The sequence below is a fragment of the Gadus morhua genome, chromosome 16 (genome assembly GCF_902167405.1).
Source record: "Gadus morhua chromosome 16, gadMor3.0, whole genome shotgun sequence".
Lineage (NCBI taxonomy): Eukaryota > Metazoa > Chordata > Actinopteri > Gadiformes > Gadidae > Gadus > Gadus morhua.
Genome location: NC_044063.1, coordinates 1 through 70643, shown reverse-complemented (window position 1 = coordinate 70643; position 70643 = coordinate 1). Strand labels below are relative to the sequence as shown.

Below are 70643 nucleotides of genomic sequence, written 5' to 3'. Positions count from 1 at the left end.
CTGTGAACACTTCGCCACCTATGTGCGCTATGGACAGGCTGTGTGTAACCAGGTAGGCATACTAGCGATTCTGTTATGGAATTCATTAAGTAGGCCTATAGACAAAATCTAAATTTTTCAAGATTTCAGAATTTCAATTTCTAAATTTGTTTATTTGTATATTTTGATCATTATAATAAAATATATAATTGTACACCATCTACATGGTATGTAGACTACTTTTGTCTATACCTGTTCAACATCTTGTGTTATTCTTTCTACTTTATTATTTATTTATGTTCCCGGACAGCTTCCTGGACGTGCCAAGGACAAAGAGTGTGAGGTAGCCACGGAAAAATTTGATGACATCGTCATGTCCGCCGATATTTCGCGAGAACTATTCAAATTCTAACTGTCGAATAACGAAACAAACGGAATAACATCTGCATTTGAATTCGAAGAAAACAATCAACATTCCGAAGGACTAAAGACACAATGTTACAAAGATTAAAGCAGTATAATATTCTAATTTGGGTAAATGTGTAGCTTTCCAGAATAGGATGAAATTTAGATGTACTTTTTTTTATTTACTTTAAATTCATTAAGTAACAGGACAACCACAATTAATCGTTCACTCTCAACTTGGGCCTACTTGAAAATCAAAACATGACATTTGTAATAAATTATTTTATGTAATGCCAATAAATACTTCCCAAAATATGTGTTTTTAGCTTTTTCTTGTAGTAGGACTCAGTCTACGGAGAGATTAATCCTATGTTACGAATTATCATCCAAGACAATTTAGTGTAACGTTAGTGTCGGGACATAGCCAAACCATGTTTGTTTCGTTCTTTAAAGCAGTTAATGGCTGGGGTTTGGGTTCGATGTGCGGTGGTGATAGTCGAAATCCCAACCAAGTAGCCTACACCGGGGGAATATGACCCGGCGTGGCTCTGACTGCCGGTCTCCTGCGAGGCGTTTTCAGTCCCTGGCCAGAGAGCTGACTCTCGACAATCTGCATGTGACCACTGACCACATGCCACGGCAAGTGAACAACCAGGATCTGTCTGTAACAGACGTTTCTTCATTTCAAAGTCGCATTGATTTTGAATTGATAGAAAATATATCTTTACGTTGCCCTCTGTCGGTTAAACGCCGAACATCTTCCGGATATGGACTGCACCATGACCCTGGAAGTTCTTTCATTTTAGCTGAATAACGAAAATGGGCATGTTACTCCCGACCCCCGTATCATGAACCACATCCCCGTTAAACAGGACCATTCTTTTAGGACGGGGACAGCTTTGCGACACGGGACCGCAACAGAGCTCCTCCGATGTCTGGTTCCCTGAGCCGTTTTGGAGAGTAGACGGAGACCCGAGGTAACGAGGACACGGAGCAGCTTCTCTTCCGAATGGTCTTAGCTCTCGGCTAGCGGGGGCTAACGGAGCCACAACAAACCATCACGCAGCCCACAGGAATCCGACGATAGTGTAGTCGCAGTATCCTCCAGGAAAGCCGGACAGGGGTGTTTGTAAAGGGACCCTCACCAAATCACATTTTCGGCGACTGTTACGTCCACCAAGCGACGAGCGTTACTGGTAACCCGTCTCTCATTAGTGGTAACTCGTCTCGTTACTGGTAACCCATCTCTCGGTGTGTCTCTGATGCTAGCTTTTAGCTAGTGATGGTAGCCGTGAGCGTTAGCTGTGTATACTGGCTAGCTTTGTGTACGCAGCATTGCTCATTATTCTCACTGTGTCATGTGAATGTCAGTGCTAATGCCAGGTGCTGTGGGATAACGCCGTAAGAGTCGAAGATCCGGGTTTCTAATGGAAAACCTAAACCAAATGTCAGACATGCGTCTAATTTGACCTGCTTTTGCTGCTACTGCTGTTAATGTGTGTTAATCGCTGTGTTTAATGAATTAATGGTTAACAGCTATACAAATGCAGGCTAGTCATGGATTCCCGTGTCGTATTTGTATCACGTTACTTACTGAAACACGTTTAGGAACATTTGTGTGTAACAAAACTATAGCATCAGCAGTTATGTTCACCCAGTGCAAACAATGCCTGACTATTTTATCGCGAGTGTATGAATAAAAATTAGGTCTCTTATGGTACTACATGACAAGTGCAATTGATGTATTTATCTGTTCAGCCTCTTATGTATTTTTCTGGCACGCAGTGGCTCTTTTGCAGGAGTGGACCGGTCCGCTAGCGACAGGGGCTCCAGCGTCCCTCGCCTTCAGCTCCCCCTGCGATGACATCACAGCAGCCTCCCCTCCCCAACGCCAACGCCAACGTCAGCGCCGCCCCCATCGCCCCGCACTGCTCCAACGCCCCCAACCTCCACCACGCCCTCCCCCTGGACTCCAGCCCCGCCCCCCAGCCCCTCCCCCAGCGGCCGCCGACGGACAGACGCACGGGCTCCGACAGACTCGCCCCCCCCGCCCCCTCCTGCTCGCACACTGGCTCCGCCTCTTCGCGGCGGCCGGCGGCTGGCACCTTGGAGCCGTGGCCGGAGGAGGCGGCGGACGGCTCCTACGGGCTGTACTCACTGCACCGCATGTTCGACATCGTGGGCGCGCAGCTCACGCACCGCGACGTGCGCGTGCTGAGCTTCCTGTTTGTGGACGTCATCGACGAGTACGAGCGCGGCGGCATCCGCAGCGGGCGGGACTTCCTGTTGGCCCTGGAGCGCCAGGGCCGCTGCGACGAGACCAACTTCCGGCACGTTCTGCAGCTGCTGCGGATCATCACACGGCACGACCTGCTGCCGTACGTCACGCTACGCAAGAGGCAGGCCGGTGAGTGACCCCTGAACCCTGCCTGGGACCCCCGAACCCTGCCTGGGACCCCCGAACCCTGCCTGTGACCCCTGAACCCTGACTGTGACCCCTGAACCCTGACTGTGACCCCTGAACCCTGACTGCGACCCCTGAACCCTGACTGGGACCCCTGAACCCTGACTGTGACCCCAGAACCCTGACTGTGACCCCTGACTGTGACCCCTGACAACTGACTGTGACCCAGTTAGTCTCAAGGTGCTCCAGTTAGTCTCAAGGTGCTCCAGTTAGTCTCAAGGTGCTCCAGTTACAGTCTCGAGGTGCTCCAGTTAGTCTCAAGGTGCTCCAGTTACAGTCTCGAGGTGCTCCAGTTAGTCTCAAGGTGCTCCAGTTAGTCTCAAGGTGCTCCAGTTAGTCTCAAGGGGCTCCAGTTAGTCTCAAGGTGCTCCAGTTAGTCTCAAGGTGCTCCAGTTAGTCTCAAGGTGCTCCAGTTACAGGCTCAAGGTGCTCCAGTTACAGTCTCGAGGTGCTCCAGTTAGTCTCAAGGTGCTCCAGTTAGTCTCAAGGTGCTCCAGTTAGTCTCAAGGGGCTCCAGTTAGTCTCAAGGGGCTCCAGTTAGTCTCAAGGTGCTCCAGTTACAGGCTCAAGGTGCTCCAGTTACAGGCTCAAGGTGCTCCAGTTACAGTCTCAAGGTGCTCCAGTTACAGTCTCAAGGTGCTCCAGTTACAGTCTCAAGGTGCTCCAGTTACAGTCTCAAGGTGCTCCAGTTAGTCTCAAGGTGCTCCAGTTAGTCTCAAGGGGCTCCAGTTAGTCTCAAGGGGCTCCAGTTAGTCTCAAGGGGCTCCAGTTAGTCTCAAGGTGCTCCAGTTACAGGCTCAAGGTGCTCCAGTTACAGGCTCAAGGTGCTCCAGTTACAGGCTCAAGGTGCTCCAGTTACAGGCTCAAGGTGCTCCAGTTACAGGCTCAAGGTGCTCCAGTTAGTCTCAAGGTGCTCCAGTTAGTCTCAAGGTGCTCCAGTTAGTCTCAAGGTGCTCCAGTTAGTCTCAAGGTGCTCCAGTTACAGTCTCAAGGTGCTCCAGTTACAGGCTCAAGGTGCTCCAGTTAGTCTCAAGGGGCTCCAGTTACAGGCTCAAGGTGCTCCAGTTACAGGCTCGAGGTGCTCCAGTTACAGTCTCGAGGTGCTCCAGTTAGTCTCAAGGGGCTCCAGTTAGTCTCAAGGTGCTCCAGTTAGTCTCAAGGTGCTCCAGTTACAGGCTCAAGGTGCTCCAGTTAGTCTCAAGGTGCTCCAGTTACAGGCTCAAGGTGCTCCAGTTACAGTCTCAAGGGGCTCCAGTTACAGGCTCAAGGTGCTCCAGTTACAGTCTCAAGGGGCTTTGAGGCCATTTAATGACACCAGCCTCTCCCCTCTAAAGGGACAGAGACATCAGATTGTGGTAGATGCTGAATGGGCAAACAGTGGTGGTAAAAGCTGACGCAAACTAGAAATAATGGTCATTTATTATTGCAAAACGCTTTTAGCCAACAGTGAAAGGAACTGTTCTTCTGTTGACATGATCCATGGTTCCTGTTTTTCAACGCTTGGTCTCGTTTTGTATCAGGAGACATCCCACCCATCATTGGATTCACGTAAAGACCAGATCAATAGCTACTCTCACTATAGCTAGATGAGTAATGGAGTGATCGTCTGTAGCGCAGAACCGTAACTCTGACCTTCATAGGATAGAGAAGCAGCATCTAGGTATGCCTGTGAATGTCAAAATGGATTCCAACGATTGCAGATTATATAATAGGGTGTACACTATTGTGGGTCACCCTGATTGTAACATGACGTCAAAGTATTTTATCATGCAAACTGTCAGATATGTAAACGTCATTCAGTGTTATGTACAAGTCTTTATACTAACAACAACAACAACTATATTTAAACATGATTCCGTATTATTATAACCAAATAAAAATGACGCGCTGAAAACAGGTAGTTAAGCAGCTATGCTGCTCACGTTTACACTTGCGTGCATGGCAGGGTTCAAAACATTACTGCCACAGTCCTATTGAGTAATCTAACAAAGGTGCACAAGGCAGACAAAGGAGACCCCAATAGAAAATAGTTTTCAACTGCTCGGTACCGGCCCATATTAATTCCCAAGTTTTGAAAAGAAAAGGAAGTATTTGAAGCGAATAAGTGACCCGAAATGTCCAGGCTGTTTTCAGCAGGACTTTGCTGCCACAGACAACCTTCCAGTGTCACTTGGTTATGATGGTGGGAAACATCAATCAGGCTTTTTAACATGTGACATGGTCAAAAAGCTGTGAGGATTCATCCGAGACTCCCTAAAGTCTGGCACGGCATGTAGGAATCCTTGACCGATCTCACATTGTCAGACAACTTGTCAACTTCAACTTGTAAACTGATGCCAATGCTTCCAACTGCATGGTTGATCGTGTCTCAAACTCCGTCCCCTATCTCCCTGATCCCAGGTGAACTTCAACGACGCTTGCATGTGAAAATGACAAAATATGTTATCAGATGTGCCTTTCGTTTAGACGGCGACAGCGTTTTAGGGGCTTAAAAACGCAAAAAAGTGAAACAACCCTCCAGAGTGAAAAACTTACCCTAGGTCAGGTAAACTGAATGGCTCAAGGCCAAACATGTAATGTGCCTTGTCTCAAGGCCAAGAAACGGGCACCTTTCACGCTGCAATGATCGGCTAATGTGACATGGCAACAAAGACAAAGACCAAAATGATATGTAGTCGGATGCTGGCATAACGCCTTCCTGCTCATGGATGACATGCATCTGAATCCACGCCCTGGATGAGGGCGCCTGCTGGATGCCTCGAGGGTGGTTTGGACAGCCCTAACCAGCCTGCCTCCCCTTGTGTCCCCAGTGTGTCCGGACCCGGTGGATAAGTACCTGGAGGAGACCTCTGTGCGTTACGTCTCCCCTCGGGGCGCGGCCCAGGGACTGGGCCATATGCCTCACAGAAGTACAGGTGGGTGTGCGGTTGGCATGTGCATACAATCATGTATTCCTTATGGAGACATGCAGGTGTGATTCCCAAGAGACGATGTTTTCACTCCTTTCCCCAATGCTGTGGCGGTCTAGCAGAGGCTAGCTTAGCATTGGTGGGGTGGACTACCATGGGGGAGTCACGGAGCGTTCCGCTTGCATCAATCTAGCCTTCATATTTATTCATCAGACCACACATTGTTCCTCTGAACAAGGACCACCTTCAGCATGTCCTTCAAGGATTCCTGTCTTTGGTTGAATTATAGGGAAGCTGATGTGAATCTTCTGTTTACCATTTGTTATTGTTGGGAGAAGGTCAACCTACTCTTCTCAAAGTCTTCCTCTCAAAGTTCAGTTTTGTGTAACATCAATATTAACGAGTTCCACATTGCCACTTCGCAATGTAGACCTCGTTAATATTGATGTTGAGAAGACAACAAAGGTAGCCTTCGTAAAATCAATATGGCAACCATTAATATTGTGGTTCTGGAGTAACATTACTCCATAGCGTATCTCCATCATAAGGCCCAGAAACCTCTTACTCATGTCCCGCCCCTTCCTCAGGAACTCAGCCCGTGATTTGCTGCTCCCCGTCGGGGCGACAGGTGGGCACGCCCCAGACCAAGCCAGCCCCGCCCACTTCTAGCCGCAAGAGGAAGAGGAACCACTCTACGGCCGAGTGCCGAGAGAAGCAGACCTGTGGTGAGCAGAGCCTTCCCCTAGAAAGCACCAGACACTAAGGACTACTAGTCTGTTTACCTGACCCTAACACTAACCCTAACACTAAGGACTACTAGTCTGTTTACCAAACCCTAACACTAACCCTAACACCAAGGACTACTAGTCTGTTTACCTAACACTAAGGACTACTAGTCTGTTTACCTAACACTAAGGACTACTAGTCTGTTTACCTAACCCTAACACTAAGGACTACTAGTCTGTTTACCTAACCCTAACACTAACCCTTACACTAAGGACTACTAGTCTGTTTACCTAACCCTAACACTAAGGACTACTAGTCTGTTTACCTAACACTAACCCTAACACTAAGGAATACTAGTCTGTTTACCTAACCCTAACACTAAGGACTACTAGTCTGTTTACCTAACCCTAACACTAAGGACTACTAGTCGGTTTACCTAACCCTATCACTAACCCTAACACTAAGGACTAGGGCCCGACCGATATTGATTTTTGAGTGCCGATGCCGATTATTTTCAGAGAATAATTACGATTACGATTTAATCGGCCGATTAAAAACAAAACAAAAAAAAGCATATAAAACGTATTTTTGGATACCTTAAATATACTTTAAACACTTTTGACGAATATGTGATTTGAATGCAGAACCTTTGAGTGTTTTAGAATACATTTACAGTCAAAAATGAGTGTAATGTAAAATGTAAAATAAATAACTAACTCCCAATGTGCTGGGCTCGTGAGCAGTGACTAACACGTGCGTGCTGAGCAGTATGGTCTCACCGTTAGAGTCTACAGTATAACAAATTAACATGGCCTGGGACCTAAAGAAAAACAGCCACAACATGCTCAAACAACGCGTCTTGTGTACATTGGTGAGATGAGCGCGCAGCTGCCTGAGCGAGCGTGCTTTCATGTTGTACGGTAAAATTCAATCTCCTCTTTTTTACTCCCGCTAAAATTGTTAGTTAGCAAGGCGAGTAGGAGCGCAATCTGCAGGATACTAAGCCCAATGACATTTATAAAAATAAAAAAAAATAGGTTGTAATCTGCGTCTTTTTGGCAGATGTTGATTATTTTCAAAAAGGCTATAATCGGCCGATTAAATCGGCAGGCCGGTGAATCGGTCGGGCCCTACTAAGGACTACTAGTCTGTTTACCTAACCCTATCACTAACCCTAACACTAAGGACTACTATTCTTTTTACCTAACCCTAACACTAAGGACTACTAGTCTGTTTACCTAACCCTATCACTAACCCTAACACTAAGGACTACTAGTCTTTTTACCTAACCCTAACACTAAGGACTACTAGTCTGTTTACCTAACCCTAACACTAAGGACTACTACTAACCCTAACACTAAGGACTACTAGTCTGTTTACCTAACCCTAACACTAAGGACTACTACTAACCCTAACCCTAAGGACTACTAGTCTGTTTACCTAACCCTAACACTAAGGACTACTACTAACCCTAACCCTAAGGACTACTAGTCTGTTTACCTAACCCTAACACTAAGGACTACTAGTCTGTTTACCTAACCCTAACACTAACCCTAAGGACTACTAGTCTGTTTACCTAACCCTAACACTAAGGACTACTACTAACCCTAACACTAAGGACTACTAGTCTGTTTACCTAACCCTAACACTAAGGACTACTACTAACCCTAACCCTAAGGACTACTAGTCTGTTTACCTAACCCTAACACTAAGGACTACTACTAACCCTAACACTAAGGACTACTAGTCTGTTTACATATAAGTTAATAAAGCAAGTTAGACTAACATAACCTTTTGAAGGTTCTAAGGACCTATTGCACCGTTTGAGATCCTTACACAGAGCTATCTACATGGGGAGTTTTAAAGGGCACCTCTTCAAGTCGTTAGGCCGAGGGGAGCGCGGCACGTAGTCCAGTGGTCGACCTAACCCAGAGGTCGACCTAACCCAGAGGTAGCCCTAGCCCTAGCCCTAGCCTAACCCGAGGCTGTCCTGTTGCAGATATCCGCCTGCGGGTACGTGCCGAGTACTGCCAGCACGAGTCTGCGCTGCAGGGCAACGTGTTCTCCAACAAGCAGGAGGCGCTGGAGCGGCAGCTGGAGCGCTTCAACCAGGCCAACACCATCCTGAAGTCCCGCGACCTGGGCTCCATCATCTGTGACATCAAGTTCTCGGAGCTCACCTACCTGGACGCCTTCTGGCGGGACTACATCAACGGCTCTCTGCTGGAGGCCCTGAAGGGCGTGTTCATCACGGACTCCCTCAAGCAGGCGGTGGGCCACGAGGCCATCAAGCTGCTGGTGAACGTGGACGAGGAGGACTACCAGGCCGGCCGCCGCAAGCTGCTGAGGAACCTGGTGGCCGGGGGGGGCGGGGCCGGGAAGGAGCCCTAGGCTGGAGGATGCTCGTCGCGGGACGCAGTAGTTTGGGTCGGGGTGTGGGTGAGCGGGGGGGGACCTCTGCGAGTGCCCGCCCCCTGACCCACCCGGGGGGGCTCCAGACCAGACGTTGGGCGGTGGAGCTCGATGACGGGGGCTAGGGAGGAGAGCGAGGGACTCCTTACGGACGGCGCTGTTGTGTTTCCGCTGAGGTCAAAGGTCGAGCAGAGAACGCCACACAGGACGACAATGCCACTCAGGCGAACAGCGCATCCAGGTTGACATCGTTCCGTTACCGCGGCAACCAGGACGGCCGATATAGAAACTTCGGTGTTGGAATACAAATGAAGGAAAAGAAAGCAAGTGTACGCTCCGTATTTATCACTGAGAACGACGGCCTACCGACGGCCTACCGACGGCCTACCGACGGCCCTTGCATACGGCGGCCGGCAGTGTCTACAAGTCACGTCTGGAGTAGTAGTACCTTCTTGTAAATACTACTGCCATCTTTTGTGGATCCTCTTCTTTGCGTTGTTGTATGAAGTGCAGTCAGGTTTGATTGGAGGTTTAATGTCTAGTCTGGAATGGAGTAGGCACTGCTTACCCGCTTATTCACATTGTTCTATTCCTGCCAAACGTGGAGCCGACTAGCACCACATTTTGTACTTGTTTTTTCTTTCTCGTCTGTGTAGAACTCATTACCTTTTAGCTGATTTTATGGTTAGCTAATTTTTCGACGTCATCTGACCTAACTACTTGGTATCTCCTCCTCCCCATTCCCCCCCAAATAATGTGCTCACAAGTGGCCAAAATGTCAAATTTGGTGTGTGTGTGTGTGTGTGTGTGTGTGTGTGTGTGTGTGTGTGTGTGTGTGTGTGTGTGTGTGTGTGTGTGTGTGTGTGTGTGTGTGTGTGTGTGTGTGTGTGTGTGTGTGTGTGTCACTCAATGAGACATAACAGATACATCGAAGGAATTCTTGCATTGAGGATTGAAAAAAGCATGGAGCTTCACTATCAGTTTGTATTTCGTAGGCTTGCTTTGGACAACGGATTGATCACCTTAAATTGTAATATAACTCAAGCACGTAGCTACATTTTATTTTCAATCACAGAAATGCTGCCAACAAACTACTATCTTGATCCATCAGATGTAAGCTTTTCTCTCTTTCAATTTAAATATCTGTCCCCATTTAAATCTCGATTCGGAAATCCTGATATTTGGACGCTAACAGATGTTTTTTGTAATACCGAACAACGTACAATAGTAAACCCCGGGTCCACCGGCGGCTCATAGTCCCAGTCTGACCAGACAGATCTGTCCTTTATACCACATTTACAAATGTTTAAGCTCGCCTCGATGCTAATGTACCAAAACAAAGATTTATTTTAATATTTTAGGAAGTGGATTTTCATTTAATGCAATGACAGTATTAGGGGGGTGTTCTGGTTGGCTGTGTGTGCAGAATAAAACCATGTTGATCACCACCTGTTTGTCTCAGAGGTTTGACAACACTCGGCGTAACGATTGGAGCTCTGCTCTTCAGTGACGGCGACACTCAACAGAGAAAGAAGGTTTTTGAGTTTGTTAACCAATGAGAATGGGCCAATCCAGGCGTATGATTAATGCACAGATGGGGATTGGATGTGGTATAGCGATACTTGCCGATATCTACATTGATTTACTTGCAGATATAAAGGACCAAGCATTCAAATTAGACCATTCCTCCACAATCAGTCTTTTACAATGATCAAGTGGAATAAATTCATACCACATATTACTGTACACATATTTGCTGCATTAGCAAGCAAATTATATTCACAATCTGTGAATGATGAGTATGTTTCATGGGTGACGTATTTAGAATGTAATGGATGCTCTGAGTGTTGGTTTACCAGTTGAGGGAGATTCTGTATTGATCTCCATCTCTTCCTGTTCTTAATTTAATCTTACTGTTCTTTGTTCACTGGGCTTTCTTCACCTGGCGGCCATCAGTCACATCCCAGCTAGAGTTTAGAACACGACTGAACTAAGATGGCTGCTGGGTGAATTTGGCCCTTGGCTGCAGGTTGTGACATGTCCTCAATAACCATAGCATGTATGTGCCATCCACCCCCACTGGTTTTGGCTCTTATGTCTCCTAATATCTCCTTGTTTTTGCACCCATCTAAATGGTCATAATTTCTCAAACAAAATTAATCTTATTTTTTTTGTATGATATGGCTCGCTCATCATTATCTAATAAGTGAATTATCAGAAGACGCCTTAAGATTACAAGGCCATTGTTACTGTGAATTGTTAAGGCCAAGGTTGATGCTTTTCCCGGTGGATTATCCAAGGCTACGAACTAGTATCTATTATATAGGTGGCTTTATCTTCTGATTATGTCTTTTGTATAGTTTTACGCATCTTTCTTCTTTACACTTAACACTCGCATGCAAGACGTGCTGAGGTCCATAAGTCCTCCTGAGTGGCTGGCAATTTTGGCAGATCGAAAATGGATGAAGTGGATTTGGTCCTTGTTTTTAATTGGCCGCTGTTCCAATTGTTCTGTTCAGATGAAGGGTAGGGGGGGGGGGGGGGGGGGTACCACTCTAAAGTTACTGGCCAATTATGAACTGAAGGCATACAAAAAATAAATGTTTCCATTACTTTCAATTCCATGTAATATTAATTGAAAGCTCCCTCAACTGTAGAAAAACCCCTTGGTCTCCTTCAATAAGCCATGGAAGAGGTGCCCACTTCAACCTATGACATTCTCATTGTTTTCCTTTTATTTGTGTCTACCAAGAAACAGATATGTGCTAAAACGTGAATATTTACATGGTTATAGTTGACTGGTACATTTTGTCTGTACAAATCGATTTGTTAAAGATCAATAAAATAATGTATACTCAAACCTTGACGGCAGTAATTGATCAAGATTAACTTTGTTTTAATTTTCTTTTACCTGCAAGCAGTCTCAATAGAACTTTGCAACATGTAAAGAAGCCCGTCAGGAGAGCCCCCAGCACACACAGCAGGAACAACATGACGTCCAGGCTGTGGTACGAGTACCACGGCATCATATAGGACTCTGTGCGCAGGTGGGACGCGCCTTTATGCCTCATCACAAACTCTGACCAGAACACGGCCAGATCCAAGGGCTTGATGGGCTGGTCGTGGTGCAGGCCGGACATCTTCACCATGTTCCTCTTGTAGTTCTGTTTCTCATCCAAAAGTTCTCGCAGAGCCTCGGCGAAGGAGTCGGCGTCCAATCGGGTGACGTCCAGCACCTTGGCCACGCCCCTGGCCTCCAGGCGCACCATGTTGTCGAACTGGTCGAAGATGAGCGGCAGGCCCAGCATGGGCACCCCGTGGTAGATGGCCTCGTACACGCCGTTGGTGCCCCCGTGCGTGACGAAGGCCCTGGTCCGGGGGTGTCCGAGCAGGTCGTTCTGCGGGAGCCAGTCCACGATCAGCGTGTTGTTGCCCAGCGTGGAGGGCCTCGGCCCCAGGTGCCTCCACACCACCTTCTGGGGAAGGCGGGCGAAGGCGGCGGCCACCACCTCGGACGTCTCCGGGAGAAGGCTGCCGAGCAGGCTGCCCAGAGACATGATGACCACGCCGTGGTCCCCGGAGCTCTGGACGAAGGCCTCCAGCTCCGCGCTCAAGGGGTTGGACGGCTTGCACTGGAACCCCCCGATGTAGACCACGTTGGGCATGGTCGGCCGGGGGAACTCAAACACGAAGTCCACCCTCATGAGCCACAGGTCGGCCCCCTGGATCAGGGAGTAGATGTTGGCGCTCGGATCCAGGAAGTCGTCGCACAAGCTCCGGTAGAGCGGCCTCACGGTGACGTGGTCGACGTACTGCGAGATGCCATAGTGCAAGGCGTTCTTCAGCTTGTCCACGAAGCTCATCCGGTCGGAGACCAGGGAGCCGAGAGTCGGAACATAGGACAGAGGGGACGGCGCGATGGCGAAGTGACCTTCTCCGTTGGTGATCCAGCGCACGTTGAGCACCAGGGGGAGCCCCAGGTACCTCCCCACCACCACCCCTCCGGCGAAGCCCGGGTCGGTCAGCATCATGTCGAAGCGGGAGGCCTTCAGGCGGCCCACCAGCTCCTGGTCCTCCAGAACCCTGCGGGCCAGACGGGCGCTGGCCCGGTGGGCCCCGTCCAGCAGGGCGATGGCCTCCCGCTGGAGGGCGATGAAGGAGGACAGGGAGCGCTGGTGGGTCCTCAGCTCCAGGTTCCTCTTCAGGAAGGAGGCCATGTACTGGGGGTCCTCGAGGCTGCAGGCCGTGCTGACGGGCACCGTGATGGTGGTGTAGTGGGGGGCGTCCTCTGAGATGTACCAGCTGGAGGAGGAGCGCACCACACTGATGGCGTGGCCCCTCTCGTGCAGCTCCTTCAACAGGATGTTCATGTTCAGCCAGTGGCTGCCATCCAGTGGATACACCAGGATATTACCGCCCCACGTTGGGGGGAGGCTCCACAGCGCGGTGGCCAGCAGGAGCGGCAGAACGCCGGCAGTAGCGCCCCTCGGTGTCATGTTATTCTGTGGACGAAAGAAGTAGTTTAGAAAGATTATCGGCTTAAATAAGTGAAATGCATTTCAATGCATTGAATGACGAATGCATTGAATGACGACGGGAAACGACTTACATCTTGAATATTATAATTATTAAAAGACCTAACCTTTATGTTGTGATGCTGGAATCACAAACCTTGTTATGACCATCAGTCATCACATCTTGCATTTTGGTAAACAATGAAAAACAACAAAACAATGCCGGTAGACGCAACCTGCAAACATTGCTGCAGCAGAAACATTGTGTACAGAAGGTTAGCAGAGCCTGTTGATTATAGATCTACTGCGAGCGTGCGGAGAAGAATAATGGTCTAAGCAGGTAAACCCACTGGTCGTCTCAGTTGAACATGCATCAATGCAAACGGTAACCTAATATGCCGTCTTTGAATGTTCCCTATTGGATCATATGATATTAACATGGATCGACGAATCAAAAAGTGCTAACGTTTTCGTAAATGTTTGACCCAATCATTCCGTCTACATTGTACTAAGGTGTTTGTAGAACGACACTCGTTCATCTATATTGTTGAAGCGAGCAGTGAGAACATGCATATATTGAGGATTTACCTTAGAGTTGGCTCATAAGACGTGATACTAGTTCAATTCGAGTTGGAGGAGCCACTTCTGTGCTCCAGTGCGTCGGTAATGGCCGTGAGTGGGACCCCTACGTCTGCCTCGGCTGTGGTTAGTTATGTTCTCTGGACCCTTTTCTTCGAAAGTTGATGGAAAACTCATGTGAACTTTGGATTATATCTGACATAACGAAATAATCTACAACACGTGTTCCAATATAATACCTGACCTTGGAAATGCCGTAAACAAAGTGGTCTACTTTATTTGGTATGGACTATAGGCCTATAGGTTATGTCCATAATTGCTATACAGTAGTACTCTAGGCTACGTTATAGAGGCATTCCGGTTGCTTTACGATCTTAAATGGTGGAACGCTTGAATTCGAAAGAAACGAGGGGAAAATACGTGAATTAAAGCTCGAAAAAGTGATTTAATTGTAGGCGTATATACAGTATGGTAGGCCTATAGCAAGGTTGAAAAATAAAACTTGGATATTCTATTCACATAATAAACCACAGTATAGGCTAATAGGCTATTAACCTATTCAAACTAGACATAGCTCTGTAGTTCTCAAAGTCTTGGTTGGTTGTTTCGACACACGGGCTAGCTACCTTTGAGTGACTTTGGACTTTTGACACATCTAATCACAATCCCAATATAAGGTACGCCATATCTTACATTCTACTATAGACCACAGGCGCAGGCGTTCATTGCCACACATTAGTACCTTGACATGTAGAATGTAGTAAGGAAGAGGTTGTCTCTTATGGCGCATGCTGTCATATTATCATTTATTCATTTCCATCGGTCTGGTGAAAAGAAAAGAGGGATTTACACTAGGTGCATTCAACCCAAAAAGTGCATACAATTTATTAATTACCAAACTTCAAGTGCTGCATTCTGAGGTGCAATGTGAGCAGAGGATCCTTCAGTCCGTAGCGAAATGGGGGGGGGGGGTGTATGCCATATCATCCCACTGCAGACACAAATGGGCGTTCTCGTGTGGTGGGTGTAATAGAATTGTATGATCAAGTGTAAATGACGTAACAGATATACGTTGTTACGGAGCACGCATGCGCGGACGCGGACCGAAAGTAAAGACGTTGATTTAACTTGGACCGATGTGTGGACGTCTTTTATTATAAGTAACCGACTACTTTACAGTGGGGGTTCCCGTTTACGCAGACTGGAACGCCCCCTTCTTATTCTTCGTCGCCTTTCTAGCTTAACTGTATTAAAATGTCAAAGTGTACTACTCCGAAACCATGTAAATAGTGTTGTAAATAAACTTCCAAAGCTTTTCAAATCGTATTTGGAAAATAACTTCACATGGTGTGTCTTTTTACAATTTATTCGTTACCAGCATTCGTAGTGTTGATCAGCAGTGAAATAGTCTGCTATAAGACGTTGACGTCGCTTAGCAACCGAAGACGCTGGGGTTGACAAGTTACCGGACTACTACCCATGCAAGTGAACTCCTGCAAGACGGAGGCGTAACTTGTAGTAGGAGGCGTAACTTGTACTAGGAGGCGTAACTTGTTCTTTTCTAAATCACGGTTCACACGAGATCTTCAATTGAAGTCGGGTCTTCATGTTGATATTCATGACGGTAAGTAAATTTAAGGCCTAATATTTGAGGTCCGAGTTGCGGTCATTTATGTACCCGCGCACCACTGCTACATACAGATCACTTCCGCAATATAGAAAAGTACTAGACACGCCCCCGACTACAAGTTACGCCTCCGACTACATGTTACGCCTCCTAGTGCAAGTTACGCCTCCTCCGACTACAAGTTACGCCTCCTACTACAAGTTACGCCTCCGTCTTGCAGGACGCAGACAGACCCAACTCAAGTGAACGGAGCGTTCCACGGCATTGAGAAGACCCGTGTAATAAAGGCCAATGCAATTTCTGTTTATGGCATAGATTTCTCCTCAGATTAGGCCAATAAAGCAATGATAACAAAAACAAAAAAAACACAAATGCTCGATCAAAGGCCCGGCCCGACCCGGCAGGCCGGGTCGGGTCAATCAAAACCCTCATTGTTTAACATGAATTGGCTAAACCAATGACCACTGTAGCATATTTAAACACAATTCAAATTGTGCAGAGAATTATTTCCATTGGTCATTCTCAGTGGCGGCTGGCGATCAAACATGTTGGTGGGGCACAGTAATAGACAGGGGGTCTGAGGTTCTCCCCCCCCCCCCATAATTATTTTGGAATTTAATAGATTTGATTTCCTGTATTCTGGTGCATTTTGGGGATGGCCACTACCTATTTACCTGCTTTTCATTCAGATTCATAGCCTACATCCTGACTTGCAGGGCCTGGACAAGCTTACACTGCATATACAGACCTACTTCATAGCCTTTCCACCATCCATTGCTATTTGACCCATTGTTGTTATTCTGATATTGAGGCAAATCATGATCACTGTCCTATAGCGTTCATTTTTTGTGAGTCTCAATATCTACTTCAAATGCAGTTAGAAATATGGGACAGTTGCTTCATTTTGTTTATATGCTACCGGCCGAAAGACTAAATTAATATGTAACTTACTTGCTCCTTTTAAGTATAACATTGCTTGGGGAGTCCAATTCCACCACTGAAAAGGGTGTAAAGTGCTTACAACTCTCTGCTAGTTAGTGATCTATGACACTGTGGTTTTTTATTGGTCGTCATGAAAAAAACAAAGTTGGAATTTGGATGACTCTTATCTCTATTTCATGCAAATTATAAAGTCTAGTATAACCATTGTGTTGACTGTAATGGGTGTCTTGATGGTGCATTGATAAGTTCAGAGGTTAATACTCTAAACAGCTCAGGTTGGGATCCCTGTAAAAACGTAGACAGTCGTTTTTTATTGGTCAACATGGAAAAAACATGAGGGGTAACACTGTCGATATTCATCAAATAAAACATAGGGGGTAACACTGTTGTTTTTCTTTGGTCGTCATGAAAAAAAACAAAAGGGGTAACACTTGTTTTTTATTGGTCGTCATGAAAAAAAACATAAGGGGTAACACTTGTTTTTTTATTGGTCGTCATGAAAAAAAACATAAGGGGTAACAGTGTTGTCTTTGTCAAATAAAACATGTCTTTTTTTATTGGTCTTTATGAAAAAAAACATAAGGGGTAACACTTATTTTTTATTGGTCTTTATGAAAAAAAACATAGGGGGTAACACTGTTGTTTTTCTTTGGTCGTCATGAAAAAAAACAAAAGGGGTAACACTTGTTTTTATTGGTCGTCATGAAAAAAAACATAAGGGGTAACAGTGTTGTCTTTGTCAAATAAAATATTTATTTTTTTATTGGTCGTCATGAAAAAAAACATAAGGGGTAACACTTGTTTTTTATTGGTCGTTATGAAAAAAAACATGAGGGGTAACAGTGTTGTCTTTGTCAAATAAAATATGTATTTTTTTATTGGTCGTCATAAAAAAAACATAAGGGGTAACACTTGTTTTTTATGGTCGTCATGAAAAAAAACATAAGGGGTAACAGTGTTGTCTTAATCAAATAAAATATGTATTTTTTTATTGGTCGTCATGAAAAAAAACATAAGGGGTAACCCTGTTGTTTTTTATTGGTCGTCATGAAAAAAAACATAAGGGGTAACACTGTTGTTTGTTATGGTCGTCATGAAAAAAAACATAACGGGTAACAGTGTTGTCTTTGTCAAATAAAATGTGTTTTTTTTTATTGGTCGTCATGAAAAAAAACATAAGGGGTAACACTGTTGTTTTTTATTGGTCAACATGGAAAAAACATGAGGGGTAACTGTCGTTTTTTATAGGTCGTCATGAAAAAAAACATAAGGGGTAAGAGTGTTGTCTTTGTCAAATAAAATATGTCTTTTTTTATTGGTCGTCATGGAAAAAAACATAAGGGGTAACAGTGTTGTCTTTGTCAAATAAAATATGTCTTTTTTTATTGGTCGTCATGAAAAAAAACATAAGGGGTAACCCTGTTGTTTTTTATTGGTCTTTATGAAAAAAAACATAGGGGGTAACATTGTTGTTTTTTATTGGTCAACATGGAAAAAACATGAGGGGTAACTCTGTCGTTTTTTATAGGTCGTCATGAAATAAACATAAGGGGTAACACTGTCGATATTCATCAAAAAAAACATAGGGGGTAACACTGTTGTTTTTCTTTGGTCGTCATGAAAAAAACCACAAGGGGTAGCACTGTCGTTATTTATTGGTCGTCATGAAAAAAACCATAAGGGGTAACACTGTTGTTTTTTATTGGTCAACATGGAAAAAACATGAGGGGTAACACTGTTGTTTTTTATGGTCGTCATGAAAAAAAACATAAGGGGTAAGAGTGTTGTCTTTGTCAAATAAAATATGTCTTTTTTTATTGGTCGTCATGAAAAAAAACATAAGGGGTAACACTGTTGTTTTTTATTGGGCAACATGGAAAAAACATGAGGGGTAACTCTGTCGTTTTTTATAGGTCGTCATGAAATAAACATAAGGGGTAACACTGTCGGTATTCATCACATAAAACATAGGGGGTAACACTGTTGTTTTTCTTTGGTCGTCATGAAAAAAAACAAAAGGGGTAACACTTGTTTTTTATTGGTCGTCATGAAAGAAAACATAAGGAGTAACAGTGTTGTCTTTGTCAAATAAAATATGTATTTTTTTATTGGTCGTCATGAAAAAAAACATAAGGGGCAACAGTGTTGTCTTGTCAAATAAAATGTCTTTTTTTATTGGTCGTCATGAAAAAAAACATAAGGGGTAACAGTGTTGTCTTTGTCAAATAAAATATGTCTTTTTTTATTGGTAAAAAAAACATAGGGGGTAACACTGTTATTTTTCTTTGGTCTTCATGAAAAAAACCACAAGGGGTAACACTGTCGTTATTTATTGATCGTCATGAAAAAAAACATAAGGGGTAACACTGTTGGTATTCATCAAATAAATAATGGGTAACACTTGTTTTTTATTGGTCGTCATGAAAAAAAACATAAGGGGTAACCCTGTTGTTTTTTATTGGTCTTTATGAAAAAAAACATAAGGGGTAACACTGTTGTTTTTTATTGGGCAACATGGAATAAACATGAGGGGTAACTCTGTAGTTTTTTTAGAGGTCGTCATGAAATAAACATAAGGGGTAACACTGTCGGTATTCATCAAATAAAACATAGGGGGTAACACTGTTGTTTTTCTTTGGTCGTCATGAAAAAAAACAAAAGGGGTAACACTTGTTTTTTATTGGTCGTCATGAAAAAAAACATAAGGGGTAACAGTGTTGTCTTTGTCAAATAAAATATGGCTTTTTTTATTGGTCGTCATGAAAAAAAACATAAGGGGTAACACTTGTTTTTTATTGGTCGTCATGGAAAAAAACATAAGGGGTAACAGTGTTGTCTTTGTCAAATAAAATATGTATTTTTTTATTGGTCGTCATGAAAAAAAACATAAGGGGTAACCCTGTTTTTTTTATTGGTCTTTATGAAAAAAAACGGGGTAACACTGTTGTTTTTTATTGGTCAACATGGAAAAAACATGAGGGGTAACTCTGTCGTTTTTTATAGGTCGTCATGAAATAAACATAAGGGGTAACACTGTCGATATTCATCAAATAAAACATAGGGGGTAACTGTTGTTTTTCTTTGGTCGTCATGAAAAAAACCACAAGGGGTAACACTGTCGTTATTTATTGGTCGTCATGAAAAAAAACATAAAGGGTAACACTGTTGTTTTTTATTGGTCAACATGGAAAAAACATGAGGGGTAACTCTGTCGTTTTTTATAGGTCGTCATGAAATAAACATAAGGGGTAACACTGTCTCTCCTGGAACCGTCACCTTATCGTGGTGGAGAGGTTTGCGTGTCCCTGTGAACCTGAGAGCTGTGTTGTCTGGAGCCTTGTGCTCCTGGTAGGGTCTCTCATGGCAGAGTGGTCTCAGGTGAGGGGCCAGACTAAGAATGGTTCAAAAAACTCCAATGAATAACGGAAAAAGAGGAGATGTGACCCGGCCCGGAGGAAGCCCGGGGCCCCCGTCTGGAGCCAGGCCCAGACGGAGGGCTCAATGGCGAGCGAATGGTGGCCGGGTTTGCCACGGAGCCCGGTCGGGCACAGCCCGAACAAACTACGTGGCACCCCCCCTCCCTTCATCCCATGGGCCCACCACCTGTGGGAATACCCGTTGGGGTCGGGTGCGCAGCCACATGGGTGGCAGCGAAGGTCAGGGGTCTCGACGGACCAGACCCGGGCGGCTGAAGCTGGCTCTGGGGACGTGGAACGTCACCTCGCTGTGGGGAAAGGAACCGAGCTTGTGAGGGAGGTGGAGCGCTATCAGTTAGATCTGGTGGGGCTCACCTCCACGCACAGTCTCAGCTCTGGTACCGTACTCCTGGATAAGGGTTGGACTCTATTCTTCTCCGGAGTTGCCGAGGGCGTGAGGCGCTGGGCGGGTGTGGGGATACTCATAAATCCCCGGCTGAGCGCCGCGGTGTTGGAGTTTACCCCGGTAGACGAGAGGGTCGCCTCCCTGCGCCTAAGGGTTGTAGGGGGGAAAACTCTGACTATTGTTTGTGCGTATGCACCAAACAGCAGCTCAGAGTACTCGGCCTTCTTGGAGACCCTGAATGGAGTCCTGTATGGGGCTCCAGTATGGGACTCCGTAGTTCTGCTGGGAGACTTCAACGCCCACGTGGGCAACGATGGAGACACCTGGAGAGGCGTGGTGGGGAGGAACGGCCTCCCTGATCTAAACCCGAGCGGTCGTTTGTTATTGGACTTCTGTGCTAGTCATGGATTATCCATAACAAACACCATGTTCGAACATAAGGGTGCTCATAAGTGTGCCTGGTACCAGAGTACCCTAGGCCGAAGATCGATGATCGATTTCGTGATCGTGTCATTTGATCTGAGGCCGCATGTTTTGGACACTCGGGTAAAGAGAGGGGCGGAACTGTCAACCGACCACCATCTGGTTGTGAGTTGGATCAGGGAATGGGGGAAATTTCCGGATAGACCTGGTAAGCCCAAACGAGTAGTGCGGGTGAACTGGGAACGTCTGGAGGAGGCCCCCGTCCTAGGTATCTTCAACTCACACCTCCGGCGGAGCTTTTCTGGCATTCCTGTGGAGGTTGGGGGCATTGAGCCGGAGTGGGCGGTGTTCAAAGCCTCCATTGCTGAAGCTGCGATGGCTAGCTGTGGCCTCAGGGTCTTAGGCTCCTCAAGGGGCGGTAACCCTCGGACACCGTGGTGGACACCGGTGGTCAGGGAAGCCGTCCGACTGAAGAAGGAGGCCTTCCGGGATATGTTATCCTGGAGGACTCCTGACTCGGTTGCAGGGTACCGACAGGCTCGAAGGGCTGCAGCGGCTGCTGTGTCGGAGGCTAAGCAGCGGGTGTGGGAGAAGTTCGGAGAGGCCATGGAGAAGGACTTTCGGTCGGCACCAAAGTGTTTCTGGAAGACTATCCGGCACCTCAGGAGGGGGAAACGGGGAACCATCCAAGCTGTGTACAGTAAGGATGGGACTCTGTTGACCTCAACTGAGGAGGTCGTCGGACGTTGGAAGGAACACTTTGAGGAACTCCTGAATCCGAATAACACGCCCTCTATGTTGGAGGCAGAGCTCGAGGTTGATGGTGTTTCGTCGTCAATTTCCCTTGTGGAGGTCACTGAGGTAGTCAAACATCTCCGCAGTGGCAAAGCCCCAGGGATTGATGAGATCCAGCCAGAAATGCTAAAGGCTCTGGGTGTTGAGGGGCTGTCATGGTTGACACGCCTATTCAACATCGCGTGGGAGTCGGGTACAGTGCCAAAGGAGTGGCAAACCGGGTAGGTGGTTCCCCTGTTCAAAAAGGGGGACCAGAGAGTCCCCCTTACCGGGGTATCACAAAAAAAGTCTACTCCAAAAGTCTACTCCAAGGTGCTGGAAAGGAGGGTTCGGCCGATCGTCGAACCTCAGATTGAAGAGGAACAATGCGGTTTTCGCCCCGGACGTGGAACTACGGACCAGCTCTTCACTCTCGCAAGGATCCTGGAGGGGGCCTGGGAGTATGCCCATCCGGTCTACATGTGTTTTATGGATCTGGAGAAGGCGTATGACCGGGTCCCCCGGGAGAAACTGTGGGAGGTGCTGCGGGAGTATGGGGTAAGGGGGTCTATCCTCAGGGCCATCCAATCTTTGTACTCCCAAAGCGAGAGCTGTGTTCGTGTTCTCGGCAGCCAGTCAGTTTCGTTCTCAGTGGGTGCTGGTCTCCGCCAGGGCTGCGCCTTTTCACCAATCCTGTTTGTGATATACATGGACAGGATATCGAGGCGTAGTCGTGGTAGGGAGGGGTTGCAGTTCGGTGGTCTGAGGATCTCGTCACTGCTTTTTGCAGATGATGTGGTCCTCATTGGATCATCGGCCTGTGACCTTCAGCACTCACTGGATCGGCTGGCGGCCGAGTGTGAAGCGGCTGGGACGAGGATCAGCACCGCTAAATCTGAGGCCATGACTCTTAGCAGGAAACCGGTGGATTGCTTACTCCGGGTAGGAAATGAGTCCTTAGCCCAAGTGAAGGAGTTCAAGTACCTCGGGGTCTTGTTCGAGAGTGAGGGTACTATGGAGCGTGAGATTTGCCGGAGAATCGGAGCAGCGGGGGCGGTATTGCGTTCGCTTTACCGCACCGTTGTAACGAAAAGAGAGCTGAGCCGCAAGGCAAAGCTCTCGATCTACCGGTCGATCTTCGTTCCTATCCTCACCTATGGTCATGAGGGCTGGGTGATGACCGAAAGGACGAGATTGCGGGTACAAGCGGCCGAGATGAGTTTTCTCAGAAGGGTGTCTGGCGTCTCCCTTAGGGATAGGGTGAGAAGCTCAGCCATCCGTGAGGAACTCGGATTAGAGCCGCTGCTCCTTTACTTAGAAAGGAGTCAGCTGAGGTGGTTCGGGCATCTGGTAAGGATGCCCACTGGGCGCCTTCCTTGGGAGGTGTTTCAGGCACGTCCAGTGGGGAGGAGACCTCGGGGAAGACCCAGGACTAGGTGGAGAGATTATATCTCAACACTGGCCTGGGAACGCCTCGGGATCCCCCCGTCAGAGCTGGTCAATGTGGCCCGGGAAAGGGAAGTCTGGGGCCCCCTGCTTGAGCTGCTCCCCCTGCGACCCGACCCCGGATAAGCGGATGACGATGAGGATGAGGGTAACACTGTCAATATTCATCAAATAAAACATAGGGGGTAACATTGTTGTTTTCCTTTGGTCTTCATGAAAAAAAACGTAAGGGGAACAATTTTGTTTTTTATGGTCGTCATGAAAAAAAACATAGGGTGTAACCCTGTTATTTTTCTTTGGTCGTCATGAAAAAAACCACAAGGGTTAACACTGTCGTTATTTAGTGATCGTCATGAAAAAAAACATAAGGGGTAACACTGTTGTTTTTTATTGTCTTTGACAAATAAAATATAAGGGAGAAACATAAGGGAAATAATAGAAATACACACATACATTTTAATGTCATGCATATCCTCTTTATTGATGATTGATTATTGTGTATTGTCATCGCCTCAGTGGTGCAGTGGTGTACACCCTGCCTAACCCACTGGAGACCGCGGCTCAATTTCTGAGGCAAACACAATATCCTTAATTTTAAACGTAATGCTATCATGTCTATTGCACTATTGTCATATATAACCTCAGACATAATTAAATTACAAATCTCAGTGGGAAGTGGAGAGAGCTGTGAGCTAACCCCCTGGAGACCGGGGTTCAAGTCCGGTTGATGTCATCTGTTGGAAGTCTCATATTCCTATTTCATGCGAATTATAAAGTCAAGTATAACCATTGTGATGACGTTATTCGTTGTCTTGATGGTGCATTGACAAGTTTGGAGGTTAACACTCTAAACAGCTCAGGTTCGGATCCCCGCCAGCAAGTCGACAGGGGCACTGTGGTTTTTTATTGGTCAACATGGAAAAAACATGAGGAGTAACTCTGTCCTTTTTTATCAGCCGTCATGAAATAAACATAAGGGGTAACACTGTCGATATTTATCCATTAAAACATAGCGGGTAACACTGTCGTTTTTATCAAATGAAACATGAGGGGTGACACTGTCGTTTTTCTTTGGTCGTCATGAAAAAAAACATAAGGGGTAACACTGTTGTTTTTTTATTGGTCGTCATGAATAAAAACATAAAGGGTAACACTGTTGTCTTTGTCAAATAAAATATAAGGGGTAACACTGTCGTATTTTAAAAACATAAGGGAAATACACACATACATTTTAATGTCATGTATATCCTCTTTATTGATGATTGATTATTGTGTATTGTCATCGCCTCAGTCGTGCAGTGGAGTGCACTCTGCCTAACCCATATTGGTCGTCATGAAAAAAACATAAGGGGTAACACTGTTGTTTTTTATTGGTCATCATGAAAAAAAACATAAGGGGAAACACTGTTGTCATTGTCAAATAAAATATAAGGGGTAACATTGTCGTATTTTATTGGTCGTCATGAAAAATAACATATTGCAAAATAAATAAATAATTGTCCTTGTCAAATAAAGTGTAAGGGGTAACACTGTTGTATTTCATCAGTCATCATGGGAAAAAAACATAAGGGGTAAAACTGTCGTTTTTATCAAATGAAACGTAAATGGTAACACTGTATAGAACAGAATAGAAACACACACACACACACACACACACACACACACACACACACACACACACACACACACACACACACACACACACAATCAGATGGATCCGACCGGGATTTCCGTTGGGTTTCCTCCATCAGCGACTTATAGAATAAACAAATTATATAAAACAAAACCCCTTCATCAAATCTTTCATTTTAAAATAATAGTATGCAAATATGTTGAATAGGCCTCCATCTTTGTTATACTTTTAAAATGTTCCTATATAGCTTATTTTATAGCTTACACACTGATATTTTAAAGCAGGAATGCGAAATGCATCCCGGGATATTTAACGATCCCAAGTCGGACATATTGGGCTAGCCCCACCAGGAAGAAAAATTATCTCCGTCCACTTCAACAGAGTAACACTCTGAGCATGCGCATTTCAATGTTTCCAGTCCAATACACATTGCATTTGGCTGGTGAGGCTAGAGTGCTAGAGACCCTCTTGCACCTCCAGACGAACTCAGCCGGAAGAAGCAAGCCAGGGTCGACTAAAAATTAAATAAAAGCGCCGAACATGTTATTGTATAGTACTTTCTGTCAATAATTTTTTCGCTACCAGGAACCCCTAAAGGGCGTTCTTGTGTCATGACGGAAACGCCCAAGCCTGCAGCTGGACCCTCCTCGTGTGTGGGGGGGCTGCGGTCCTGATGTGGTCGGGAGCCCCCCATGGTGGAGCCAGGACCGCCAACAGGCCGGAATCTGATGAGCGGCCGCTGCCCCCCCCTAGTGGGCGGGGGGGCTGCCCCCCCCTAGTGGGCGGGGGGGCTGCCCCCCCCTAGTGGGCGGGGGGGGCTGCCCCCCCCTAGTGGGCGGGGGGGCAGCGCACTGTTAGAACGCATCGTCCATCCCTACAGGCACATCTTCTCCCACCCGCCCATTCACCCCTCCACCCACCCTCCACCCCTCCACCCGCCCATTCACCCCTCCACCCACCCTCCACCCCTCCACCCGCCCATTCACCCCTCCACCCGCCCATTCACCCCTCCACCCACCCTCCACCCCTCCACCCGCCCATTCACCCCTCCACCCACCCTCCACCCCTCCACCCGCCCATTCACCCCTCCACCCGCCCATTCACCCCTCCACCCACCCTCCACCCCTCCACCCGCCCATTCACCCCTCCACCCACCCTCCACCCCTCCACCCGCCCATTCACCCCTCCACCCACCCATTCACCCCTCCACCCACCCTCCACCCCTCCACCCGCCCATTCACCCCTCCACCCACCCATTCACCCCTCCACCCATTCACCCCTCCACCCACCCCTCCACCCACCCATCCACCCATCCACCCCTCCACCCGCCAATTCACCCCTCCACCCACCCATTCACCCCTCCACCCACCCCTCCACCCACCCCTCCACCCACCCATCCACCCCTCCACCCGCCCAGTCACCCCTCCACCCGCCCATTCACCCCTCCACCCACCCCTCCACCCACCCATCCACCCCTCCACCCGCCCATTCACCCCTCCACCCACCCATTCACCCCTCCACCCTCCATCCATCCATCCATCCATTCACCCCTCCACCCACCCATTCACCCCTCCACCCACCCACCATCCATCCATCCATCCACCCATCCATCCACCCCTCCACCCACCCATTCACCCCTCCACCCACCCCTCCACCCCTCCACCCACCCATTCACCCCTCCACCCTCCATCCATCCATCCACCCACCCATTCACCCCTCCACCCACCCATTCACCCCTCCACCCACCCATTCACCCCTCCACCCTTCCATCCATCCATCCATTCATCCATCCATGCATCCATCCATCCATCCATCCATTCACCCCTCCATCCATCCATCCATTCACCCCTCCATCCATCCATCCATTCACCCCTCCATCCATTCACCCCTCCATCCATCCATTCACCCCTCCATCCATTCACCCCTCCATCCATCCATTCACCCCTCCACCCTTCCATCCATCCATCCATTCACCCCTCCATCCATCCATCCATTCACCCCTCCATCCATCCATCCATTCACCCCTCCATCCATTCACCCTTCCATCCATTCACCCCTCCATCCATCCATTGTTCTCTGGCCTGCACTCACACTAGGCCATCTGGCCGTGGCCGTTGGCCGTTGACACTGTGGCCTGGCCACGGTCGGCTCTTGTACATACGTCATCACGTCGTAACACGTCATCACCAAGCGTCCGCTGCATGGACCATAATAAAGTCTGCCGCCAGTCAGAGATTTATCAACAATGGACGACAACACAGAGAACACAGTTCGCACTTTGCTGAGTCTGTTGCTTATCGTCTGCCCAAATGGCTAACAGACACGCGACTTCGGGCCGTGTGACTGGCTTTGGCTAATGCGTGTAAAACAGACATTTTTTTAAAAAAAAAAAAACAGAAAAAAAAAAAAAACAGACATTTTTTTATATATATACCTTCTTTTCTCATTTCTAGTCAAGCTATAAACTAGCTTGACTAGAAATCTGTGTCAATCCTTGTGTTAATTTATGTTCCCTGTGTTTTATTTTAATAAAACACAGGGAACATAAATCTATGGGACCAACGTGAACCAACAGTTGAACCGCTTGACGCCCTGTTTACCGTTTAATGGGAAAGAAGGCTCGTCGCCTTTATTATGTCCATGTTTGTCGCATGGACTATACGTCACCCAGCTCAGGTTGCGTAGCCGTGTGTGTGTCGGCTCATTAGCATCTGTACCGCGGCGGCCCGTACCGTAGCAGCACACCTCTCCCAAGTGGCCAAATTGGCCAGACTGGCCACACTCACACTGGCAGATTTGAGCACGGTTAGGTGTGAAAACGGCCACGGCCACGGCCAGATGGCCTAGTGTGAGTGCACCCTAAGAAATCTCCATATTTCTGGGTTATTATGCAAGCTCTAATTTCACATTGTTCTGAAAACCACCCACACCGTCAGAAGGGGACTGCATGTGTTGGTAGAACCTCGGCCTCTGCTCCACACATTCCTGTTGGTGTACCTCTATCCTCTGGTGTGGATGTTCTGAGGAACAAGTAAAAAGGCTTTGTGTTCCACGCCTAGTAGGCGATAGTATGCCCAGCCTGATCCCTCGTTTGGCTTCCAACAGCCCACAGGACAGTCACTGGAAGGTGGAGGGAGCCTCAACTTGATGAGTCATTTAAATTCCACCTACATTCCCTCTCCTCGTCCTCCTTGGTAACCAGCGGTGTCATCCCCAGCTTACATTTGAATGAATGAATAATACACACACTATAAAAGCCCTGCCGCTCACTGTGTGTGAACGGCAGGGAGCGCGGCGGACGTCATTGTACAGTGAAGTCTAGCCAAGGGAGGTGCTGCAGAGAAGGAGAGAGAGGGGGAGAGAGGGAAGAGAGAAAGGGGAGGGGAGAGAGGGAGGGAGAGAGAGGGAGGGAGAGAGAGGGGGAGAGGGAAGAGAGAAAGGGGAGGGGAGAGAGGGAGGGAGAGAGAGGGAGGGAGAGAGAGGGGGAGAGGGAAGAGAGAAAGGTGAGGGGAGAGAGAGAGGGAGAGAGAGGGAGGGAGAGAGAGGGGGAGAGGGAAGAGAGAAAGGTGAGGGGAGAGAGAGGGAGGGAGAGAGAGGGGGAGAGGGAAGAGAGAAAGGGGAGGGGAGAGAGGGAGGGAGAGAGAGGGAGGGAGAGAGAGGGGGAGAGGGAAGAGAGAAAGGTGAGGGGAGAGAGAGGGGATAGAGAGAGGGGGGGGGGGGGAGAGAGAGAGAGAGAGAGAGAGAGAGAGAGAGAGAGAGAGAGAGAGAGAGAGAGAGAGAGAGAGAGAGAGAGAGAGAGAGAGAGAGAGAGGAGGACAGGAGAGTAAAAGAGGGGAGAGAGGAGAGAGATATGGAGAGAGGAGGGAGAGAGATCAAGAGGAGAGAGAGGGGGAAGAGAGAGGTGGGAGAAAGAGAGGGGAAGAGAGGGATCAAGACCAGAGGGAGCGAGAGAAGGGAGAGAGAGGGGAGAGAGAAAGATTGGGGAGAGGAGAGAGAGATAGGGGTGAGGAGAGAGAGGGGGGAGAGAGAGAGAGAAAAGGGGGAGAGAGAGAGGGCGAAGGGAGCGAGAGCGAGAGAGGAAGAGAGGAGAGCAAAAGAGGGGGGAGAGAGAGAGGTGAGAGAGAAAGGGAGGAGAGAGAAAAGAGAGAGAAAGTGTGAGGTAGAGAGGGGAGCGAGAGAGGGGAGAGAGAGATAAAAGAGAGAGAGAGGATCAGCTCGCAACTCCGTGAGAGATCCGCAAGCGCAGCAGCGGCATCAGTGCTGTCGACCCCTCCCCCTCACATCCGTCGCATAGAGCAGATCCATGTTAACGTTGCCATCACCGGACGGGTGCGGTAAGCGCAGCATCTTTTTTTTTGCTAAGCATGTAGACTCATAATTTGAGCACACCTTTTCCTCAGGGTATGATCTGTTGATAATGTCTGTGCTGCTTTGACGGGGCGAAAACATTGCAATAAATTAAAACAAAATCGGCGAATGTTGTGACAAAAAAAAAACAAGAGGAAGAGAGGGTAGATGTAGGCTACAGGAGGATGCCTGCTGCCGCCGGGTCTACAATAACCCTATCATCATCTTATGCAAACACATCCACATCTGGCCGGGCTGTTTTGCTTCCGCATTAGAGGAATCCCAAAGTCAGTGTCTCTAGCCTGTTCATTGTGGCCACAACAGATGGGACCTCGCTCGCTTGTCCGCCTCACAAACACGCAAATACTCACGTTTTTTTTTGTGTTGTTGCTATCGGATGTGAGCGGAATTTAAAGGCAAGCCAGGCTGGTTATAATATCCCACGTCTGTCCTTGGACGGGTGAGTATTTAAAGTGACTATAGCCTCACTCTCGTTTCTGTCGCTTTAAAATGCCATGGTGTGTTGCAAGGTTTGTCCTAAATAGCACATAGCCTGCATTTTATTATGATTAATACGATTTTTATATTTTAATTATTGAGATTATCATGATTATTGTAATAATATTAATCATAATAATTCTTACTATTGCAGCAGCAGCCAGTACAAAACCCGGGCATCATGTTAGAGATGAACCTGTCGTGTTGATCCGTGGTGCGGATGGGCTGTAAAGCCTCCTGCTCAAAGCATTCCTCCATAAAGCTCCATCCACCAGGCCTCTTTCTAGCGGTTATATAAATTCCTTTAAATGACAACTCATAGTGAGAGCTCAACCTGCACACTCCTGCAGTGTTGTGTTGCTTTATGCACTCGGCCGGATGATAGAAAGGGGGGCTAGGGGCATTTAGACGATAGGACTAGGCTGTAATGCCTATATCTGGCTTCTCTGGCAGAGATTTATTTATTTATTTCACGTTGAGGAGCCGGTGTCTCGGGGAATAACCTTGCAGTAGAATCCGGCCCCCCCTCGTCAGAACCCCGCGACAACTTGCTCTCCCGCCCCGGAGGAGACAACGACCTGTTTGGACCTGGACGGTATAGAGTCGCTACGTGAGATGCATTCTGATGGGTCTGGTTCTCTCTGATTCGAGTGGGAATCTGTCCCCACGATAACCCCTCGAAAAGCCCACACTAAGTTGAATTTCTGCAATTAAAAAAAAGGACAAATCTTCGATTATATCGAGTCTAGAACAGCCCCCGTGCGTGAGGAGGAAGATCCCCTTTCATCGAGCGAGGGGTGGCGGTGTGGGGTTGTGGAGACCAAGGTTAACCAGCGCTACGTGAAGGTTAGAGTAAGGGCATCCATCCGCTATCCCGCCTCCTCAGCAACGCCTCCCGCTCCTTCGGTGCTGCACGTCCGTGTTGATTATCCACACGGGAGGTTATTGTCTCTGACCATTCATTAAACATGGAAATGCGGTACGGAGCGACGGGTGGACCGGAGGACAGGGGAGTACTAGTGTCTCTGGCGAGGCGCCGCTGGCAGCACGGCTCTGCGCGTCGCCTGGCGGAAAGGGATTCTCGCTTCTGATTGGCTCGTTTCATTTGGGCATCACGATTCACGGCGTTCAAAACCATTTTATCTTTCGGTATCTGTCAGTTTTTTGTGGCCTTCCTATCGATGCATCTTTCTAACTGTGCTTCTGTCCGTCTATATGTATATCTGTCTATATGTCCATCTGTTTATCTATCTATCTATCTATCTATCTGTCTGTCTGTCTGTCTGTCTGTCTGTCTGTCTGTCTGTCTGTCTGTCTGTCTGTCTGTCTGTCTGTCTGTCTGTCTGTCTGTCTGTCTGTCTATCAATCTTTTTGTCTGTCTGTCTGTCTTTCTGTCTGTCTGTCTGTCTGTCTGTCTGTCTGTCTGTCTGTCTGTCTGTCTGTCTGTCTGTCTGTCTGTCTGGCGATCGGTCTGTCCGTCTAATTATCTAGCTTATCTATACTGTCTGTCTTTCAACCAAGATTTGGTCAGCTGTTATTGTGTATAAATATGAATAATGAGTACATGGAACAAGATTGAACTCACTTCATTGCAGAGTCAGCATTTCTTTATTTTTTTTTATGTTACGATAAAGTAATATTCTTTTGCTTCACAACCTTCAGCCCAAAACAAAGACACACTATTCACGTGCTAGCTAGACAAGTCATATTCTTTACTTTGGCAACAGAGAGCGTTTACTTCTTCAGAGCATTACAGTAATGAGCCTTCCTACCGTCTCTATCTGTGTTCACAGCTTCTAGATGTTTCCATCTTCATTGAACATCCTTCCCTCTCCAGTCCTTCCTATGAAGGTCCACCATTTAACTGTTCCCCATGGAACGGTTTGATCTCCTCACAGAACCACACAGAAGACACATTAGATCATATTTAGTACAAAGATACAATTTATTAGACGTAAATGTGCAAGCAAAAGTGTCTTTCACACTTTGATATCTCGTCAGTGACTCGTAGGAAACACAAAGTCCCCCGTCGGCCGCGGATGTTCTCCCATCGTCCGTCCCTGCCGACCACAGCGAGGGCCTGAGGGAAGATGCTCCCGGAGTCGGCTCGCGGCGGAGACCCCAAGACAGACAGGCAGTGGAAGCCCCAGCGTTAGGGAGCCTTAGAAGATACATCTGACCCCCCCACAGGTTCCACCACACACATCAGGCTCCTCTCCACCCCGACAGGGACCCCTTCAGAGGGATAAAGACAGTCAACCCCCCCCCCCCCCCTCATTGACCATGGCCGCCGTGACGAGCCCGGTGGACCCCGGCGTCGAGGTGAACCACGCTGGGGACTTCGGGGCGACCCTGGAGGACCTCCGGGACCTCATGGAGCTGCGGGGGCCCGAGGCCCTGCAGAAGATCCAGGAGATGTACACGGACACAGAGAGCCTCTGCCGCCGCCTGAAGACCTCCCCTACGGACGGTGAGTGGACGCTAGGGGGCCCACGGGGCCCTCACCCCTTGTTGGGGGTGGCGGAGTGGGGGTGGTTTGGGGGAGTTTAATTCAAATTGAATTCATAGCGGTTCATGGTCGTAGTTTGGGGAATTTAATACAACTTCAATTTATAATTCACGGTGATGGCAATTCAACTGAACTGGTGTTCAGATCCAAATGGGGTTTTGGGGGGGGATAGTTTTGGAAATTCAATCAAACTGTTGAATTTAATTACGTTTTATTGTTATTGCTGTAAGATCTGGTCGTAGTTAAGGGAATGCAGTTAAAACTGCTTTTTAAAAAATAATTACATTAACAAAGACACTTGATGCTTTGCACACCATGCAAACTGCACAATGCTAAGACAGAAGATAGGCTTTGGTCATGTTGGCAAACTAAGAACACCTTGAAGCCGTCTCTCTCCAGGCTCCTCAAGGCATCACTTAATGGCAAACTAAGAATACCTTGAAGCCGTCTCTCTCCAGGCTCCTCAAGGCATCACTTAATGGCAAACTAAGAACACCTTGAAGCCGTCTCTCTCCAGGCTCCTCAAGGCATCACTTAATGGCTTTTGCCCACAACTGATTTTGATCCAACATGCACTTCAGCGGTCGGTGTTACTCAGTAGCTAGCTGCTGTCCTCCTTGTGCACATCGTGTCCACGTGGGGGTACTCTCCAGACCTGCATGGGGCGCACATTTGTTTGTTTTGCCTCAAATCATTTTCTGCAGCAAATTTGCAGAATCCCAGAATCCCAAAGGCAGCGCAGCTGACCGGCTGACCGGCTGGGCTGCGGACCCGGGGCCTTCGGTCCCCCCGGGTCTCCCCCACCGGGTCTCACTGGGTCTCCCCCCCCCCTGGGTCTCACCGGGTATCCCCCCCTGGGCTTCCCCCCCCTGGTCTCCCCCCCCCCCTGGGCTTCCCCCCCCAGGGTCTCCCCCCCTGGGTCTCCCCCCCCAGGGTCTCCCCCCTGGGTCTCCCCCCCCCTGGGTCCCCCCCCCCTGGGTCTCCCCCCTTGGTCTCCTGGGTCCCCCCCCCCTTGGTCTTCTCCCCCCCCTGGGTCTCCCCCCCTCCTGGGTCCCCCCCCCCTTGGTCTTCTCCCCCCCCTGGGTCTCCCCCCCTCCTGGGTCTCCCCCCCCCTGGGTCCCCCCCCCCCCTGGGTCTCCCCCCCCCTGGGTCTCCCCCCCCCGGGTCCCCCCCCCCGGGTCTCCCCCCCCCTGGGTCTCCCCCCCCCCGGGTCCCCCCCCCCCGGGTCCCCCCCCCCTGGGTCTCCCCCCCCCCCGGGTCCCCCCCCCCTGGGTCTCCTGGGACCGTCGTACAGACTGTTCCCGAAAGGTTCCCTGCATTATCCTTACCAGCACATTAGGCTATTGGTGTGTGTGTGTGTGTGTGTGTGTGAGTGTGTGTGTGTGTGTGTGTGTGTGTGTGTGTGTGTGTGTGTGTGTGTGTGTGTGTGTGTGTGTGTGTGTGTGTGTGTGTCCCTGTTAGTGTGTGTGTGTGTGTGTGTGTGTGTGTGTGTGTGTGTGTGTGTGTGTGTGTGTGTGTGTGTGTCCCTGTTAGTGTGTGTGTGTGTGTGTGTGTGTGTGTGTGTGTGTGTGTGTGTCCCTGTTAGTGTGTGTGTGTGTGTGTGTGTGTGTGTGTGTGTGTGTGTGTGTCCCTGTTAGTGTGTGTGTGTGTGTGCGTGTGCGTGTGCGTGTGCGTGTGTGTGTGTGTGTGTGTGTGTGTATGTGTGTGTGTGTGTCCCTATTAGTGTGTGTGTGTGTGTGTGTGTGTGTGTGTGTGTGTGTGTGTGTGTGTGTGTGTGTGTGTGTGTGTGTGTGTATTCCTCTGTTAGTGTGTGTGTGTGTGTGTGTGTGTGTGTGTGTGTGTGTATTCCTCTGTTAGTGTGTGTGTGTGTGTGTGTGTGTGTGTGTGTGTGTGTATGTGTGTGTGTGTGTGTGTGTGTGTGTGTGTGTGTGTGTGTGTGTGTGTGTATCTGGACCTTTCAGAGGTCTAATCTCCCATGTACGCGGTCTCCCTGTATGTTAGCCGACTGTGATATATAACCCTCTGTCGCCCTATAAAGTAAAAATAGATCCTGGATCAATCGGCCCCTGACTTTAACCGCCATCAGGGTGCACCTCACTCTGCCCAAACATTCTGAGGTGGAATTAAAACAAATCAAATGAGACCTTATTCTGTACATTGTTTTACCGAGATAATCACGGCATTTAAATAATCTGTAGCTCGCTCTCGTTTCTTTCTACATAACTTTAGACGATGTGCAAGGCTTACACGTCAGGTTGCTAAGCTACTAAGGCGCCATCAGCGACTGGGTGGGTGTGAGAGAGAGAGAGAGAGAGAGAGAGAGAGAGAGAGAGAGAGAGAGAGAGAGAGAGAGAGAGAGAGAGAGAGAGAGAGAGAGAGAGAGAGAGAGAGAGAGAGTGAGAGTGAGTGATGGACAGGCATGAAAGTCCTGTTCTACAAAGTACTCTCTCTCTCTCTCTCTCTCTCTCTCTCTCTCTCTCTCTCTCTCTGTCTCTCTGTCTCTCTGTCTCTCTCTCTCTCTCTCTCTCTCTCTCTCTCTCTCTGTCTCTCTCTGTCTCTCTCTCTCTCTCTCTCTCTCTCTCTCTCTCTCTCTCTCTCCCTCCCCCTCTCTCTCCATGGGCAACATGCAGTGGGCTTTTGTAGTGGAAGGTTATGGAGAGAACTGTACTGCATTAGCAGAGAGATGCCTGTGCATTGACTTGCAGTCAAACAAGCTCCTGTTGTAGGTGGTGATTTGCTGCAGGAACATAAAACTAATTGAATTGCAGTTGAAGGCTTTAAGCTTTTTTGATCCAACAATCGCCTTTCTGTCTTAATTGATTTAAATGGCTACATCTTGTCATTTGAGATGAAAGTCTTTTTATGACGAATGGGACGACAATTATTAATACAAAAGATGCCAACGCACTTCAAAAAACAGCATCAAAACGAATTCAGGCACATCCATGTATAATTAAAGAGACTATAATTACCCAGAGTGCTTAGCGGGTGGCGTTGCATGAGTGAATCAGGGGGTGCAAAATCCTCTCCATAAGAAGTCTTTTAAAAGCTGTGCAGGTGGGCAGTACTTAGTAGATCTAGGGTGTAATGAATGTCCAAGGTCCAGGGTAGAGGTTCTGGGTTCAAACCCCGCCATCTACCTGCACCCTTGAGCCCTAAGGTTAGGGTTAGGTTAGGGTTAGAACCCTAACCTAACCCTAACCTAAGGGGCGTCTCTCCCTCGGGGCGTCTCTCCCTCCCTCCGCCTGGGAGCACACCGGGGGGGGGGGCGTCTCTCCCTCCCTCCGCCTGGGAGCACACCGGGGGGGGGGGGGAGGGTCGTCTCTCCCTCCCTCCGCCTGGGAGCACACCGGGGGGGGGGGCGTCTCTCCCTCCCTCCGCCTGGGAGCACACCGGGGGGGGGGGGGGGGAGGGGCGTCTCTCCCTCCCTCCGCCTGGGAGCACACCGGGGGGGGGGGGGGGAGGGTCTCTCCCTCCCTCCGCCTGGGAGCACACCGGGGGGGGGGGGGGGAGGGTCTCTCCCTCCCTCCGCCTGGGAGCACACCGGGGGGGGGGGGGGAGGGGCGTCTCTCCCTCCCTCCGCCTGGGAGCACACCGGGGGGGGGGGGGGGAGGGGCGTCTCTCCCTCCCTCCGCCTGGGAGCGCACCGGTCTGTCAGGTGGAGTGAAGTGACAAACAGACAGGTAGTAGCGCGGGGGGGGGGGGCGCTTGGGGTAACAGCCTGTCCTCGCACACACACACACACACACGCACGCACGCACGCACGCACACACGCACGCACGCACGCACGCACGCACGCACGCACGCACGCACGCACGCACGCACGCACGCACGCACGCACGCACACACACACACATACTGACTTCACCATCTGTCTCCCTTCCATGGCCAATCTATCTCACTAGTGAGTCGGGGGTGGGTGGGGGGGAGTGTGGGAGGGAGTGGGGGCTGGGGGAGGGAGTGGGGGGAGGGAGTGGGGGGCTGGGGGGGCTGGGGGGAGGGAGTGGGGGCTGGGGGGGCTGGGGGGAGGGAGTGGGGGGGTGGGGGGCTGGTGGGAGGGAGTGGGGGCTGGGGGGGCTGGGGGGAGGGAGTGGGGGGGTGGGGGCCTGGTGGGGGAGTGGGGGCTGGAGGGGCTGGTGGGAGGGAGTGGGGGCTGGGGGGCTGGGGGGAGGGAGTGGGGGGGTGGGGGGCTGGTGGGGGGGGCTGGAGGCTGGTGGATGGGAGTGGGTAGGGGGGATGGGAGGGATGGGGGGGGGCTCTCCTCAACCCAGCGTTGTTCCACTTCATGGAGAGTGTAGGGATGGATTTACTCAGCCCTACTGTAAATCAGCCACACTCGGGTGAGGTTTGTGAGGATGTTGGAATGGGAACTGTTGGCCGGTTGTCTTGGCCTGGGTCCCGCCCAGCCCCGGAGGTGCTAACGAGGCCAGGGCTTTGAGCCTCGTTGGGCTTTGAGCCTCGTTGGGCTTCGATCGCAGCAGAGTGTGCCGGGCACTCAGCCAAACGCCGCCGCCCCTGCCCCAACACGCCGCGGCCTGCGATGGGGGGGCCATATCAGGGGACGATCGCCTGCCTTTACTCTGGGCCTAGACGTCTCCCACGTGACGCCGTTAAACCAACAGCCCGCCGTGTGCGTCTTAAACGCCCGAGAGCTCAGCTACCGTGTGACTGTGAGTCTTCCGATGCTGCATACTCGCCCCCGGCCCCCGGCCCCCGGCCCAGCTCAGACTAACCCCGCACGGGACAGTGACCCCACTGGAGGGGGGCGCGATTGGACTGCGGTCACAGATGACCCGTCACAGCAGTTCGACATCCCTTGCCAACACTCAGATTTAGATCTTGCTGTAAGTAAATGTGGGCTTTAGGCGCTGCATCTCCACAGGGTGAGTCCTCCTCCAGCAGTGGGAGCACTCAGATCAAGGTGTTAACACTAACCCTAACCCTACACCATCTCCACAGGGTGAGTCCTCCTCCAGCAGTGGGAGCACTCAGATCAAGGTGTTAACACTAACCCTAACCCTACACCATCTCCACAGGGTGAGTCCTCCTCCAGCAGTGGGAGCACTCAGATCAAGGTGTTAACACTAACCCTAACCCTAACTCAGATCAAGGTGTTAACACTGACCCTAACCCTAACTAAGATCAAGGTGTTAACACTAACCCTAACACTGCACCATTTCCATGAGAACAGCAGTGAGGGCTTTTGTTCCATCCTGAGGATGCAAAGGGATCCATGTGCTCCTAGGAAGAGGAATCCCCTTTCGTTCCAGTTTGCCTTTTCCTACATGTTCTGTCCTTCCACTCCCCAAAAGATCTACGATATAGGGAATATGTATCCTTGGGTTGCGTCCATTAAATACCATATCTGCAGACAACTTCCACATTATATTATCATCGTTGATATACAGTATATAAGCCTGGGCGCTGGTGGCACCTGGAGGGGAGCGAGTGTTTGATTAGAACGAGGAGATTCCTCCTGCCCTGTCTAGGAGCCTCAGGGCTGTTTAGTGTGCTATTCTTATGTATATGATGCTGTTATCCTCCGAGAGATATCCCTTTGGGATGTTGGAGAGGATACAAATGCAGAGGCCCGAGGTCTTAACTGAATCTCCATCTCCTGAACTGAGAACCTTCTTCCTCTTTTTAATAAAGAGGGGTTCAAGAAAGGGATCTAGAGATGGAAGATTGAACGAAGCATGGATTTATTTTCTGGGGGTTTGAAAAAAAGAATAAGAAATTGCCGGGCGAGGTTTTACTATTGGGAGGAATATGTAAAATACTATGATCTTTTTAAGATGTACGACAAATATGCGTTGTCTCCCACCATGTTTGAAAACTCTTCAACTGCAGTTTTGTGGGCTCATACAGAAACTGAACCCAGGGTCAGTGTGTACGAACAATGGGCCACAGCTCTTCTAATTTTGGAACTCAATGTTAGGACTGAGTTGTCCAGGGTCATAGCGTTACTGCTGACACACGCTGTCTAGTGGCTAACACTAACCCTAACCTGGTAGGTAAAGGTATGCATCAAAAAGTTTGTGTCTCTGTATCCACTGTATGTGGCTTTGATAAAAGCAGGACATGCTAAATAATCGACCGCTAATGGTAACCAGTTGAGATCATCTACCCCCGCCAACGTCCTTAAATAATCCTCTGCTGTCATGTGACCATAATGACTCTTGACATGCAGTGTAAACACAGTTTAGCCACCAGCAAGACTGCTAATGACAGCAGCTAATGGCTACTGCGACCACACACGGGACAGTCACAGTTTCAGAGACAGGCTCCCTGAAGCAGTTCCACGGCACTTGGTTAACCTAACACCGATATCCTCCCAAAGGCTTTTGCAGAGACAGCGAATAAGCCAAGCTGGACCAGCAGAATAAGTAACAACAAGGACATGCTGTGCGTGTTTGACTTTTTTACACTGCAGCCATCCCAGCGGACAAAAAAGTCTTCAAAATTAATATTCTGACAGGAAGAGCTTCCTCCTGGGAAACCCCTTTGACACGTTCCTCCTCCTTCGCTCCCAAGGTCTCTCGGACAACGTGGCGGACCTAGAGAAGCGCACCGCGGTGTTCGGCCAGAACTTCATCCCCCCAAAGAAGCCCAAGACCTTCCTGCAGCTGGTGTGGGAGGCCCTTCAGGACGTCACCCTCATCATCCTGGAGATCGCCGCCATCATCTCTCTGGGCCTCTCCTTCTACCAGGCCCCCGGCGAGGAGACTGAGGGTAAGTCTGCTCCCCCACCCCAGCCCTGAACCTGGGGGAGGTGGCATTATACGGGTTGGGAGGTGGGATTGTTGCCTCAAAGATATAGTGCGGCATTGATGTCTCAGTCAGAGCTCAGGGGTCAGGGGTTAGAGGTCAGGGGTCAGAGCTCAGGGGTCAGGGGTTAGAGGTCAGGGGTCAGAGCTCAGGGGTCAGGGGTCAGAGCTCAGGGGTCAGGGGTCAGAGCTCAGGGGTCAGAGCTCAGGGGTCAGAGCTCAGGGGTCAGGGGTTAGAGCTCAGGGGTCAGAGCTCAGGGGTCAGAGCTCAGGGGTCAGGCGTTAGAGCTCAGGGGTCAGAGCTCAGGGGTCAGGGGTCAGGGGTTAGAGCTCTAGTGGGAGTGTGGGGATGGAGCTGGGGTGTCCCCTTGCTGGTCTGCACTTCTGGTTTCCTATCTAATCAAACGTGATTCAAAGATAATGAAATATAATCCGAATTGAGGAGACATGCTGGACTTTAAAAGTTTACGTTTACCGCGTCTATTATGAGCGTGTTCATTCCTAACCTTTTGATTATCTCTCTCTCTCGCTCCCATCCCTCCTCTCCCCCTCTCTCCCCCTCCTCTCCCCCTCTCTCCCCCTCCTCTCCCTCTCTCTCCCCGTCCCTCTCCCCTCCTCTCCCCCTCTCTCCCCCCTCCCTCTCCCCCTCTCTCCCCCTCTCTCCCCCTCCTCTCCCTCTCTCTCCCCGTCCCTCTCCCCTCCTCTCCCATCCCTCCTCTCCCCACTCCCTCTCATCCTCTCTCCCATCCCTTCTCTCCCCCTCTCTCCCCCCTCCCTCTCCCCCTCTCTCCCCCTCCTCTCCCCCTCTCTCCCCCCTCCCTCTCCCCCTCCTCTCCCCCTCCTCTCCCCCTCTCTCCCCCTCCTCTCCCCCTCCCTCTCCCCCTCTCTCCCCCTCCTCTCCCTCTCTCCCCCCTCCCTCTCCCCCTCTCTCCCCCTCCTCTCCCCCTCTCTCCCCCCTCCCTCTCCCCCTCTCTCCCCCTCCTCTCCCTCTCTCTCCCCATACCCTCTCCCCTCCTCTCCCATCCCTCCTCTCCCCCCTCCCTCTCCCCCTCTCTCCCATCCCTCCTCTCCCCACTCCCTCTCCCCCTCTCTCCCCCCTCCTCTCCCCCTCTCTCCCCCCTCCTCCCCCCCCTTCCCCTACAGCGTGCGGGAACATGGCGGCGGGAGGTGAGGACGAGGGCGAGGCGGAGGCGGGCTGGATCGAGGGCGCGGCCATCCTGCTGTCGGTAGTGTGCGTTGTCCTGGTGACGGCCTTCAACGACTGGTCCAAGGAGAAGCAGTTCCGCGGGCTGCAGAGTCGCATCGAGCTGGAGCAGCGCTTCGCCGTGGTCCGCAACGGCACCGTCATCCAGATCCCCGTGGCCGACATCGTGGTGGGGGACGTGGCCCAGGTCAAGTACGGTCAGTACCCCCAGAGCCCCAGCCAGACCTCCGGGGCCACCCAGACCCCCCCACACGCCCATGCGGTCCGTGATTGGTTCTGCTTGCATGTCAATCAAGACCTCTTCCAGACGAGTAGGCGGGTCTTAACACAGTTAATCAACGGCGTGCCCCAGTCAGTACAAAGGGTCCTGGTTCAGCAGGACCCTTGGGCCTCTCCTCTCCTCAGGGCCGGGGAACCAGGACCCTTTGGGCCTCTCCTCTCCTCAGGGCCGGGGATCAGCCCTGAGGAGAGGAGAGGCCCAAAGGGTCCTGGTTCAGCAGGACCCTTTGGGCCTCTCCTCTCCTCAGGGCCGGGGATCGGCCTAGGGCTGCTCAGGGACCTGCTGTGTGCGTAAAGGTTGTGTCTAGGTTGTGTATAGGTCGATAATAAATAATAGTAGTGTGGGGATTAATTTCCATTTGTTGATTTGTGGTCCCTGGAGGTAGTGGAGTCCAAGGGACATTGGGAATCTTCTACTTATTGGATCGCCACAGCGCTGCTTATGAAGTCCTGAAATACTCCAGGTTTGAAGGTCAGACGAGCGCGCTCCATATTGTTAAACTATCTGAATATCGATCTCTCCTACTTCCCTCTGCAATTATTTGGTCTAATAACTTCCGAAGGAGGTCCAATGAGGGGCGACCGGCCCCCCCCCTCTGGGACCCAAAGACCAAACTACTTACCGCCGCTCATGCGCTGAAAGTTAATGTGCAGAAGTCACATCCATGTGTATAAGATGACTTTAAATCGCATGCTGCAGCGCCACGTCGAAATGCAAAGAGTGTAATCTCAAAGACTGAGTACCTAAAGATTCATAATCCTAATTGTTCTTCACGTTTGGGGATTAGCATCCTTACCGAACCTTTCATCGTATTTCATCATCATAATTCCTCTTCCTTATTGTCTTCCTCCCCTCCTCCTCCTCCCCTCCTCCCCCCCTCCTCCTCCCCCCCCCTCCTCCTTTCAGGTGACCTCCTGCCGGCCGACGGTATTCTGATCCAGGGTAACGACATGAAGCTGGACGAGAGCTCCCTGACCGGCGAGTCCGACCACGTCAGCAAGTCTGCCGACAAGGACCCCATGTTGTTGTCCGGTAAGCAGTCGTCGTGGCAACCCCCCCCCCCCCACCCCTCCTCCCCTCCCTAATACCATTTGGAGTCACAAACATGGCTGGCGTCATGACGACCACTTTGGACCAAAACAAACAATGACTAGATGTGTAACTGTTAATTATCTTCCAACAACCAAATCTATTTATTTGTGTCTGTAGTTTGAGATTTCTTTCTTCTTTCGCCGATCCGCCTTTCAGTCTTTGAGTCAACGAGTGTGTTTAATTTATATCGGTTGTTTTGGTAAGGTGGTAAGAGTAACATCATACATGATTACTGCTTATCACAATGCGATACTTAAAACACATATTTTTTATTTTTAAGTTTATATGAAATACAAAAAAACATATTCTACAGAATCGCTTCCAACAACCAAAGTCCTACAACCTTCTAGATAGCAACAGAGCCCCGTGCTGTCAGAACCGGACTGCCAGGATGTTGTGTTTCTTTCCGAACATCAAATATCGATTCACGGCTGAAATATGTCAGCTGTGTTGAGCACCTTGATGTTGGCGAGGTGACCTATGAACCTGGGAGGTTCAGTCAGGGTCCAGCAGCACTCTGCGTGAAGCCGTACGGTGGAGTAGGTCAGGAGAGGGGTCCGAGATGGTCCGTGTGCCGGCTCCTAAAGAGGCTCCGGTGGACGGTGTGTGTCTGCGAGGTGCGGTGGTCATATGAGCGGGCTAATGGGATCACTGGTCTCTGGGAGCTTCCTGGAGGAGCTGGAGCCACAAGTTCAGCAGGGGCCCCAGGGGCCAAGCTGCTCCTCCTGGATCATTAGTGGACCCAGAGCAGACCCCCCCCCACACACACCACACGCACACACACCACACGCACACACGGCCACACGCATGCACGCACGCACGCACGCACGCACACACACACACACACACACACACACACACACAAACACTTTAAAGTGTAATCCTTATATACTGCAATAGATTTCCTTTTCGTATTTCCTCTCTCGGCTCGATGTCTCCAAACACACATTAGCCATTTGAATAATTGAAGGACCCCATATCAAAGAGATCGCTAGCTAGCCTCCGATTTTACAGCATAGCGCTGCGAGCCTCAGCGCTAACTAGCCTGCCTCGTGCGCTCTCTCTCTGCGCTAGTCACGGAATGGGCAGTAAGCCGTGCGCTGAACAGATGTTCTGCGTCAGGATGACCTCAGGTTCGACCCGAGGCCTCCGTATTGTGCGCCCAGCGCCAACGGAGCGTGATGACAGAGTGATTCATGAACGCACAACGAACACGATGCTGAACACACATCCCTGAGCATCCTCAATGCTGAGCGCACAACACACAGCTACGACTCCCCACAACAGAATGAGCCATTATCATTCATTTCTTAGAGGATATGCCTCCATTCAGCTCCATAATGGTGTGTTCAGTGACTGTGTAGAACCGTTATCCCGGGCGCTGGTGGCCTAAATAGGCCAAGGGGTGTGTACGGAACACCGGAATACCATGAGCAGAGCGTCAAGAGAAGCGGCCAGATTGTGATTTTATATCAAACTGTTTGTATATCCTGCTCAGTCCTAACACTGTGTATCCTGCTCAGTCCTGGCAGTGTGCAGCCTGCTCAGTCCTAACACTGTGGGTGTGTTCGAAACCGCGTACTTGCTTACTACTCCTACTAACTATGACGTCAAATTGAGTAAGCGAGAACTTAGTAAGCGAGTTTAGGTAAGCGAGTAGTATCCGAATGTCTTCTACTTCCGGAAAGATTTTGAGTAAGCATCGCTAGCTTACTAGACGTACTCAACTGCCCCAGAATGCACTGCGTCTATTCAAAAGAACAGTGGAAGCAATGGCGCTAAACGGGGAGCCGCAGCAACAGTGCTTTTAATAATTGTTTAATAATTGTTTTAACATTTCACCGCAAATCCTTAGGTTGAAGGTGTACTGTGACGTTAAATGTGACGTTTATATATTTATTTCTAATATTTATTAACGGCGCCCGGCCGGTAGGTTATTGACGCGTCATTTGATTCACGTCATCTGAGGTGGTTAAGTAAGGACGGTCTTCTGAACGTCGATTACTCAAATGGATTACTCAATCATTATTTAAGGATTCGAGAAGTAAGCCAAATATTTAGTAGGTAGTAAGCAGTAAGCAAGTAGGCGGTTTCGAACACACCCTGTGTGTATCCTGCCCAGTCCTAGCAGTGTGTAGCCTACTCAGTCCTAACACTGTGTATCCTGCTCAGTCCTAACACTGTGTATCCTGCTCAGTCCTAGCAGTGTGTAGCCTACTCAGTCCTAACACTGTGTATCCTGCTCAGTCCTAACACTGTGTGTATCCTGCTCAGTCCTAGCAGTGTGTAGCCTACTCAGTCCTAACACTGTGTATCCTGCTCAGTCCTAGCAGTGTGTAGCCTACTCAGTCCTAACACTGTGTATCCTGCTCAGTCCTAACACTGTGTGTATCCTGCTCAGTCCTAGCAGTGTGTAGCCTACTCAGTCCTAACACTGTGTATCCTGCTCAGTCCTAGCAGTGTGTAGCCTACTCAGTCCTAACACTGTGTATCCTTCTCAGTCCTAACACTGTATACTGCTCTGTCCTAGCACTATGTAGCCTACTCAGTCCTAGCAGTGTGTAGCCTACTCAGTCCTAACACCGTGTATCCTGCTCAGTCCTAGCAGTGTGTAGCCTACTCAGTCCTAACACTGTGTATCCTGCTCAGTCCTAACACTGTGTGTATCCTTAGTAAGCGTCTTAGAGTACCATATTAAGCGCTATATAAATTTCATTTATTATTATTATCATTATTATCCTGCTCAGTCCTAGCAGTGTGTAGCCTATTCAGTCCTAACACTGTGTGTATCCTGCTCAGTCCTAGCAGTGTGTAGCCTACTCAGTCCTAACACTGTGTGTATCCTGCTCAGTCCTAGCAGTGTGTAGCCTACTCAGTCCTAACACTGTGTGTATCCTGCTCGGTCCTAACAGTGGGTATTTTAACATACAGTGTGTATTCCAGGTTTCCCAACCTTTGGGTCGGTTGAGATTACCAACTGGTACGCGATAAAATATACAAAAACACGAATTGAAAAGGGTTCAACAGGCTCATTAACAATCCGCCGAATGATTCATAACCAAAAGACAACTTCTACTAACCCTTAGCTTCTGATCGGGGTGAAACCGATATCAGATATTCCCCGAAAACGTAAGACGTCGTCGTCCCAATCGACAACCAACGGCTTTGGTACCTCCGCCTCTAACCCCAACCTAGGGAGGTGGAGGTAAGGCTCTGGTACCTCCGCCTCTAACCCCAACCTAGGCTGGTGGAGGTAAGGCTCTGGTACCTCCGCCTCTAACCCCAACCTAGGGAGGTGGAGGTAAGGCTCTGGTACCTCCGCCTCTAACCCCAACCTAGGGAGGTGGAGGTAAGGCTCTGGTACCTCCGCCTCTAACCCCAACCTAGGGAGGTGGAGGTTAGGCTCTGGTACCTCCGCCTCCAGAGATAATGGAGGTTAGGGTTAGGCCTTACAGCGCTGAAGGGTTAGGGTTAGGGTTAGGGTTAGGCCTTACAGCTCTGAAGTGTTTCGTGATGTATGTATGTGTGCTGTGAGGAGCCCAGCACTTCCTCTGTGTGTGTTCTGGCACGCAGTAATTAATGGGGACATAATGTGGAGGTCTGCTGTGGGAGGCAGAGGAGACACACAGGAAGGCCTAACGGGTTTACAGCCACGGGCTCTGCTCAGGAGGCACGCTGATGCTAATGTCAGCTCATCTGGAAGACATTAAATACCAAATGACAAATCAACTCTGTTCCGTTACGTCACCTTGACCCTAATCCTAACTTATTAGGGAATTGAACACATTATTTATAGTGTTTTCCAAGTATTATTGGGGATTGTGTGACTGGTTGAATATTTGAAGCCTCAATGATTCGTTTCTGACTGGCGAAAAAGACGATGATTTTAAACAATAATCATGAATATTTTAACAAATATTCTGAATTTAGGATGATTTTAAAAGGGCATTATATTTTGTCTTAAATGTTTGTGTCTGTGTGTGTGTGTGTGTGTGTGTGTGTGTGTGTGTGTGTGTGTGTGTGTGTGTGTGTGTGTGTGTGTGTGTGTGTGTGTTCGTGTGTGTGTGTGTGTGTGTGTGTGTGTGTGTGTGTGTGTGTGTGTGTGTGTGTGTGTGTGTGTGTGTGTGTGTGTGTGTGTGTGTGTGTGTGTGTGTGCGTGCGTGCGTGTGTGTGTGTGTGTGTGCGCCCCCGCTAGGCACCCACGTGATGGAGGGCTCGGGGAAGATGCTGGTGACGGCGGTGGGGGTCAACTCCCAGACGGGTATCATCTTCACCCTGCTGGGGGCTGGGGACCCCGAAGAGGACCGCAAGGACAAGAAAGGTGAGGAGGAGAGGAGGAGAGGAGGAGGAGGAGAGGAGAGGAGGAGAGGAGGAGAGGAGAGAGGAGGAGAGGAGGAGGAGGAGAGGAGGAGAGGAGGAGAGGAGAGAGGAGGAGAGGAGGAGGAGAGGAGAGAATGAAAGGATGAGGGAAGGTAATAACAAGAGAACTGAAGATGAAGAGCAAGAGAACAAGGAAGAATGGAAGAAGGCAAAGGAGTATACTGGGCATCCTGGGTTATGTCCCAAACCAGAGGTCGGACTTCAGTTCAGCTATTATCAATCCACATGCTGCAGCACATTCTCTTTCTCAATAATCCAGAAGTTTCTGATTCCAAAATTTCAAAGGTCAGGTTCTCGCTCAGAAGTTGCTATGGTGACTGAACTAGATTCAGTGAATTCAGAGGGAAGATGGAGATGTGGGTTTGTGGAGCGGCTCCTCAATGCCCCAGGCACAGACCCTCTTCTCCATCTTCTGAAGAGCGGCGGTTCAAGGGAAGGCCGAGATGGTTGATCCTCCGGTGTCTGATCTGAGCGTGTTTGAGAGCCGGGAGTGCGCCGCCTCAGAGAGGAAGATGAAGGCTAAAGAGGTTGGAGGACAGACGGTCTACCTCGCTGCTGGCTCAGAGCGCTGACTCGACATTCTTTAGATTAGACGGTGGATCCGAAATTTTATTTCATACGGAAAAAACTTAACGGAAAGAGGAAGAGGGAGTGGCCGAGTGGGGGAGAGAGATGAAGAGGGAAAAAGAGACGGGGAGAGAGATAGGAAGATCAAGAGAGAAGGGGAGGCAGTGAGAGAGAGACATCAATAGAGAGTGCAAGAGAGAGAGAGAGAGGGAGAGGGAGTGAGATAGACCGAGAGGGGGAAGAGAGAGGGAGACAGAGAGTCAGAAAGGGAGGGTGAGGAGAGAGACAGCTATTTAATAATTCTATCCCATGAAAGCTCCACGACTGCAGAGCGATCAATATTTGAACGGAACAAAGTGGGGCGCAAGATGGTGCCGTGGTGGGGTGGGGGGGGGGGGCAGCGGGTTCTATGGGTTCGCCCTATTTAAAGAGACTTCCTAAGTGTTAACCCCATATGAACAAAATGGATCAAATGTAATCAAAAATCAGGGGAAATTACGCGGTATAGGAGACACTCGAAATTCAGGTAATCTTTTTATACATAACATACTAAACTCGGTTTTACATTGACGTATATTTAAAGCGTGCATAATTTACCTCTAGTAAATTATAATGTAGACATTCTGGACTGAGCAGAAAGATGAGTACGTGTTGGTGAGGAGCGACTTCCAGCACAAAAACACAGAAAGTGACGAATAATTTAGTTCACGGAAAATACTAAAATACACCAACACATTGTTACTACTGACAGAGGGGGTGTGAGATCACAAGACAACGCCAAAGAGAGTTCAAATTAAACCGACTTTACAATAAGAGCGTGGTGAGGCTCATGGGAGGGATGTAAATCGTAGTATCATAATTCAAAAATGTAGTATTTGCCCCCCCCCCCCTTTTGATAGGCGCTTTTGTCAGCGGCCGTTGCTACTAGTTAACTAGTTGTTACTAGTGAGGCACACAGAGTCCTCTGAATCCTGGAAAACACTCACGACCAGATCCTTGTGCAGGATAGCTGAGTGTGTTTGTGAGTGCATTCATGTGTGTGTGTGTATGTGTGTGTGCGTGCCTGCTTGCGTCTGTGTGAGTGTGCGTCACTGAGTGTGTTTTTCTGCGTGTGTGTGTGTGTGTGTTCAAAAGCTTGCGGTGTGTAAACAAAGCAGTAAAATAAAGCCACCTTGGTATTAGTACCACAGTGCCTCCACATCCTTCAACACTCCTTCAGAAGGCCCATCTCCATACCGTCTGCCACTTCACTTCTGCGCGCTGCTTTGCTTTCCTTTGAGTTCGGGCTTTTTGCTTACATTTACTTTTCTACGGTTATTTCATGTCTATTTTGTTCACCCCCACCCATCTCAAACCCCCCCCCCCCCCACACTCAGAGTCTAACCCCCCCCCACGGGCCCCCGATGCGGAGGCAGAGCCCTGCCACGCCACTAATGGTAGGTGTGTTAATGTACCCCCCCGTCCACCCACCCCTCCACCCCCGTTTGGCCCCCCCTTTCACCCACACCTCCGTCCCAACCAACCCCACCCCCACCTACCCTAACCCTAACCCCCAGGGTACACCGCCATAGAGGCCCTTTGTAGATCAACCTACACTGTGTGTGTGTGCGTCTGTCTGTCTGTCTGTCTGTCTGTCTGTCTGTCTGTCTGTCTGTCTGTCTGTCTGCCTGTCTGCCTGTCTGTCTGTCTGTCTGTCTGTCTGTCTGTCTGTCTGTCTGTCTGTCTGTCTGTCTGTCTGTCTGTCTGTCTGTCTGTCTGTCTGTGTGTGTGTGTGTGTGTGTGTGTGTGTGTGTGTGTGTGTGTGAATCCCATTTTTGTTGTATGTTTGGTAAATCAAATGTTCCTTCTAAACTAAGTAGTAGTAGTAGGAATACATATCTAGGATATTTCACACAACATCCTTGTGTATTGTCATCAAAAGCTTGAGGTTCATAGGAACTCTTCCAGATAAATGTACATGGTTCATTACAGGGAAACCAGACAGCACACTGGAGACCAATCAAACCAAAGGTGAGCTCAGTCTGGACCTTAGTGCTCTCTGTACACACACACACACACACACACACACACACACACACACACACACACACACACACACACACACACACACACACACACACACACACACACACACACACTGATACACACACTTTCTCACTCACAGACAAAATGAGACACATATTAACACACAAGGCCACATTCATAAACAAATTGACACACGTGCACACACACACACACACACACACACACACACACATACTTAGACGCACATTCTCACTCACAGCCAAAACTTAAAAACGTTGCTGTAGCTTGGCTTTGGGCCATCGATCACACACCGTTACACACTACTTCGTGTTCCTCATCTTCTTCTTCTTCTTCTTCTTCTTCTTCTTCTTCTTCTTCTTCCGACCCCAAGCCAAGAAGCAGGATGAGGCGGTTGCCATGGAGATGCAGCCGCTGAAGAGTGCCGAGGGAGGGGAGGTGGAGGAGAAGGAGAAGAAGAAGAGCAGCGTGCCCAAGAAGGAGAAGTCGGTGCTGCAGGGCAAGCTGACTAAAATGGCGGTGGAAATCGGGAAGGCAGGTGAGGTGGATTTAATTTAACGCTCCTGCTTTCATCTTCCTCCAGCCCCCCCCCTCCTCCAGGTGGACCACTTCAAAGCAGAGGTTTGTAGCGCACCGTCGGGTACGTCCCAGCGAATCTGGGGGTGGGGGTGATGGTGATGGCGAGAGTGGGGCTGAGAGTGGGGGTGAGGGTGAGAGTGGGGGTGAGGGTGGGGGTGATGGTGAGGGTGGGGGTGATGATGAGGGTGATGGTGGGGGTGATGATGAGGGTGGGGGTAAGGGTGGGGGTGATGGTGGGTGTGGGGGTGATGGTGATGGTGGGGGTGATGGTGATGGTGGGGGTGGTGGTGAGGGTGGGGGTGATGGTGATGGTGGGGGTGATGGTGGGGGTGGGGGTAAGGGTGGGGGTGATGGTGATGGTGATGGTGGGGGTGATGGTGGGGGTGGGGGTGAGGGTGATGGTGATGGTGATGGTGGGGGTGATGGTGGGGGTGGGGGTGATGGTGATGGTGGGGGTGATGATGAGGGTGATGGTGAGGGTGGGGGTGAGGGTGATGGTGATGGTGATGGTGGGGGTGATGGTGGGGGTGATGGTGATGGTGGGGTGATGGTGATGGTGATGGTGGGGTGATGGTGGGGTTGGGGGTGAGGGTGATGGTGATGGTGATGGTGGGGGTGATGGTGGGGGTGATGGTGATGGTGATGTTGGGGGTGATGATGAGGGTGGGGGTGAGGGTGGGGGTGATGATGAGGGTGATGGTGGGGGTGATGGTGGGTGTGGGGTTGGGGGTGGGGGTGATGGTGGGGGTGGGGGTGATGGTGGGGGTGATGGTGATGGTGGGGGTGATGGTGGGTGTGGGGGTGATGGTGGGTGTGGGGGTGATGGTGAGGGTGGGGGTGAGGGTTGGGGCGGGGGTGATGGTGGGGGTGAGGGTTGGGGCGGGGGTGATGATGAGGGTGGGGGTGATGATGAGGGTGGGGGTGATGATGAGGGTGGGGGGGATGGTGGGGGTGGGGGTGATGGTGGGGGTGGGGGTGATGGTGATGGTGGGGGTGATGATGAGGGTGGGGGGGATGGTGGGGGTGGGGGTGATGGTGGGGGTGGGGGTGATGGTGATGGTGGGGTGATGATGAGGGTGGGGGTGATGGTGAGGGGTGATGATGAGGGTGGGGGTGATGGTGATGGTGGGGGTGATGGTGGGGGTGGGGGTGGGGGTGATGATGAGGGTGATGGTGATGGTGGGGGTGATGGTGGGGGTGGGGGTGGGGGTGATGATGAGGGTGATGGTGATGGTGGGGGTGATGGTGGGGGTGGGGCTGGGGGTGATGGTGGGGGTGATGGTGGGGGTGGGGGTGGGGGTGATGATGAGGGTGATGGTGATGGTGGGGGTGATGGTGGGGGTGGGGGTGATGATGAGGGTGGGGGGGATGGTGGGGGTGATGATGAGGGTGGGGGTGATGATGAGGGTGGGGGGGATGGTGGGGGTGGGGTTGGTGGTGGGGGTGATGATGATGGTGATGGTGGGGGTGATGGTGGGGGTGGGGGTGGGGGTGGTGTTAGCGGGAGCGGTTGACTCTGTGTGATAATCTTTCTATAAATAAGGATATGGGAGAGATGCTACAGGAAGTGATTCTAAAGTCCCGCCTCGGCAGGGGCCGTGGCGGTCGGGGAGGCCATCCGACCTTGAATACAAAATGGTGACCTTGACTTAAGGGTTGCTCAATGTACCTTTTCGGTGTTTGTCATTTGTTTTAATTAGTATGTCATGTTAATTATTTTATGGAATATTAAAAAAAAAAAATCTCAAATGTTTTATATTTATATCTTTCCATTTTCTTTATATATTAAAAAATGTATTTATATATTTGTAACAGTTTTTCTCATGTATTTTTGTTCATATTTTATTTATGTATTAGCTATAATTATATATTTATTGGCTTTACTAGTTGAAGTGTAACAGTGTTTTTGACTGTTTGATGAACACAATCCACTGCTGCTCTGCAGGTCTGTTCATGTCGGCCACCACCGTCATCATCCTGGTGGTTCTGTTCGTGATCGAGACCTTCGTGATCCAGGGCCATGTCTGGATGGCAGAGTGCACGCCTGTTTACGTCCAGTACTTCGTCAAGTTCTTCATCATCGGAGTGACCGTGCTGGTGGTCGCTGTTCCCGAAGGTTTACCGCTGGCTGTAACAATCTCCCTGGCTTACTCAGTCAAGGTGAGCTATCTGACCACAGCTAGTTAGTTAGTTAACCACAGCTAGTTACCAACGACAGCTAGTTAACAACATATAGTCAGCTAACCACAGCTAGTTAACATCATATAGTTAGCTAACCACGGCTAGTGAACGCCATATAGTTAGCTAACCACAGCTAGTTAACATCATATAGTCCGCTAACCACAGCTAGTTAACATCATATAGTCCGCTAACCGCAGCTAGTTAACATCATATAGTTAGCTAACCACGGCTAGTTAATGCCATATAGTTAGTTAACCGCAGCTAGGTACTAACCACAGCTAGTCAACATCATAAAGGTAGCTTTTTTTTTCTTTTCTTTTTCTCTTAAACTCTGTAGCACTTTGAGATTTTCGCTACAAATAAAATGTATTTATTTATTATTATTATTAGCTAACGACAGCTAGTTAACACCATAAAGTTAGCTAACAACAGCTAGTTAACACCATAAAGTTAGCTAACCACAGCTGGTTAACACCATAAAGTTAACTAACGACAGCTAGTTAACACCATATAGTTAGCTAACGACAGCTAGTTAACACCATACTACACCATATTAAGCTAACCAGTAACGCCATATAAAGACAAATAAAGCTTGCTAACCACTGCTTAACACCATATATAGCTAGCTAACTAGGGCTAGTTAGCATCAAAATTAAGCTAGCTAACTATATCTCAACATCGTTCATTTCGCTCAAGAAAATGATGAAGGACAACAACCTGGTACGGCACCTGGACGCCTGCGAGACCATGGGCAACGCCACGGCCATCTGCTCGGACAAGACGGGCACGCTGACCACCAACCGCATGACGGCCGTGCAGCTCTACGTCTGCGACCACCACTTCCCCACCATCCCCGAGCCAGAGCAGGTCCACGCCAAGGCACTGGAGCTGCTGGTGGCCTCCATCTCCGTCAACAGCGCCTACACCTCCAAGATCATGGTAGGGGGAGCGGGCTGGGAGGGGGGGTACCTCCGCGGGGCGGGGGGGTGTTGGGATCCAGGCCTGAGGGCCTGATTGGTGTACGTTAAGGGTTTAACGGTACACTGAAGTCACGGTTCGGTTCATACCTCGGTTCAGACATCACGGTTCGGTACGAGTTTGGTACAATGAAGGGAAAAGAAAAAACAAAAATGCAGAAGTCAATTCTTATTTATTGTAGGTTGTACCACCTTGTGTCGTACAGTCTCTCCCCTGAGATAGCTGCAACAGCCTGAACTGTGTAATCTAATATGTAAACAGTAAACAATAAGTAGTACCCCACATCACCTCGAGAGTCCATCTGTAACTTGTAAACAAAATAAGGAAAATTCAGCATGTCTTATTTATGAAAGTGCAAAATACACCGAATTTGCGCATTTCCACCGGAGGGTGCGGGTCGGTTCGGTGCGGCTTGGTGGATTAGTGAAGGTGCGTTTCGGCGCAGCTCAGTTACGGCTTGCGTTTCCACCGCCGACAGTACCCTTATGGTAGGGGGAGGGTTAAACCGGGTCGCGATAGCCGAGGCAGCTACGTTAGCATTGTGACCACATGGCTGCCTGACACAGTGTAGCCTGCTAATAAATCCAAGGAAAAAGAAGAACTCGCACAATGAACAAAGATCAACAATGTAGGACGTCCAAGAAGGTCGGCAAACTTTTGTGCGACATTTTCTTCAATAAACGAAGCTTTCGCCGTTGTCCAGAAATACCTCGCAGATAATGTGTTTGTTTATTATCCCCCTGTCTCACGGAAATGTGATTCTGTCGACCAATCAACGGACCGGACGGCGTGTGTAGCTCGAACTTTCCGGCACCCTTTCAGGGGTCTCAGTTGTCCCTGAAGGTTGCGTATCTTACATTAGTTCGGCATTATATTAATTAATTCGCACGCCAGTTTAATTTCATTTTATACCGTGTATTCTCTGTGTAAATCTATGCACCGAACCGTGTCGTCCGTACCGATTAGATTCAATACGAATACACGTATCGTTACACCCCTAGTGTACGTGTGCGGGGAAGGAACGCGTTTACAATATGATCTCCACACTATCATTATACTAACCTGGGGGGGGTACCTCCGCCTGGCGGGGCGTGTTGGGGTCCAGGCCTTACTAATATTATACCAACACACTAATATTACACTAACACACTAATATTAAACTAACACACTAACATTACACTAACACACTAACATTACACTAACACAGAAACATTACACTAACACACTAACATTACACTAACACACTAACATTACACTAACACACTGACATTACACTAACACACTAACATTACACTAACACACTACCATTACACCAACACACTAACATTACACCAACACGCTACCATTACACCAACACGCTACCACTACACCAACACGCTACCACTACACCAACACGCTACCACTACACCAACACGCTACCACTACACCAACACGCTACCATTACACCAACACGCTACCATTACACCAACACGCTACCACTACACCAACACGCTACCACTACACCAACACGCTACCACTACACCAACACGCTACCATTACACCAACACGCTACCATTTCACCAACACGCTACCATTACACCAACACGCTACCATTACACCAACACGCTACCATTACACCAACACGCTACCACTACACCAACACGCTACCATTACACCAACACGCTACCACTACACCAACACGCTACCATTACACCAACACGCTACCATTACACCAACACGCTACCATTACACCAACACGCTACCATTACACCAACACGCTACCATTACACCAACACGCTACCATTACACCAACACGCTACATTACACCAACACGCTACATTACACCAACACGCTACCATTACACCAACACGCTACCACTACACCAACACGCTACATTACACCAACACGCTACCATTACACCAACACGCTACCACTACACCAACACGCTACCATTACACCAACACGCTACCACTACACCAACACGCTACATTACACCAACACGCTACCACTACACCAACACGCTTCCACTACACCAACACGCACGCTACCATTACACCAACACGCTACCACTACACCAACACGCTACCATTACACCAACACGCTACCATTACACCAACACGCTACCATTACACCAACACGCTACCACTACACCAACACGCTACCATTACACCAACACGCTACCATTACACCAACACGCTACCACTACACCAACACGCTACCATTACACCAACGCGCTACATTACACCAACACGCTACATTACACCAACACGCTACCACTACACCAACACGCTACCATTACACCAACACGCTACATTACACCAACACGCTACCACTACACCAACACGCTACCACTACACCAACACGCTACATTACACCAACACGCTACCATTACACCAACACGCTACATTACACCAACACGCTACCATTACACCAACACGCTACATTACACCAACACGTTACCATTACACCAACACGCTACATTACACCAACACGCTACCACTACACCAACACGCTACCACTACACCAACACGCTACCATTACACCAACACGCTACCATTACACCAACACGCTACCACTACACCAACACGCTACCATTACACCAACACGCTACATTACACCAACACGCTACCATTACACCAACACGCTACATTACACCAACACGTTACCATTACACCAACACGCTACATTACACCAACACGCTACCACTACACCAACACGCTACCACTACACCAACACGCTACCATTACACCAACACGCTACCATTACACCAACACGCTACCACTACACCAACACGCTACATTACACCAACACGCTACCACTACACCAACACGCTACCATTACACCAACACGCTACCATTACACCAACACGCTACCACTACACCAACACGCTACATTACACCAACACGCTACATTACACCAACACGCTACCATTACACCAACACGCTACATTACACCAACACGCTACCATTACACCAACACGCTACCATTACACCAACACGCTACCACTACACCAACACGCTACATTACACCAACACGCTACCATTACACCAACACGCTACCACTACACCAACACGCTACCATTACACCAACACGCTACCATTACACCAACACGCTACCACTACACCAACACGCTACCACTACACCAACACGCTACATTACACCAACACGCTACCATTACACCAACACGCTACCATTACACCAACACGCTACCATTACACCAACACGCTACCACTACACCAACACGCTACCATTACAACAACACGCTACCATTACACCAACACGCTACACTACACCAACACGCTACATTACACCAACCTGCGTCTCGCCCACCCAGCCCCCGGATCAGGAGGGGGGGCTGCCCAAGCAGGTGGGCAACAAGACGGAGTGTGCCCTGCTGGGGCTGGTGCTCAGCCTGAAGCGCGACTACGTCCCCATCCGGGAGCAGATCCCCGAGGAGAAGCTCTACAAGGTGTTCACCTTCAACTCCGTCCGCAAGTCCATGAGCACGGTGGTGCAGCTTCCCGACCGCTCCTTCCGCCTGTACAGCAAGGGCGCCTCCGAGATCCTGCTTAAGAAGTCAGTGCTCCACAAGCCTGTTACATTATGGGATGTTATCGATGGGTTACTATGGGCGTCCACCTTGATTCCTATGTTGTGGTAGGTTTAGTCGTATCTGAGTGTAATCAACCTTTCAAACGACTAAGAACTTGGACGTCCTAGAAATGCAGTCCTGACCTCCTCTAATGCAGGACCGTACTGTCTACCAACAGAGGCGTTTGTATAACATCAATGATGATGATAAGATGGATACTTTAAATTAGTAGAAAAAAGATTTGAAACGCAACAACATTCAACTACAAAATAATATTGTGCAGGTTAAAATATTACTTTTTCTTCTTGGGTTTTGGTAGGAAAAAATGCTAACTGCAAGGCTAAGCCCTGTGTGTGTGTGTGGGGGGGGGTGTGCCTGTGTGTGTGTGTGTGTGTGTGTGTGTGTGTGTGTGTGTGTGTGTGTGTGTGTGTGTGTGTGTGTGTGTGTGTGTGTGTGTGTGTGTGTGTGTGTGTGTGTGTGTGTGCCTCCCAGGTGCTCCACAATCATGGACGCCGCCGGGGAGCTGAGGAACTTCAAGCGCGCCGACCGGGATAAGATGGTGAAGAAGGTGATCGAGCCGATGGCGTGCGAGGGCCTGCGGACCATCTGCGTGGCGTTCCGCGACCTCCCCGCGACCCCCGAGCCCGACTGGGAGGACGAGGCCGACATCCTGACCAACCTGTCCTGCATCGGTGTGGTCGGCATCGAGGACCCCGTCCGCCCCGAGGTCCGACGGCCGGGACGATGAGTCTGCTCATGGTCTCGTGTGTTCATGGTCTCATGGTCTCATGTGTTCATGGTCTCATGGTCTCATGGTCTCATGTGTTCATGGTCTCATGGTCTCATGTGTTCGTGGTCTCATGGTCTCATGCGTTCATGGTCTCATGTGTTCATGGGACCATATGTTCATGGTCTCATGTGTTCATGGTCTCATGTGTTCATGGTCTCACGGTCTCATGTGTTCATGGTCTCATGGTCTCATGTGTTCATTGGAGCATGTGTTCATGGTCTCATGTGTTCATGGTCTCATGTGTTCATGGTCTCATGTGTTCATGGTCTCATGGTCTCATGTGTTCATGGTCTCATGTGTTCATGGGACCATGTGTTCATGGTCTCATGTGTTCATGGTCTCATGTGTTCATGGTCTCATGTGTTCATGGGACCAAATGTTCATGGGACCAGGGTCTCATGTGTTCATGGTCTCATGTGTTCATGGTCTCATGTGTTCATGGTCTCATGTGTTCATGGTCTCATGTGTTCATGGGACCATGTGTTCATGGTCTCATGTGTTCATGGTCTCATGTGTTCATGGGACCATATGTTCATGGTCTCATGTGTTCATGGTCTCATGTGTTCATGGGACCAGGGTCTCATGTGTTCATGGTCTCATGTGTTCATGGTCTCATGCGTTCATGGGACCATGTGTTTATAGTCTCATGGTCTCATGTGTTCATGGAACCATGTGTTCATGGTCTCATGTGTTCATGGTCTCATGTGTTCATCAGACCATGTGTTCATGGTCTCACGGTCTAATGTGTTCATGGTCTCATGTGTTCATGACACCATGGACACATGAGACCATGAACACATGGTGGCATGAAAACATGAATGCAGAGGGTGAATGTATGAGTTTTTCTGGTTATTCTTTGGTTAGATTATTTTTTACTATCTGTACTTTCTGTGACACTCTAATTTCCCATCTAGGATTATTCAACTTTAAATTTTCTATATATCTTATGGGTCTATATTCTGTTAAATTTCAGCCATATTTAAGTATTGTCATTATTGTTTCAAGAAGTTAAACTGCAAGTGATATTTATCAATTTTTCTGGCTCTTTTGTGGCTTCTTTTGGCATTGAATTGACATCATCATCATCATACTTTAGTTATTGAAAGATGGGATACTTTCCAGTAAGCATTGAAGTATTTTCTAAGCAGTATTCTAGTATTGCCTATGTTCCATCCTTTGAGCAATTTTTGAGAATAATTGTTGCCTTATACTTTCACCATTAACATAGCGCAAGTGCATAATTTCACTCCAAAGTCCAATTAAAATCTTCCCTGTATGGCTTAAGGCAATAGCACAAAGCTAGGCAAATTAACCTAGATGCATAATACTCTCCTAGATGCAGCTCTGTGCAATCTCTTAGTTGTGCCACAGAAGTGAGAAGTAAAAAACGTTTGACTTTCAAGTGTAGATGCTATTTTTGCTGCTGTTCTATGTGTGTATCTATTTGTAGTTTTCATTCTTATTTAAATGTTGTACTTCTCTTTATCACTGTCCTGTACGTTCTGCACTGGTTTCATAAAGTACATCTGATCTTATCTTAGAAACACCAAACACTAAATATATAAGCTAGAGTCGTATTTCACCATGGCAACTGATGACAATCCTCTCCTCCTCGTCCTCCTCTTCCTCCTCTTCCTCCTCCAGGTCCCGGATGCCATCAAGATGTGCCAGCGCGCTGGGATCACCGTGCGCATGGTTACCGGCGACAACATCAACACGGCGCGCGCCATCGCCGGCAAGTGCGGCATCATCCAACCGGGTGACGACTTCCTGTGCATGGAGGGCAAGGACTTCAACCGGCGAATCAGGAACGAGAAGGGCGAGGTAGGTGGAGTCAGCGCGGCTCGCATCTCCACGACCCCTGGAGACGGTTTGAAGGTCGCTAACAAGCCTCTCTGTGATCCAACAGATCGAGCAGGAGCGCATCGACAAGATCTGGCCCAAACTGCGGGTCCTGGCACGTTCCTCGCCCTCCGACAAATACATCCTGGTGAAAGGTACTTGGATACTGGGACTGTTCCGGTACTGATACTGGGACTGGTCCGGTACTGATACTGGGACTGGTCCGGTACTGATACTGGGACTGGTCCGGTACTGATACTGGGACTGGTCCGGTACTGATACTGGGACTGGTCCGGTACTGATACTGGGACTGGTCCGGTACTGATACTGGGACTGTTCCGGTACTGATACTGGGACTGGTCCGGTACTGATACTGGGACTGGTCCGGTACTGATACTGGGACTGGTCCGGTACTGATACTGGGACTGGTCCGGTACTGATACTGGGACTGGTCCGGTACTGATACTGGGACTGGTCCGGTACTGATACTGGGACTGGTCCGGTACTGATACTGGGACTGGTCCGGTACTGATACTGGGACTGGTCCAGCACTGATACTGGGACTGGTCCGGCACTGATACTGGGACTGGTCCAGCACTGATACTGGGCCGTGTGGGATGAACAGAAAGATACAAAGAACACCATGCTCACAAAATACGAACATATTCTAACAAAATAGTAATCCATAATAATATTGTACTTCTTAATACCCGGCAAAATGGAAGACTTATGGTTTGTGTGAAAGTTCTTTCATCACAACTTCTATTTGATTGAGATCATAAAGACTGTACTAACGTTTAGGCTCTGCTCTCAGGGCTGGGGGTCAGGGCTCATGGCTGGGGCCAGGGCTGACCCTAACCCTGACCCTGACCTCTGCATGTTAGGGCTAACCCCAACCCTGACCCTAACCCTGACCTCTGGTTGTTGGGGATATAGCTAACCCTGACCCTGACCCTAACCCTAACCCTAACCGTAACCGTAACCCTAACCCCAGCCCTGACCCTTACCCTGACCCTGTGTGTGTGCCTCCCCTCCCAGGTATCATAGAGAGCACGTGACCCTGACCCCTGTCTCCCCTCCCAGGTATCATAGAGAGCACGTGACCCTGACCCCTGTCTCCCCTCCCAGGTATCATAGAGAGCACGTGACCCTGACCCCTGACCCCTGACCCTAACTCCCCTCCCAGGTATCATAGAGAGCACGTGACCCTGACCCCTGACCCCTGCCTCCCCTCCCAGGTATCATAGAGAGCACGGCGCTGGAGCAGCGGCAGGTGGTGGCCGTGACCGGGGACGGCACCAACGACGGGCCCGCCCTGAAGAAGGCCGACGTGGGCTTCGCCATGGTGAGACCAGGCTAACTCTAAGCGCGTCAGAACGCAGGGGTTCATAGGAGTTCATACTATAAATAGACGAGGCAAGTGACAGGAGACGCTTTTATTCCTCGTTTGCTGGATTTATGGCACAAAGCTTATTTTGACCTGATTTCAAGCAGTTTCTTTTAACTGCCGGCTGACAATTACAACACAATTGACCGCTATTTATTTGTTCTGTCTGCTCAGTTTGCCCTTTCAGAATCAGAATACATAATCCTTTTATTTGGCATTGCACAGTTTACAACGAAATTGTAGCAGCATACAAGTATAAACACCTCATAAAAACAGTAAGAATAAAAAGTACAAGGCAGCAGTGCAATGTACACATAAAATAATAAATAGATGATATCTACACTGTTTTACAATAATTGCACATTGTCCTTTAACTTTTCATTCTGTAAAACACTGTCAGCCTGCTCTGAATACGGCTCCATCCTGTAAACACTGACAGCCTTCTCTGAATACGGCTCCATCCTGTAAACACTGACAGCCTGCTCTGATACGGCTCCATCCTGTAAACACTGACAGCCTGCTCTGAATACGGCTCCTTCCTGTAAACACTGACAGCCTGCTCTGAATACGGCTCCTTCCTGTAAACACTGTCAGCCTGCTCTGAATACGGCTCCATCCTGTAAACACTGACAGCCTGCTCTGATACGGCTCCTTCCTGTAAACACTGTCAGCCTGCCCTGAATACGGCTCCTTCCTGTGTGCTGCTCAGGGCATCGCTGGCACCGACGTGGCAAAGGAGGCCTCTGACATCATCCTGACAGACGACAACTTCTCCAGCATCGTGAAGGCGGTGATGTGGGGCAGGAACGTCTACGACAGCATCTCCAAGTTCCTGCAGTTCCAGCTCACCGTCAACATCGTGGCCGTCATCGTGGCCTTCTGCGGGGCCTGCATCACCCAGGTGAACCTTCAGACATGTTATGATACCTATCACCCAGGTGACCTTCAGACACGTTATGATACCTATCACCCAGGTGACCTTCAGACACGCTATGATACCTATCACCCAGGTGACCTTCAGACACGTTATGATACCTATCACCCAGGTGAACCTTCAGACACGCTATGATACATATCACCCAGGTGAACCTTCAGACACGTTATGATACCTATCACCCAGGTGACCTTCAGACACGTTATGATACCTATCACCCAGGTGAACCTTCAGACACGTTATGATACCTATCACCCAGGTGACCTTCAGACACGTTATGATACCTATCACCCAGGTGACCTTCAGACACGTTATGATACCTATCACCCAGGTGACCTTCAGACACGTTATGATACCTATCACCCAGGTGACCTTCAGACACGTTATGATACCTATCACCCAGGTGACCTTCAGACACGCTATGATACCTATCACCCAGGTGACCTTCAGACACGCTATGATACCTATCACCCAGGTGACCTTCAGACACGCTATGATACATATCACCGACCCTCATGGGGCATGGCGGGGAGGCCCCCTGCTCGAGGGGGCCTTCACACGCCCCTGCCCTTGGGTCCTTCCAATAAGGTCTGTCTCTCGCCCAGGACTCCCCGCTGAAGGCGGTGCAGATGCTGTGGGTCAACCTCATCATGGACACCTTCGCCTCGCTGGCCCTGGCCACGGAGCCGCCCACAGAGTCCCTGCTGCTGAGGAAGCCCTACGGACGTAACAACCCCCTGATCTCCAGAACCATGCTGAAGAACATCCTGGGTCACAGCGCCTACCAGCTGGTCATCATCTTCACCCTGCTGTTCGCAGGTGGGTGTGTGGCTGGGGACCGATTACACAGTTTAACACCTTTATCCGACGTTACTTACGGATGCATTAAGGAGCAGGTAGGGGTAAGTCCTCATGCTCAGGGATTGGTAGACTCAGTGGCGGTTTTAGGCACGGGCGAACCAGGCAGCCGCCCGGGGCGGCATATTTGTGGGGGGCGCCAAGTCACATGGGGGGCGCCACGAGCAGTAAAAAAGAAATCGCGCTGCGTAGCGGTTATCAATGAAGTACTACCCCCCCCCCCCCCCTCCGCTTGAAGATAGTCTTGCCCGGGGCGCAACTGGACGTAGAACCGCCACTGGGTAGACTGGTCAGGGTTCGAGCGCAGAACCTTTTGAGGACAAGAATGACATGATTTTCATTTCTCTTATTTCGTTGTGTCATTCAACCGTGATCGAATTTGCATTTAAAAGCATAAAGACCTTACGAAAATTTTGTTTTGTATTGACCAATTCACAAACACTGATATTTAACAGTTCGGCCGATATCAGCCAGAGTACCTCTGTAGCCTAATTCGTACATCAGTGCATCCAAAGGACATAATGAACAGAACAGCCTGGAGTAAGAGTCCCCTTAGCGACCGACATTAACCTGACATGAATGCATCTCCACAGGCGAGAAGATCTTCAACATCGACAGTGGCCGCAACGCCCCGCTGCACTCGGCCCCGTCCGAGCACTACACAGTCATCTTCAACACCTTCGTGCTCATGCAGCTCTTCAACGAGATCAACGCCCGCAAGATCCACGGAGAGAGGAACGTGTTCGACGGCATCTTCGCCAACCCCATCTTCTGCTCCATCGTCCTGGGCACCTTCGTGGTGCAGGTGAGGTCACCCCCATCTTCTGCCCCATCACCCTGGGGGGCTGGGGTCCCCCTGCCCCCCCCTCACGAGAGGACAGCTCCTCACCAAGGACCGCTGTGTGTGTGTGTGTGTGTGTGTGTGTGTGTGTGTGTGTGTGTGTGTGTGTGTGTGTGTGTGTGTGTGTGTGTGTGTGTGTGTGTGTGTGTGTGTGTGTCTGTGTGTGGGGGTGTGCCTGTGTGTGTGTGTGTGTGTGTGTGTGTGTGGGGGGGGGGATGTGCCTGTGTGTGTGTGTGTGTGTGTGTGTGTGTGTATGTGTATGTGTGTGTGTGTGTGTGTGTGTGTGTGTGTGTGTGTGTGTGTGTGTGTGTGTGTGTGTGTGTTGGGGGGGGGGATGTGCCTGTGTGTGTGTGTGTGTGTGTGTGTGTGTGTGTGTGTGTGTGTGTGGGGGGGGGGGGGGGGGGGGATGTGCCTGTGTGTGTGTGTTTGTGTGTGTGTGGGGGAGTGTGCCTGTGTGTGTGTGTTTGTGTGTGTGTGGGGGAGTGTGTGCCTGTGTGTGTGTGTGTGTTTGTGTGTGTGTGGGGGAGTGTGTGCCTGTGTGTGTGTGTGACTCTGATGGCCAAGTCATTGCTGGAACAGCCTTGTCTTGCTTCGTTTAATCAGATTTGTGTGCAGTTATAATTCAGTCCTTATTGTTTTTTCCCCTTTGGACATAACCTTAAACAGGACATTTTGTTTTGTGTTTTAATTGGGCTGATACTAGCATACCTTGTAAAAGTGTGGAATGCCACTTCCTTCTTGTATTATGTATTATCTGTGAGCTTGGCTCGGCGGAAACGTCCACCAGAGGAGTTAATGCTTCATCATGCTTCACGGTAAAGCGTGTGTTGTGTTGTGTTCAGATCGTAATGCTTCATCGTGCTTCAGGGTAAAGCGTGTGTTGTGTTGTGTTCAGATCGTAATGCTTCATCATGCTTCACGGTAAAGCGTGTGTTCTGTTGTGTTCAGATCGTAATGCTTCATCGTGCTTCAGGGTAAAGCGTGTGTTCTGTTGTGTTCAGATCGCAATGCTTCATCGTGCTTCACGGTAAAGCGTGTGTTGTGTTGTGTTCAGATCGTGATCGTTCAGTTTGGAGGGAAACCGTTCAGCTGTGCCCCGCTCAACGTGGAGCAGTGGTTCTGGTGCCTCTTCATCGGGCTGGGGGAACTCCTGTGGGGACAGGTAGGACCCCTCCCTCAAAGAGAGCCCTGAGGAAACAGTCTGTTCCCAAAGCACAGGCCCTCTTGCGATTGGCTATTTAATTAATTTGACGTCTCCTGATTGGTTCATTTTTTCCTTTTAACAACAACAACAACATACAATGTTTACAATAACCATAATAATAATAAACGCTTGGTGTGCACTCACCCACGACCCTATTTTTATTATTATTATCATATGTTGAAAAGCCTTTGCCGGTAGACCTCTGGACTGACGTAGCCCCTTCCTGTTCTGCCCGACCTCAGGTGGTGACCTCTGTACCAACCAGCCACTTCAAATGCCTGAAGGAGGCGGGACCCGGCACGGGCGCCGACCACAACGAGGACGAGGACATGGCGGACGACGAGGACGAGATCGACCACGCAGAGCGGGAGCTGAGGCGCGGACAGATCCTGTGGTTCAGGGGCCTCAACCGCATCCAGACCCAGGTCGGAGCCCGCGCCGCCTAGCGTAGCGTAGGCCGTCCTACATCACGTCACGCTACGTCATGCCGTGGAACCCCGATGAAGGGGGTTAGAGGATCTAGGCTTTTGGGGTCAACTGCCTGGGGGAATTTGACCCATGACCCCTGTTGTGTGCTTTCACGTCTCCTTCCATATCTGAAGAACGTACTCGTCCTCACTTCGGTATTTCTGAGCACTGTAATGACTTTTCGTTTCCTAACACAGGAGCCATCGACACAACACTTCTTCTGTATCATATCACACATTCACTATCACTCGTTCACTATCACACGTCTACCACTCATTCACTATCACTCGTTCACTATCATTCATTCACTACCACTCATTCACTATCACACATTCACTATCACTCAATAGTTATTACATCATTATTTCTCATGTCATGTTCCGAAAGAAAAAATATCTATCCAGGGTTGAGAGACAGAAATGTTCCTCAACACTATCTTCGCATAACGGAAGTCGAGGGATATGAAATGTTCCTCTGGCTGCGACCCACAGGAAGGCCAACACTGATTACGTAAAGGGTTGCTGGGAACATATGGACGGTTTTCCATATGTGTCAGGAAACGGCTCAAAGCACCAGATGTCCTGGGTTTATCGACGTTGTGCTGAAAGGCAGTAGAACCTATATTAAGCCTGGTGAAGACAGCGGCTGTCCGGTTAGAACACTAAGGACCCGTTTGGAGCTGAAGACGAATAATGAGACCTCAGAGCAAAACAATTTTTTATTGAATAGTTTATTTAATATTTTTCAAATGTCATCTTTGCAGTAACATCAAGTAGCCAGGCTTCAGTTTATGCTGTTGGCCAGTCTGATATTAGTATTAATATTATACATGTGTATTTCTTCACTGTAAAGGACCGGTTCTTGTAGTTTATTTTTCCCCACTGCATGGCCCCAGAGTTTCCCATTCCTACTTTGAGTTCATTAACATTAACACTGACTTTACACCCAATCTCCACCGAGGTAAAGACACCTGCCCTCCAGACTCTGACTCACACACACACAAACACACACACACACGCACATGCACACGCACGCACAAACACACACACACACACACACACACACACACACACGCACATACACACACACACACACACACACACACACACACACACACACACACACACACACACACACACACACACACACACACACACACACACAAAACACACACACAGTTATTTGCATTTTAAGTGTAACTTGCTGCCACCCATCCATCCTCTGTCCCGCCCTCTGAATCACCTAACAAACGTTTTTATTTGAATGTCTTTCTTTTTGAGGGAATAGATCATCTAAGCTCATGTTTGGTTGATTTTTTTCCACCCACTTCCCCACAACCGCCCGGCAGCGCCACACTGTGGAGACGCCATGTTTGTGTGACATGTGTCATGTGTTCTGTGTTGGGCGCATTTTTCCCTCTCTCCACCAGATGGAGGTAGTGAGCAACTTCAAGCGGAGCGGCTCCTTCCAGGGTGCCATGCGTCGCCGTTCCTCCGTGCTCAGCCAGCTCCATGACGTAACCAATATTTCCACCCCCACTCACGTAGTTCTGACAAACGCCAACGCCACCGCGGCGCCCGGGAGTGAGTTTCTGACGTCCCCTCCTCATTCGTTACCGGTTGCACTGCACGCCACGCATGCATGAGTGTGTTGCGGTGTGTGTGTGTGTGTGTGTGTGTGTGTGTGTGTGTGTGTGTGTGTGTGTGTGTGTGTGTGTGTGTGTGTGTGTGATACAGGACTGTGTGGAGCCACGCTGTTCTTCGCTGAGATCCTCCTCGCCGCTCTCTCTGTGTCGTTCAGTTCTGTCTGTCTGTGCGCTTTGCTGGTTTTGGTTCATGTTCTTGACTCTGTGCCTTAAACCTTTCCTTCACGGCTCCGCCCTGGACTGGCTTTGTTTGCTGCTGCCTGAGCTCCGCTCCAGTGATGATGAGTCACATTGTGGTGTATGATCACTGGGAGTCATGGACCTCACTCTCTTTGTACGCACATCATCCTCATTTATGCACTGAATTAAGTCATTCATTCAATCAAGTCAAGTCATTCATTTATTTCTTGATTAAGATATTCATTAGGCTATTACTAGTCATGCTATTTGTATTCTCTTCTATAATTGGTGGGCAGATGGATTCTGTTCTGACATAAGAAAAACTCAAATTACATCTTAAAGCTGGCCTGATAGATATCGATTTACTTTCTTTATACTCATTTAACACATTTATTTTATTTCATTGAATTGGATTTACAGGTTTATCAACTACTCACTCATTTGAGTTTTCACCACAACTGTCTTAATTTCCTCATCTCTGCTCAATAACACTTTCTTTATTCTGTGCCCAGTACTGCTTCTCACTCGCTCCTCTCTGTTTTTATGAGCTAGTGATGTGTGGTTTTTGTGTATGCTGATATGTCCTGTAGCTTATCTTATCTAAGTTTATTGCCACAATCGATCAGTTGAAGTAACTTTGGTGAAACAGTGCAGTTACATTTTAAACCAACCAACACGCATTTAGACCATTTTACAGAATATAGACATTTCATATGCAGCCGTCGATGGACTTTAGAACAGGTTCTGGTTGGTGTGCTTGCTTTTGATTGGTTATCTCGAGGGTCAGCTATGATGACAGCTTGTCTGTGATTGGTGAAGAGGTGGAGGTGTACGGTGAAAGATCAAGTTATTCCTCCTAAGAAGATTTTTTTAAACTAAATACAAATTGACGATTCAGTGTGTAGTTTAACTGGTTTACATTAGATGGGACGGAGGGAACAAAACGTTGAAATAACCTTCATTGGGTCCTCCCAGTCATGTTATGTTGTGTTGGTCATGTTATGTTGTGTTGGTCATGTTATGTTATGTTGGTCATGTTAGTCTGCACATCAGCTGTCCTACAGGCATGATGCTGTCACCCTGGAGGCGGGCTCTGGAGAGACTCGCTGTCCAATGACGATGCAGCCATTACACGTTTTTCCATCTAGCTTCGCTATCACAGAAACAACAACCAGAATCACATATTACATCAAAATAATACATTACAGCCTAACTAAATGACATCACGTGGCGGACACTATACCCCAATGTTCACTGTTTGGAGATGGTGGATGGTGATGCATCTCGGCTTTGGTGATCACTTACTGTCCCTTTAATGATGTGAGAAAGTGATCGGGCTCTTTGGAAAAACAAGCAGAGGCTCATCCTGCATGTGGCCTGTTAACTTCTGGTTGACTAATAACCAATTCATCCATTTAAGAACACGACATTGGTTCATGTTCTCAGCCAGCTCAATCAGATGCCTGCTGTCAAACAAAACAAAAAGACAAACCTGTGCTTCCTTATTGCTCATCTTGTGCTGCCTGCGATATGTTGCCGTGAATTAGCACACCTAGCCTCCTGTTAGGGTTAGGGTTAACCCTAACCCTCCCTCCCAGTGGGCCCTCCCAGTGGGCCCTCCCAGTGGGGCCCTCCCAATGGGGCCTGGGGCCCTCCCAGTGGGGCCCTCCCAGTGGGGCCTGGGGCCCTCCCAGTGGGCCCTCCCAGTGGGGCCTGGGGCCCTCCCAGTGGGCCCTCCCAGTGGGGCCTGGGGCCCTCCCATTGGGCCCTCCCAGTGGGGCCTGGTGCCTTGCCGTCTCTCTGTTACAGCATGGTGGCAGCTCCCTGGCTGTCGCTGCATGCCCACCGTTGTCTTGTTGTTGTTGTTGTTGTTGTTGTTGTTGTTGTTGTTGTCCTGTTGTTGCCCTGTGACTGTCTCTGAGTGCTGTTCTGTGTCCGCTCTCTGTGTGTTCCAGCTGTTCTGGTCACCACTCAGATAACTGGTCAGTGTCCTCCAGTCTGCTCCATTGTCTCTATTGGTGTCCTCTCAGACTCCTCAACAGCCCTTGTAGTGTAGTATGGTGTAGTATAGTATGGTGTAGTGTAGTATGGTGTAGTATAGTATGGTGTAGTGTAGTATAGAATGGTGTAGTGTAGTATGGTGTAGTGTAGTATGGTGTAGTGTAGTGTAGTATGGTGTAGTGTAGTATGGTGTAGTGTAGTATGGTGTAGTGTAGTATGGTGTAGTGTAGTATGGTGTAGTATTGTGTAGTGTAGTTTACGAGTATTATTGGTATAGTTTTCATATTCATTTAGAAAGCCTTAGTGAATAGAAATTGTTTAAAATGTTGAGGGAAAAGAGATAAGACATTTTATTTCTGAATGAGTTCTTAATATGAATGCTTTTTGACTGTTTAAAGAAGCTCTACATGCTAGGCTGCTTTGGGGGTTTCTCTGCCATCTACAGGTTTAAAGTAGTCATGCACAGTAAAAACAAAACAGCTCTTCATAAAAATGGGGTAATTGTTAAACTTTTTTTCTACAATAAGGAAAGTAAAAATAACATCTCACTTAAAGCTATAATTAAGCTTTAATCATTAAATGCTATTCCAAGAGCAGCCTAGCCTGTTTTAAACAGGTTTCAATCCCTTCCCTCAGTCCACCCGCTCATCGACCCCCTCCTTGTGTCTCACCATCGCCCCACACCGACAGATGCGAGTGGTGAAAGCGTTCCGCAGCTCGCAGTATAATGACGTCAGGAAGCCCCAATCCAGGAACTCGATCCACGACTTCATGCAACCCCCCGAATGTCTCCCCAACGAATCGGACCGCAGCATTCACTCGATCGACGAGACGGACGAAGACTCGGCCAGCTCTTCCAGCAGAAACCCCGTCGGCTCCTCCCCCGCCCCCGTCGGCTCCTCCCCCGACCCCGTCGGCTCCTCCCCCGACCCCGCGCTCACCCCGACCTCGCCCCGGCCCAAGCCTCCCCCCCGCCCCCGCCGCAGCTCTCGGCCCAACACCCGCCAGCAGAGCCTGCCCGCCGTCCTCAACTGCAACAACAACAACGGCAGCGCCGAGGCCGCGGCCGCCACCCGCCACGCCCCCAACGCCGCCCGCCCCCGCCCCCCCAGCGCTGAGACGTGGTTGTAACTCCAGCGCTGAACCCGGGCTCAAAACGGCGTTCACCGCGACCCCCTCCCCCGCTCCCAGTCTGCGGTGGGACGTGAACCAGACAATGGTGGGAGAAAAATGCGGGGGAGGGGGGAAGGAGGGTGAGGGGAGGGCATTACTCCGAGTGTTACTCTGAAGGACTTTAGTACGACGGATAATCAATGGATCTGCTTTAATGTTGCCCCCCCTCCCCCCTCCATCCATACTGTCTGCTTCAGAACACCTTCATACCCTGCCAAAAAAAAGGATGCGTAATTGGATAACAATAAGTCCTGTCCTAACCGCTATGTTGACACTTTAAACTATATATCTAAGCATGCAATAGACGAGGGTTGGATGTGAGTGAAGAATGAAGTGGAACTAATAAGGTTGGCACGGAGACAGAAAGACTTACCCAGGAATCTTCACGAGATTCCATTATTCTGCTTTTTAAAAAGTATAACTGTTCCAATTATTAACATTATTACTACTGCGATGAATATGTTTAATACCATAATTATTATAATCCAGCTAACAATGCTTCATGTGTGTATGTGTGTGCGTGTATGTAGGTATGTATGAATATATATGTCTGTCTATTCACTTAAGAGCTGTATTTGTCTATATATACATATATATATTTATTTATTTATTTGATTTTATATACTCCTTCTGGTCATGTCCCTGTTTCCCATTTATGTGTCTACGTGTATTGTGTCTGAAAAAAAAAAAAAGGAATACTTACATAATCAAGATGAAATTATTAACACGTATGGCAACTCCGAGGTGAAATATTAGCAGAATAGTACATATATTATACACAACGCCGAGCAATGAAAAAACATTTGCTGATAATTTGAATTTTCATGTAGATATATCTACCCTAGAATACAGAAATTCGTTTGGACACTAAGTGGTGGAAATAACCGAAGTGAGTATTCAGATCATTAAAAATGTGTGTAAAGATTAAAGAATTTATTTAAATAATTTTTATAATCTTTTGCGTATTCTCTTTAAAAAAATGTGTGATGCCAAAAAATGATGAGCATTTCCAATGTATTCCCAGGTAAATAAGCCATTAAAGACTTGCTGTTTGTGATTGGCTTAGATTAGTGACGTCACTCAATTTGAGCCAATCAGAAACAACAATTGCATTGACGTTTCTCCAGAATCGGCACGATGTGTGTTTTGGCCATAACCTTAAGTTTAATTTTCATTTTGTTATTTATTTTTTTGCAATCGGATCCTTTAATCGTTTCAACACACAAGTTTTTAATAATTATCTATGAATTTTACAACAGTTGAAAGCAGATTCATTGAAACAGGCTACCTTTGTAATTATTGAGACCAATATGATGAGTATAATTTAACAACCTGAATCCGATGCATTTAACAACCGGAGTCGTTGATCTAATCAATCTAACGACCTTAACCCAAGAATTAGAGATTTGGGGAACCGATGAGAATGGCAAATTAATAAGGACTATCAATTTAGCATTTAGATGGAAAAGAGGGAACCAAACTCAGAACCTTTTAGGCGTTAATGATATGCTCTACCTATCAAGCTACATGAATTATTATAGATTTTTTGAAAATTCCCTAAAAACTGTGCAAGCTTTTTTTTTGCAACATTTTTATTACATTATTGGTATATCGTTTTTTTAAAGGGGCTCTTTTACTGCCATCATAGAATTGCAATAAACTCATTTGT

General features: G+C 49.0%; 4 protein-coding genes across 16 annotated transcripts in view; 3 read left to right on the top strand and 1 right to left on the bottom strand.

Moving 5' to 3' along the window:
* si:ch211-229n2.7 (lecithin retinol acyltransferase family protein) overlaps positions 1-699 on the top strand; it is a 2685-nt gene extending 1986 nt beyond the window's left edge. The window contains exons 3-4 of the mRNA XM_030381168.1: positions 1-52; positions 290-699. The exon at positions 1-52 is cut by the window's left edge and continues 247 nt beyond it. Of these exons, the coding sequence (XP_030237028.1) occupies positions 1-52; positions 290-391 (154 nt within the window). The 3' untranslated portion in view covers positions 392-699. The remainder of the gene's footprint in view (positions 53-289) is intronic.
* Positions 700-1069: 370 nt separating this feature from the next.
* On the top strand, positions 1070-10343 carry dedd (death effector domain containing). 2 transcript variants are annotated; one of them, XM_030381167.1, is made up of 5 exons: positions 1070-1580; positions 2170-2791; positions 5659-5763; positions 6345-6482; positions 8483-10343. In XM_030381167.1, exons 2-5 carry the CDS (start codon positions 2245-2247, stop codon positions 8872-8874), a joined length of 1182 nt encoding a protein of 393 aa, XP_030237027.1. In that variant the 5' UTR covers positions 1070-1580; positions 2170-2244; the 3' UTR covers positions 8875-10343. The 2 variants fall into 2 exon arrangements, with proteins under 2 accessions (XP_030237027.1, XP_030237026.1); XM_030381166.1 differs by having other exon boundaries at positions 1123-1361.
* Positions 10344-11770: 1427 nt separating this feature from the next.
* LOC115561261 (UDP-glucuronosyltransferase 2A1) lies at positions 11771-14970 on the bottom strand. 2 transcript variants are annotated; one of them, XM_075074226.1, is made up of 4 exons: positions 14884-14958; positions 14731-14812; positions 13998-14140; positions 11771-13397 (listed from the first exon to the last, which is right to left on the bottom strand). In XM_075074226.1, the coding sequence occupies exon 4, from the start codon at positions 13389-13391 to the stop codon at positions 11781-11783; it is 1611 nt and encodes a 536-aa protein (XP_074930327.1). In that variant the 5' UTR covers positions 13392-13397; positions 13998-14140; positions 14731-14812; positions 14884-14958; the 3' UTR covers positions 11771-11780. The 2 variants fall into 2 exon arrangements, with proteins under 2 accessions (XP_074930327.1, XP_074930328.1); XM_075074227.1 differs by lacking the exons at positions 13998-14140; positions 14731-14812 and having other exon boundaries at positions 14884-14970.
* A 13861-nt stretch (positions 14971-28831) lies between these two features.
* atp2b3a (ATPase plasma membrane Ca2+ transporting 3a) lies at positions 28832-69925 on the top strand. 11 transcript variants are annotated; one of them, XM_030381978.1, is made up of 24 exons: positions 28832-28989; positions 31294-31970; positions 38544-38741; positions 39920-40177; positions 41167-41292; positions 45548-45673; positions 47676-47735; positions 48271-48309; positions 48716-48880; positions 50867-51081; positions 51799-52041; positions 55394-55635; positions 56144-56378; positions 58086-58265; positions 58351-58438; positions 59522-59628; positions 60380-60571; positions 61210-61423; positions 62056-62267; positions 63358-63465; positions 63750-63932; positions 65405-65558; positions 67756-67782; positions 68492-68710. In XM_030381978.1, exons 2-24 carry the CDS (start codon positions 31784-31786, stop codon positions 68527-68529), a joined length of 3597 nt encoding a protein of 1198 aa, XP_030237838.1. In that variant the 5' UTR covers positions 28832-28989; positions 31294-31783; the 3' UTR covers positions 68530-68710. The 11 variants fall into 11 exon arrangements, with proteins under 11 accessions (XP_030237838.1, XP_030237840.1, XP_030237839.1 ...); XM_030381980.1 differs by lacking the exon at positions 47676-47735; XM_030381979.1 differs by lacking the exon at positions 67756-67782.
* The last annotated feature ends 718 nt before the right edge of the window (positions 69926-70643 follow it).

Coding starts and splice junctions, on each gene's coding strand:
- dedd (XM_030381167.1), top strand. CDS start 2,245: ATGACATCACAGCAGCCTCCCCTCCCCAACGCCAACGCCAACGTCAGC. Junction 2,792..5,658: donor GCTACGCAAGAGGCAGGCCG/GTGAGTGACCCC, acceptor TTGTGTCCCCAG/TGTGTCCGGACCCGGTGGAT. Junction 5,764..6,344: donor TATGCCTCACAGAAGTACAG/GTGGGTGTGCGG, acceptor CCCCTTCCTCAG/GAACTCAGCCCGTGATTTGC.
- atp2b3a (XM_030381983.1), top strand. CDS start 31,784: ATGGCCGCCGTGACGAGCCCGGTGGACCCCGGCGTCGAGGTGAACCAC. Junction 38,742..39,919: donor CCCCGGCGAGGAGACTGAGG/GTAAGTCTGCTC, acceptor CTTCCCCTACAG/CGTGCGGGAACATGGCGGCG. Junction 61,424..62,055: donor CTTCACCCTGCTGTTCGCAG/GTGGGTGTGTGG, acceptor GCATCTCCACAG/GCGAGAAGATCTTCAACATC.
- LOC115561261 (XM_075074227.1), bottom strand. CDS start 13,391: ATGACACCGAGGGGCGCTACTGCCGGCGTTCTGCCGCTCCTGCTGGCC.